The sequence below is a fragment of the Ursus americanus genome, chromosome 25 (assembly GCF_024610735.1).
Source record: "Ursus americanus isolate L20-20 chromosome 25, mUrsAme1.1.p, whole genome shotgun sequence".
NCBI lineage: Eukaryota > Metazoa > Chordata > Mammalia > Carnivora > Ursidae > Ursus > Ursus americanus.
The window spans coordinates 40,070,921-40,143,009 of record NC_142151.1 but is presented as its reverse complement, the minus strand read 5'-3'; the positions used below and the strand labels follow the sequence as shown (position 1 = coordinate 40,143,009).

Below are 72,089 nucleotides of genomic sequence, written 5' to 3'. Positions count from 1 at the left end.
GATGACACATCTGAACCAGCATGCTTGAAGATGAGCGGTCAAATGGGCAGTTTGAATAGCTGAAAAATGGTATGATTCGTGTGGGAAAAATAATAATTTAGTGATTTGAAACTGAAATAATTTAGAGATAAGACCTAGAGGGAGGTAGAGGTAGATTATATGTGATTTTATATGTCATGTTAAATAAAGTAACTTGGAATTTTCTTCTCCAAGAACTAGCATAAGGCTTCAAGCTTTAAAGAAAACAGGCATATTTTTATATGTAACATTGTATCATATGCATAGAAGATGGATTTGAAGGGAGCAGAGCCACCAGCAAGGAAATGGAGTAGAAGGAAGTCTATATTTTAATTCTGAAATAATGAGTGTCTGAATTAGGGCTGTGATAAAAGGGATAGACAAACACTAAGAAGTTCAGTTCTAACCATTTCTGGATGTTTATGGTAAATGAGAGAGAGGAGTCAGAGTTATAACTAAGTTTTAAACTTGAAGGAACTTATTAGTGCCACCAAATGTAACAATGTTTGTATCCAGCAAAGTGGTGAACTTGAAATCCCAAAATACTGCTGCTACATAATTCTAAATCTGGTCAATCAAATGTGAAACTGAAAAAAAAAGATCTTAAATGAATTGATTAGGAAAGCAAAAGAAATAACCTGAGGCCATATTCTGAAAGTAAAAGGATCAGTCCAGGGGGATAAGTAAGCACTAAAGCATCTGATATCCTGGGGCATCTATGGATCTGGATGGTCTAGAGCAGATGTTGGCAAACTATGGACATAGGCCAAATATAGCTCACTGCCTGTTTTTGTAAATGAAGTTTCATGGGAACACAGCCATGCTCATTCATTTGCTTATCGTCTGTGATTCCTTTTGTGGAAAAATGGCAGAGCTGAATAGTAGCAACAGGGGCTGTATGGCTCTCAAAATCGAAAATATGTGCTGTCTAGCCCTTTACATAGAGAGTTTGCCAATCTCTGGTCTACAGATGCACTGCCTAATATGGTAGACACTAGCCTCATGTGTTCATTTAAGCAAGGAAACAGTCAAAAGAACTAAGAGGCAGCCCACGGAATGGGAGAAGATATTTGCAAATGACACTACAGATAAAAGACTGGTATAGAAGATCTACAAAGAACTTCTCAAAATCAATACAAAAAAAATGAGAAACAAATAATCAAATCAAAAGATGGGCAGAAGATATGAACAGACACTTTTCCAATGAAGATATACAAATGGCTAACAGACACATGAAAAAATATTCAAAATCATTAGCCATCAGGGAAATTCAAATCAAAATCACACTGAGATACCACCTTACACCAGTTAGAATGGCAAAAATTGACAAGGCAGGAAACAACAAATGTTGGAGAGGATGTGGAGAAAGGGGATCTCTCTTACACTGTTAGTGGGAATGCAAGTTGGCACAGCCACTTTGGATAACAGTGTGGAGGTCCCTCAAAAAGTTAAAAATAGAGCTACCCTATGATCCAGCAATTGCACTACTGGGTATTTACCCCAAAGATACAGACGTAGTGAAGAGAAGGGCCATATACATCCCAATGTTCATAGCAGCATGGTCCACAATAGCAAAATTGTGGAAGGAGCCGAGATGCCCTTCAACAGATGACTGGATTAAGAAGATGTGGTCCATATATACAATGGAATATTACTCAGCCATCAGAAAGAACGATTACCCAACATTTGCAGCAACATGGACGGGACTGGAGGAGATTATGCTAAGTGAAATAATTCAAGCAGAGAAAGACAATTATCATATGGTTTCACTCATTTATGGAACATAAGAAATAGCAGGGAGATCGGTAGGAGAAGGAAGGGAAGAATGAAGGGGGGGTAAACAGAAGGAGAATGAACCATAAGAGACTGTGGACTCTGGGAAACAAACTGTGGGCTTCAGAGGGGAGGGGAGTGGTGGATTGGGATAGGCCTGTGATGGGTATTAAGGAGGGCACATATTGCATGGAGCACTGGGTGCTATATGCAAATAATGAATCATGGAACATTACATCAAAAACTAAGGATGTACTGTATGGTAACTAACATAACATAATAAAAAATTATTATAAAAAATAATTAAAATTAAATAAAATGAAGATTTCAATTCCTCATTCACAGATATATTTCAAGTGCTCAATATGTGCATATAACTGGGGCTGACTGTACTGGACAAGGCCCTTAAAGAACATTTCCATCATTACAGAAAGTTCTATTGGATGACATTGGTCTAAAACTTAGATGGTCAAGTAGCACTGGGCACAGAACCTTGGGTCCATGGAGGGAGAGAGATGGTGGCCTTCTCCTTTCCTTTCTTGATGTCCCTTCTCCCACCCACGTACCCAGTGCCCTCAAAAATCTCCCTTCCACCACTTTCTTGAATGTTCAGAAGCTGAACAAATCATCTAAGAACAATTCAACAAGAGGAAATTTTCTTCAAGAAGAAAAATTTTTTTCTTAATCGTCAATTACTTTAGTGACATATTTATTTCCTGAGCATACATACAATCTTGGTTACATGCACAGACCTGTGACATAGGTGAATCTCTGTATTCCAAGGAATATGTTGGAGCTTTTCAAAGTCCGCTATGGACATCTCATTCCCCAGCTTTTCCTTTAAAGCTTTTAGATTAACCTATTGATTAACCTATTGTTTTTCCCAACTCTTATCTATTTCCTTAGACAGTTGTGATGTTTACTAATTGCCTCTTCCCTGGAGAAAATACTGTTCATGCTTGGTGACAGTCTTGTGAGTGATGTCTTCCAGGGAATCACCAGACAGGTAAAATAATGACTGTTCTCTGGCAATGGGGGTAGGTTCCTTGAAGGAACTCCAACCCCATTCCTCCCTCTCCAGAAGTTACTAGTCTGTTGATTTTTACCATGATTGAGGGATGTTGGTTTTCACATCTATTGAGGAGCAGGGGAGGGTGGGATGGGAGTGGGGCAAATAAGGCACCACAAAGATCTTTGCTCTTAAAAAGATTCAGCCACTTTTCTTCACCAAATGCTTCAAGAATTGCTGCAAGCCTTTGGTTAATTTCCAGAGTTTTGAAAAAGTTGCTTCTGACCATTTTTGCCTGTCCTCTTTGTCTTTAGGGAGGAGAAAATTTTAGGAGGATCTTACTCCACCATTATTGCAGACTTCCCTCCTCAAATATATTTTGCATATTGCCTTTGAATTCCTGGACCTTGGTAAGTTTGCTAAGTAGTTCTAACTGTTTTTAAGTTTCTTTGGATTTTCTACATACTCAATAATGTTAACCTGCTGATTAAAAATGGTTTTACCTTTTTTTCACTTTTATGCTCTTTGATTTTTTTCTTGCCCTATTGAACTAAATATAAATGCTAGTGCAATGTTGAATGGAACTGGAATAGTATAATTCTAGTCTTGTTCTTAGGGGACAAGATTTCAATGTTTCACAATATTACACAATAATATAGCTAATTATATTAGCTGTAAGTTTACTACAAATACCCTCCATGAAATAGCAGGAGTTGCTTTCAATGGTTTGTTTCCTGAGAGTTTTTCTTTTCTTTTCTTTTCTTTTTTTAAAGATTTTATTTATTTATTCGACAGAGATAGAGACAGCCAGCGAGAGAGGGAACACAAGCAGGGGGAGTGGGAGAGGAAGAAGCAGGCTCATAGCGGAGGAGCCTGATGTGGGGCTCGATCCCATAACGCCGGGATCACGCCCTGAGCCGAAGGCAGACGCTTAACCGCTGTGCCACCCAGGCGCCCCTGTTTTATTTTCTAAATCAGGAATCAGTGATGGCCAACAGAAACATGAAAAGATGCTTAACATCATTCATCATCAGGGAAATACGAATCAAAACTACAGTGAGATGGGGCACCTGGGTGGCTCCGTTGGTTAAGCATCTGCCTTCAGCTCATGTCATAGTCTCAAGGTACTAGGATCGAACCCTGCATCAGGCTCCCTGCTCAGCGGGGAGCCTGCTTCTCCCTCTTCCCCCTTCTCATGATCTCTCTCTTTCTCTCTCGTTCTCCCTCTCTCTTAAATAAATGAATATAATCTTTAAAAAAATCTAAAAAAAAAAAAACTACAGTGAGATATTACCTCACACCTGTTAGAATGGCTAAAATCAACACCACAGGAGATAATAGGTGTTGGCAAGGATGCAGAGATAGGGGAACCCTCTTACACTGCTGGGAATGCAAACTGGTGCCGCTACTCTGGAAAACAGTATGTAGGTTCCTCAAAACTTTAAAAATAGAGCTACCCTATGATCCAGCAATTGTGCTACTAGGTATTTACCCAAAGAATACAAAAATACTAATTTGAAGGGATACATGCACCCTGGATGTTTATAGCAGCATTATCTACAATAGCCAAATTATGGAAAGAGCCCAAACGTCCACTGACTGATGAATGGATAAAGAAGATGTGGTGTGTGTGTGTATATATATATATATATATATATATATATATATACACACACACACACCCACAATGGAATATTATTCAGCCATAAAAGGAATGCAATCTTGCCATTTGCAATGACATGGATAAAGCTAGAGTGTATAATGCTAAGTGAAATAAGTCAGAGAAAGACAAAGACCATATAATTTCACTCAGATGTGGAATTTAAGAAACAAAATAAATGAGCATAAGGAAAAAAGCAAGAAAGACAAACCAAGAAACAGACTCTTAACTATAGAGAACAAGCTGATGGTTACCAGAAGGGAGGTGGTGGGCTATGGGTGAAATAGGTGCTGGGGATTAAGGAGGGCACTTGTGATGAGCACCAGGTGTTGTATGGATGTGCTGAATCACTAAATTGTACAACTGAAACTAATATTACACTGTATGTGAACTAATTGGAATTTAAATAAAACTTAAAAAAATTAAGCACACAATTCAGTGCTGTTTAGTGCATTCATAATGCTGTGTAACCACTACCTCTCTCTAGAGCCAAAACATTTTCATCAGCTCAAAAACAAAAACCCTGTACACATTAAGCAACAACTCTCCATTCTTCCCTCCTTTACAATCTCAGGCAACTACCAATCTGCTTTCTGTCTCTGGATGTACTGAATCTGCTATAATATCGGAGTAAAATAGTGAGTGAATTCTTCCAAACTGTTGAAATTTACTGCTGAATTATCTACATCATCATTTCTGTTCTACACTCCAAGGTAGGCCTTGTCAGAAAGTACATTTGGTCTCTAAACTCCTAACCTGAGAAAAGTCTTGGTTGGGGTCCAAATCTGAAAACTTCCATCTTAGGCCAAAGTGTACAGAATCCCTTCCTGAGGCAAGCAGCTGCTTATGCTAGCAGTTTTAGACACATCACAGCTGAGTGCCAAAACCAGGGCTCTGATTGGTGATCACTTCCTATGGATGAAGAGAAGCAAACCACAAAAATACATATATTATAATTCTATTTTTATTTTATTTTATTTATTTATTTTTTTTTTAAAGATTTTATTTATTTATGTGACAGAGAGACAGCCAGCGAGAGAGGGAACACAGCAGGGGGAGTGGGAGAGGAAGAAGCAGGCTCACAGCGGAAGAGCCTGATGTGGGACTTGATCCCGGATCGCCAGGATCACGCCCTGAGCCGAAGGCAGACGCCTTAACGACTGCGCTACCCAGGCGCCCCGATATAATTCTATTTTTAAAGTTCAGAACCAGGCAAAACTAAATTATACAAAGAAAAAAAAGAAGATGATTAACAAATTCAGAGTAGTAGTCAGTTTTGGGGAGTGAAGAAGAGGTGGTAAAATGAATAATTTCTTAAGCTGAGTAGTGGGTATGTATGTATTCATTTCATAAGTATTCTTTAACTGGAATGTGCATGTTTTGTACATTTTTTGGTAAGTGAGACATTTTTCATAAAGTGATTAAAGTAATAGAATAGATTGCAAAGGTTTTAAGTAAAAAAGCAAAGAACATGCTGAAACTAGGGTAAAACTGAAAAACTTAGCGTGAACTGTCACATTGCAAGCCTCCCTCTCTGGCATATTTGCTGCTTTTTTTGTTACCTGTCTTATAGGAAGAGACTTCAGGCTTGTTTAGGAAATGGTGTTCCTGAGAAATTAATATTGAGAATTTTCCCATGAATTCAACCTTTCAGCAAAAAGCTCTCAGGTATATACTAGGACTGTTACCAGTTATTTATGACTCTTGGGAAGGCAAATGCAGGATATGCCAATATCCTTGAATTTCTGCAGGCCAGAAGAGCACAAAAACCCTTGAGGGAATTGTCAGAAGAGCTCCTCTAAGGCCTAAAGAGGATCCTTTCACTGATCAGGCAGTACAGTAAGCAGTAGAGTAACCCTGTAGGCATCAAGTTCAAGAGCATTGCCCCTCCTAAGGGGCAACTGCTGAGCTTCTAAGATTTGAAGGGATGATTTCATGCAGCTATGATTTCATGTCTTTTACTTATTCTAAAGGGAATTTAACGGAGTCTGTTGGTATCTTTCTCTCAATCACTGTCATTCTGTGATATCTGTGCACTGACTACAACCAGCCTTCATCCCAGGTGCAGTACCTCTCACTTCCCTTCACCATAGGAAGCTTGACATTGGAGGGTTTGCTGGTGCTTCACCTTAGGTCACAGAATCCAAAGAAGTCCTTGAATATCCTGTTGTTTGTGGAGGGGATAATACATTTAGAGTTTTCTGGAGTATCAACTGAGAAGAGGCCATTACTGTAAGTTATCAATGGCCAGATGCGGATGAAAGCCTTTATAATTGACAACTGGAACAAAGTGAGTTTGCAAACGAAGCTTGAGAAAAGTGCAAGCTAATTTTTTTTTGAGAGAAAGAGAAAGAGAGAGCACACATGTGATGGGGAGAGAGGGAGAGGGAGGCAGGGGAGAGAAAGAATCTTAAGCAGGCTCCACGCCAAGCATGGAGCCCAATGCAGGATTTGATCTCATGACCCTGAGATCATGACCTGAGCTGAAATCAGGAGTCGGACACTCAACTGACTGAGTCACCCAGGCGCCCCAAAAGTGCAAGCTAATATTACGTGAATTAAGTGAATAGTTTGTACTTCGTTTTGCCGCTTTTTACTTAAGTACAGTGAATTAGGTAATAGTAAAATACAGATTAAACAAGCCAGAAGCAATGTGAGAATGGGTTTATGTTTTATAGGTGAAAGTGAATTACGTGGGAGTGATGCAGTGCCTTAAAGCCAGCAAACCACTCGCTCCCAAACAGTGACCAGTTGTTTCACAGCTGAAAGATGAGAGGCAAGGATGGTTTGGGATTCATTTGTGATGAGATCAAAACCAGATTACTTGTCTAGAGCTCATAGTCTGCACTCTATAAGAAAAAGAACAGAGGTAAGATTAGCTAATTGTAGAAAATACAAGTCGGAGTGAAGACTATGTGAGAAATGAGGTTTCTAGAGACCCAGAGCCTCCTTGCAGCCTCTCACACTGGAGATCTGACCACCACCCCACACATACGGAAAAGTTCTTGGAAATTTTATGAGTTTGAGCTCTGCCTCAATATGTTTATTATTTCCCTGCAGAACTTTCGGCTTTCCATGCCTGTCTTCTATGGCCATGCACTTGGAATTCTTTAACTTTTCTTGCCATTTGCCCTTATCTATGACTTTTCTCTCTTATAGATCCAGGGCCCTACATTCTTCTCAAATGTGTATTCCCAAAAGTCAATAAAAAATAATGATAGATGAATGAAATTAATGATTTTACTAAATGAAGGCCTAAGGTTAATGTTCTGGAATGAGAAAAATGAACCAATATGTTCATAACAAAACTTTCTAGACTAAGGTGTTTATTTCACAATTTGTTGCCTTGAAAAGGAACTGAAGTATCCTTCCTATTTTTTAATAATATATTTTTTAAAAATATTTTTTTATTATATTATGTTAGTCACCATACAGTACATCCCTGGTTTTTGATGTAACGTTCGATGATTCATTAGTTGTGTATAACACCCAGGGCACCATGCAATCAATACGTGCCCTCCTTACTACCCATCACCAGAGTATCCCATTCCCTCACCCCCTCCCCTCCGAAGCCCTCAGTTTGTTTCCCAGAGTGCACAGTCTCTCATAGTTTATTTCCCCTTCTGTTTACCCCCCTTTCTTCTTCTACCAATCTTCCTACTTCTTATGTTCCATAAATGAGTGAAACCGTATGATAATTGTCTTTCTCTGCTTGACTTATTTCGCTTAGCATTATCTCCTCCAGTCCCGTCCATGTTGCAGCAAATGTTGAGAAATCATTCTTTCTGATGGCTGAGTAATATTCCATTGTATATATGGACCACATCTTCTTAATCCAGTCATCTGTTGAAGGGCATCTCGGCTCCTTCCACGATTTAGCTATTGTGGACAATGCTGCTATGAACATTGGGGTGCATATGGCCCTTCTCTTCACTACGTCTGTATCTTTGGGGTAAATACCCAGTAGTGCAATGGCTGGATCATATAATTACTCTCTGTTATTTTCTAATGGACTCTTAATTTAGGTTGAGGCATCTGACATTGTAAGTACACCTTACTATTGTAAACTCACTGAATGTCCTTTTGTATGCAGATTTATTCCAGTTCTCCACCATCTTCTGTTTTCATTTCAGCACCTGATATGTTACAAATACTTTTCCAAAGTTCTCATCAGAGCTGCCTTCACCTCCTTGTTCTTCAGGCTGTAGATGAGAGGATTCAGCATGGGAGTGACTACAGTATACTGCACAGAAAAGATTAACTCGAGAGGGGATCCTGAATTTGGCATGAGATTGCGGAACAAACCTGAACCATAGTAAAGGGTCACTGCGGTGAGGTGGGAGGAGCAGGTGGAGAAGGCCTTGCTTCTTCCTGAGGTGGAGCTTATGCTCAGGATGGTGGCGATAATACGGACATAGGATAAGAAGATCAAAAGGAAGGTTCCCAGCCCATGCAGAAGAGTGGAGCAGAGCAAGGCAATGAGGTTTCTGGAGATATCAGAACAGGACAGTGAGAGGAGAGAGGGCATTTCACAGCTGTAGTGGGGGATGATTTGGGCCTTGCAGAAGACCATCTTCATAGCTAGGAAGATGTTGATGAATGCATCTAGAAAGCCCAGCCCCCATGATCCCCACACAAGCTGCACATACAGTTGTTTACTCATGATCTGTCCATAGAGCAGAGGGTGGCAGATGGCAGCATAGCGGTCATAGGCCATTACAGAAAGCAGACAGGCTTCAGTTCCTGCAGCAACAAACACAAAGAAGACTTGAGTGAGGCAGCCCTCTACTGATATTGTTTTCTTTTGAGACAGAAGGTTCTCTAGCATCTTGGGCACAGTGACTGAAGAGAAGCAGATATCAACGAAAGAGAGGTGACTCAGGAAGAAGTACATGGGGGTGTGGAGGTGGAAATCAGCCCTTATCACCAGCAGCAGCATCAGGTTCCCCATGATGGTCAGCAGGTAAATCCCCAGGAAGAGCACAAAGAGTGCAGCCTGGATGTGGGGGTCGGCAGAGAGCCCAAGGAGGATAAACTCTGTGATGGTGCTGTAGTTCCTGAAGTCCATTTACAAAGGCCTTTCCCTAGAAATAGTACAAAAAGCGTAGGAGCCAAAGGTCTATTATCCCCCAAGGAATTTTCTGATTGCATTGGTTCTCTTTTCATACCACTATTATTCAGTAAACAATTTTGCTTTCTATTGTGACCTGGGTTTTGTGTCAACAACTTAAAACAAAAAGATGATTAAAATATGGTCCCTATTCCCTTGCCCATTGAAGAACATGGATATGAAGACAGAATGCATACCTGTAATTAATGCAATGGCAGCTCAATTGTGATTTAATGAGGGTCAATAATGATAGCACATTGAGCATATTTGACAAAACTTTTAAGAAAGTGTATGACTGCTCTCGGAAATGTGTTTCTGACACATATTTAGCTTGCATAAAAATGCACGCAAAGGCTCAGGACTGAGAAAAATGAGTGCAGTCCACGGGTAGTTAAAACATGGATAGTTTGAAAGCTGATGCCTAGGGAATAAGAGTGCATCACAGAACAGTGGCTAAACATGTGGGCTTCTGTATTAACCTAAGTTCAAATCCTCAAATCCTAATTAGCTATGACTTCGCACAAGATACGTAAAGCTCTTTACCTCAATATCCTTGCATATTAAAGGCAGATAGTAACAGTACCACAGAGGGTTTTTAGGATTAAATATGAAATTATAGATAAAGCTCTTCAAATCACCTACTTCTAACTATTAATACTATTTCTACCACTTTTCCTCCTCCTTCTTCTTCCTATTATTTGAGATTTTAAGTCTAGGCTTAGACTTAAGCCTAGACAGTGAAGCACTTTCAAAAACCAAAGATGTTGCTGCTGCTGTCATTGATATTACTTCACACGCCTTTATCAAGAGATGTATAAGAAGTCACTTTGAAACCATTACCAGTAGCTTTCCTCCTCTGCTCATCACCTCTGCTGGATAGGCTGGTGATGGGTAGTAAGCAGGGCACGTATTGCATGGTGCATTGGGTGTTATACGCAAGTAATGAATCATCAAACTTTACATCAGAAACCAGGGATGTACTGTATGGTGACTAACATAATATAATAAAAAAATCATTAAAAAAAGAAGTTTAGAATTATTTTGGTGTTGAGTCTGTCTCCACTTTGCAATTAGAGAGGAGGGTGTGTAATTGCTGCTAATAGGCATAGCTGCAGGACTGCAGAAATGATGATAAGGGGAAGAGAAAGTGGTTGGGACTCAGTGTAGACCTTTCGTCCCACCTGAAAAGCATTACCAAGATGATGTGTATCTCAGAACAGGCTGGAATCTCTAGAAAAGTAAGCAAGAGGGGGCACCTGGTTAAGCGTCTGCCTTCAGCTCAGGTCATGATCCTGGAGTCCTGGGAATGAGCCTTACGGCCGGCTCCCTGCTCAGGGGGGAGCCTGCTTCTCCCTCTGTCCTTCACCTCGCTCTCGTGCTCTCTCTCTCACTCTCTCTCTCTAAAATAAATAAATAAAATCTTTAAAGAAAGAAAAAAGAAGAGTAAGCAAGAGGAAAGCTTGAAAGGGTTTCATGCCAGGGAATACTTGAATGGGTATCCTGGCTAGAGCAGCAGCCAGGAGAGAGGACTCTGCCCAGTACCACGCATTCTGGATCTCTCTCCCAGGCTGTATAGGAAAAAAACTTCGGGAATTCATCCTGTAGAACTAGCTTCTGGTAGAAACACCCACTGCTGTTATTCCCTGCCCACAGGAGGAAGGCTCCTCCCACCAACTTTTCTCTGCTCATACTCAGGGGCCTGTTTAAAACAGGAGTAGAATATCCAATCCTTTATATTCCTCTGTCATACAGACAGATTAACTTTATGACTTTCATCCTGAGACACTGTCCTAGTCTTCATACTCCAAATATCTCCTTCATGGCCAGCTGTGCTCATGTCCCTCTGTTTCTCAAAGTCTTTATGTCTGGGTTACAACAATGCTCTATTTGCTTGAACACTGAGTATTTACCAATGACTTCCAGCTTTGGCCTTATACTCTATAGTCTGACCTTGGGTCATCCATAGGACTTATTAGGATGGCCCAGCCAGTTCCTTATCCTGACCGTTCCCAGTAAGTCCAGAGCTCAGCCAAGGGAAAGTTCTGATTCCTTACTTGTTAACTCCTTAGCCACAAACCCAGCCTCAAAATCCTTCCCACACCCCAAATGCACATTACCTGTATATCCTGTTCAATAAGCCAATCTGCTTTCCAATTTGGCGGCAGGACTTTTATTTAGACTCATTTAGTGAGAAGGAAGATGACCTGGAGAAAGTAGCTTCTATGTCTGGTGCCAGGATAAAATTTATAAAATCTTATTGATGATGAAACACTTTACTGAATTATACACTAATAAATTGATATTGTGACAGGAAAGTTCTTTCTTTCAGAGTCTCACATACTCTTAGTTTTTCTTTTTTCTAACATTATGTCTCAGTTACACAAAGCATTATTCAGGTTTAATGAGTTCACAGAGCAGTCATGTTTAGGCAGCTGGTTGGTTTGATTCCTTGCCCTTGGCAGGCCAGGGCATGGTGAGGGCAACAGCTTTTATAGTCTTAAACTGAAGTTACACTTAGTAGTAAAAATGTTATTTCAACATTGATTTTTATAAGGATGAGTGGGATCTCTTAGGTCTGGCCTTCGGAACATCTGGGTGATGCAATGACCCTTAATCATTAATTCCAAACTCTTCTGAGTCTAGTGGGAGTTGAAAGTAGAAAGAGTGGCCAAAGGGGTATTTGCCTGGCTTTCCAAGCAGGAAAAGAGTAGTTTTCAAATGACACTCTAAGGTCTATGTCTTCTCTTTGGGACTTCTCAGGCAAAATCAAGTCCGGTCAAATTTGGTGTGTAAAAGTGATTTATTAATCAAAAAAATAAAAAGACTGAAAAACTTAACAAGCACAGTTCTTTGCCTAAACTGTCTATCCAAATCCATTTGCTTTATGTATGTACTTAGAGTCCTATTCTGTGCCCTGTGACACTTTGAATACTCCCATTTGGAAGTATTTGTGTAAAAGTTTATTATAGTATTAAATGCAAGTAGACTGTATTATAGTCTTAAGTACAAATAGTCTTAAGAACAAATAGACGGTTAAACAAATCAAAATTTCCATTTATTTACAATAAACTATTAGGCTTTCACTCAAACTAGACTGTTCCGGCATCATATTTTCCCCCACTGTTACTTATCAAGTAAATAAGTAAAGGAAACACAATTCAAGGGTGTTTGGAATAATCAAGAGCACTTTTTAAAAAGAATGTTTGCTTTCTTTGTTAATCTGTATGTATTTTAAAGTATTTTGTTTTGGGGCGCCTGGGTGGCTCAGACATTAAGCATCTGCCTTAGGCTCAGGTGATGATCCTAGGAATCTGGGATTGAGCCCTGCATCGGGCTCCCTGCTCAGCGGGTAGGCTTCTTATCCCTCTCACTCTCCCCCTGCTTGTGTTCCCTCTCTCACTGTCTCTGACAAATAAATAATATGTTTAAAAAAGTATTTTGTTTTTAGTTATTATGATTATAACATTTATTCACACATATATTCAAGAAATTATACATATATGAATGAGCATATTTAAGGGTTCCATAGAAAGATTATAGCAAGAAACAACAGGACTTGGGAAGGTTTATTTGAGTTTGTCCTCTGGCCCAATACATGAACTCACTTTCTTCAGCATCTTCAGTTCCTTTTGCCTATATCCAAGGACCACTCAGTTGAAGTTCATTATTCTCCTGCCACATAGCTGAAGTCTATTACTATTTTTACTCAACCACCCAGAACCTTCACTTAAGAGTAAAGTATGGCTTTCGCTGCCTTTCCCTAAACTCAATTACTAATCATAATTGAGGACACACATATTTTACTAATAAGAAGATCAAAGTAAGTATTTGGGGAGTACTGAGAATAATGAATCAACACTTTCATGACCACATTTTTCTGAATTGAGATAGTTATTTAACCCATTGTTTCCCTCTATTTATACTAAAGTAACAACCTTCTAATACCTCTATGTTCATTTCTTATGCACTGCTTACTTATCTCATAACATCTGACATAATATAGACCTAGAAAGTTTTTATTAAAGTCAACTCACACAATGTGTGGATAGTATCATATTATCCTGATTTTCTATTATCCTCTAGCTTCTCTTTTTTCACCTGGAATGTGGCAAATATGTTCCCAGTGTCCTCATAGCTGCCTTCACCTCCTTGTTCTTGAGGCTGTAGATGAGAGGATTCAGCATGGGGGTGATCACGCTATACTGCACAGAGAAAATCAACTCTAGGGGGGATCCTGAGGTTGGCATGAGATAGCGGAGTAACCCTGAGCCATAAAAGAAGCTCACTGCTGTAAGGTGCGAGGAGCAGGTGGAGAAGGCCTTGCTTCTGCCTGAGGTGGAGCTGATACTCAGGATGGTAGAGACAATGCAGGCATAGGATGAGATGATTGGGAAGAAGGTCCCAAACCCATGAAGAAGGGTGGAGCAGAACAGTACTATGAGGTTGGTGGAGATATCAGAGCAAGACAGAGGAAAGAGAGAGGGCACCTCACAGCTGTAGTGGCTGATGATATGGCTCTCACAGAAGTCCAAGTTGGTAGCTAGGATGATGTTGATAAGTGCATTCAAAAAACCCAAGCCCCATGAGCCCGACACAAGTTGCACACAGAGCTGTTTCCTCATCATCTGTCCATAGAGCAGAGGGTTGCAGATGGCAGCATAGCGGTCATAGGCCATCACCGAGAGCAGAAAGCCCTCAGTCCCTGCAGTGATAAACACAAAGAAGCCTTGAGCCAGGCAGCCCCTTACTGAGATGGTTTTTATTTCCGATAGGAGGTCTCTCAGCATCCTGGGCACAGTAACTGAAGATAAACAAAGGTCCAGGAAAGAGAGGTGACTGAGGAAAAAGTACATGGGTGTGTGGAGGTGAGAGTCAGCCCTGATCACCAGCAGCAGCATGAGGTTCCCCAAGATGGTCAATAGGTAAATGTTCAGGAACAGCACAAAGAGCAGAGTCTGGACCTGGGGGTTGGTAGACAGCCCGAGGAGGAGGAATTCAGTGATGGTGCTGTGGTTCCCCAAGGCCATTTATGAAGGCTGTTTCCTAAAAATTACATGAAAAACCATGGCAGTGAAGTTTCTTCTATCCTCCAATCAGATTTCACATGGCATTGATTCTCTTTTATTATCACTATTAATCAGCAAATATATTTTTAGCTTTTACGCAAGGCCACTAGTTTTATGTATGTAAAGACAGGCGATTAGAAACCATGGTGATGGTGCAATGGCGGTTCTAAAGATGAATTTTGAGATGGGTATTAAGGAGGGCACGTATTGCATGGTGCACTGGGTGTTGTACACAAGTAATGAATCATGGAACTTTACATCAAAAACTAGGGATGTACTGTATGGTGACTAACATAATATAATAAAAAATATTATAAAAAAATAAAGATGAATTTTGGAAGATTCAGTAATGAGTTAATATTGATGTATTTGAACCAAGATTTTAAGAAAATGTAAGCTTCCTCTAAAAAGACATGTCAATTTAAAGAAAAGTGTGCTTAAAGGTCAAGAATTAGGAAACTGAATAGTTCTTTATAGCTGTACCCTAGAGTATGAATGAAAATCATAGGTAGTCACAGGTAAGCATCAGCCCAGGTTCATCCCAGCTCCACGGCTAATTGTGAGACCTTGTACAAGTGACTTAACTGTTCTGGACCTCAGTTTTCCTGTCTGTAAAGTGAAGTCATAACAGTACCAATCTTACGAAGTTTTTGCAAGGATAAATATATATATAAAGTATTTAGAAAAATATCTACACAGAAAGCTCCTGTATTATTTTTATCAGTATCATTACCATGGGCTACAACTGTAGGCAGAAGTCAGACAGTAAATCACTCTTACAGGGTGATGATGCACTAGGAGGAATTAAGTTTTTGCTGCAACAATCACTGCACTTGTTTCCTAAAGGCCTAAAGGAGGTGTAAGAAAATCATGTAGAGATCACTAAGGTGGCTTAACATTGACATTTTGAAATCATTTTTGGTATGGTTCCCTTCTGAACTTAAGCTATTTTACAATCTCAAGGGCAATTTCACTCAGGAGGGGAGGTATTGTGACTGTTTTCAAAAAGAAGAGCAGGTGTAAATGAGACAGGAAGTATTAGGGACTCTAGGTGTATGTTTGGTACTTGCACTTACATTATTATCTGGAATAGATCCATATCTCAGTTGGGCAGAAAACTCTGGAAAAAGAAGGAAGCAAAGTATGTGAATGAAAATCAAGCCAGTGCCCAAAGGAAGAGCTAGGAAAGGAGACTCTCTCCAGAATAACACGCTCTGAACAATTCCCCTAGACAGGGTAGGACAGGGAGAGTGTAAGCGAAGAAGATTGGGAACTTATCCTCTCGGTTCTGCGACAGCTTGTGCTTGACAGGGCCCCTATGTTCGGTTTAAATCATCAGTTGCTGCTGACCCCTGCCTCAAAGAAAGTAGATCTCACCTTTCTTTGTCCAGTCTAGAAGGGCTGCTTATAAACATTCAGTCCTGTATATACCACAGTTGTGTACCCCTCTGATCTTGATCCTTAGACACTTTCTCAGTGTCTAAGTTCCAAGTCCCATTCTCATGCCCAAATATTGTTCCTGTTCTTAGATTCGACTTTTTTCTAAGACTCTTAGCTAGTTTATAACATCAGAGACTGCAGTTAAACAATGTTACCCATAGTTTCCAAGTATGGAAACTATGGCCTAGAGCCTGTCCTTTAGGCAACTTTCAGGATTCACCATGGTGTCCCAGCCTGATTTCTGGTTTTAGCTAGTTGTGGCTGATAACGCAAGGTCTAGCCTAGACTTATTTACCCACAAGGATGACTCCTGAGCCCTTACTTATCAATTCTTCATCCATGATCTCAGCTGCAAAGCCCTTCCTAGAATCCAAATCCTGATTACCTATACATTTTGTCTAGTAAGACAATCTGATGCCCAAGAAGACTAAAAGGAGTGTGATTTAAATCCAGTTTCTAAGAAGATGAGTGAACCAGAAAAGGTAGTTTCTGCATCCTGAAACATGGTTAAGTTCATAAAATCCTATTGATAACTAAATGTATTACTAGATTCTGAACTAAAAATATCAAATAGCCAGAGGACAATTGTTCCTTTCAAATGATCTCAAATGCCTTCATCCAGGTGCCTCTTCATTTGGATTTCCACACGTTCCTTTATAACATGTCTCAGCCACTCATTCGGTTATCTGGTCTAACTAATCCTCTGAACAGCTATGTTTAGACACTCTGAGCATTAACTACCTGGCTGAGAAACTCAGGGGAATGACAACTCTGCTATTCCCAGTACTCACAATTTGAAGTCAATTTTGTAGTCAAGAATTTTAGCAACTGTACTCAAGAATTTAAGCAAGTTTATTTGCAAATGACATATCTGACAAAGGGTCAGTATCCAAAATCTATAAAGAACTTATCAAACTCAACACCCAAAACAAATAATCAAGAAATGGGCAGAAGATATGAATAGACATTTTCCCAAAGAAGGCATACAGATGACTTAGAGAAAAGCTGCTCAACATCCCTCATCATTAGGGAAATACATGATGAGAGACCACCCTGTCAGAATAGCTAAAATTAATAACACAAGAAACAACAGGTGTTGGCAAGGATTTGGAGAAAGGGGAACCCTCTTGCACTGTTGGTGGGAATGCAAACTGGTAATAGCCACTCTGGCGAGTAGTTTGGAGGTTCCTCAAAAAGTTAAAAATAAACTACTCTGTGATTCAGCAATTGCACTACTAGGTATTTTTCCAAAGGATACAAAAATACAGATTCAAAGGGCTACATGAACCCTGATGTTTAGCAGCATTATCAACAATAACCAGCCTATGGAGAGAGCCCAAGTGTCCACTGACTGATGAATGGATAAAGAAGATGGGGGGGGGGACCTGGGTGGCTCAGTTGGTTAAGCATCTGACTCTTGGTCTTGGCTTGGGTCTTGATCTCAGGGTCATGGATTTTAATCCCACATTGGGCTCCATGCCTAGAGTGGAGCCTACTTAAAAGAAAAAAAGAAGGATGCGGTATATATATACAATGGAATATTACTCAGCCATCAAAAAAAGAAATCTTGCCTTTTACAATGATGTAAATGGACCTGGAGTGTATTATGCTAAGTGAAATGCATCAGTGAGGGAAAGACAAATATCATATAATTTCACTCATATGTGGAATTTAAGATGGAAAACAGATTAACATATGGGAAGAGGAAAAGAAAAAAAGGAGAGAGGGATACAAATCATAAGAAACTCTTAAGGATAGAGAACAAAGTGAGGGTTGATGGAGGGAGGTGAGCGGAAGGATGGGATGGATGGGTGATGGGTATTTAGGAGGGCACCTGTTGTGTTGAGCACTGGGTATTGTATGTAAGTGATGAATCACTGAATTCTACTCCAGGAACCAATATTGCACTGTATATTCACTAAGTAAAATTTAAATAAAAAAAGAAAATAATAACAACAAGAATAAAGAATGAGCAAGTTTAAATTCATGGAGCTTGTTTGGATGTGGAATTAAGGAACTACTGGTTTGGTGTATGTGTTATGTGTGAACTTTTGTTAGTTTAAAGGGAATTGACTGGAAACAGACTGGGCCAGAGTATTTGATTGGTCCCCATGAAGCAATGAGAACTTACTTGGAAGTAAGTATGTTGTATATGACTCATGTATATACATGCTTGTATATAAAGTGCATACTTTGTATTTTGCAAACATTTGATTGGTATGTCTGTGTTTCTGAATGGTTTGTGAAATTTTCCCCAAAGTTTTCAATCCAAAGCCAAAAAGGGCCAAACAAAAAAAAACCTGAGCTGCAGGGAGTTAAATATCAACTAAGAGTATGACAAAATAAATAGAAGTAAATAAGTTTGAGTAAATAAAGTTAAATAAAAAATTATTGAAATAGATAATGTTTTAGAGATTTGAAATAAAGTAACAATTCTCTTTGGCATAGTGAAATTGACCTAGAGATCAATACAAGAAAGATAAATAGAAAAGCTTCCAAATATATGTCTAAATGTACATAGGTTAAAAGAGACATTGAAAAGGAAATTAGAAAATATTTTGAATTGAAAGAAAATGAAAATAATATATCAAAATTTGTAAGATGTAGCTACAATGGTGCTAAAAGGGACAAGAAATCCTTTAAATACATCTATTAGAAAAAAAAGATTGGGGGGCACCTGGGTGGTGCAGTCGTTAAGCGTCTGCCTTCAGCTCAGGGCATGATCCCAGCGTTTTGGGATTGAGCCCCACATCAGGCTTCTCCGCTAGGACCCTGCTTCTTCCTCTCCCACTCCCCCTGCTGTGTTCCCTCTCTCGCTGGCTGTCTCTCTCTGTCAAATAAATAAAAAGTAAAATCTTAAAAAAAAAAAAAAAAAGAAAGAAAAAAGAAAAAAAAATATTGGAATTCAATTTTCTAAGCTTGCACCTCAAGAAGCTTGGAAAAAAACCAGCAAATTACATACAGAGAAAGTGGAAAGAGGAAAATAATCAAGAGCTGTAAACATAAAATAGAAAGCAGATGTACAATGGAGAAAACAAGCAAAGCCAAAGTTGATTTCTTGAAAAGATTAGTATAAATGATAAACTTGCAGTGCTGATCCCCCCCCAAATTAGTGATACCTGAAATGAAAAGGAAGAATTACTACAATCTTATAGGCATTAAAAAGTTGTTAGAAGGATATTATGTACAAATTTACCAAATACTTTTGAAAATATAAATAGCAAACACTTATATTAAATATACAAATTCCTTGAGAAACAAACCTAACAATTCTAACATAAAAGGAAATATAAGATTTGAATACTCCAATATCTGTTAAGTGAATTAAACATGTAATTACAAAATTTTCCATAAAGCAAACTCCAGCCTACATGGCTTCATTGGTGAAGAAATATTACCAGTTTTACACACAAATTCATTTAGAGAATAGAGATAGTGGGAGGAGTTCTTAACTTGTTTTATGAAGTCGGTAATAACCCTGATACTAAAATCTGACAAGAAGGTGAAAAGAAAATAGTCCAATAATTATCATGAACATGGATGGAAAAATCACAAACAAAATATAGTAAATATAGTCAATTTATTTTTTAAAAGATTTTATTTATTTATTTATTTGACAGCAAGAGAGAGAGCGAGCACAAGTAGGCAGAGCAGTAGATGGAGGGAGAGGGAAAAGCAGACTCCCTGCTTAGCATGGAACTCCATCCCAGGATCCCAGGATCATGAACTGAGATGAAGGCAGATGCTTAACTGACTGAGCCACCCAGGCACCCCAGTCAAACAATTTATTAAAAAGATAACATATCATAATAAAGAGGGTTTCATTTTGGGAATATGAAATTCATCTAACAGTCAAAAATCAGTCAATGGGAAAGGCAAATCTAACCACAATGAGATAACATTTCACACCCATTAACATAGCTATTATAACAACAACAGCAACAACAACCGCAAAAACCCCAAACAGAAAATAACAAATGTTGGTGAGGATGTGGAGAAATTGAAATCCTTGTATGTTGCTGGTAGGTATCTAAAATGGTGTAGCCACTGGGAAGACAGTATGATGGTTCCTCAAAAAATTAAACCCAGAATTATCATGTGGTCCAGCAATTCCACCTGAGTATATACCCGAAAGAACTGAAAACAAAGACTCAAACAAGTATTTGTACACAACTATTCAAAGCAGCATTATTATTCACAATAGCCAAAAGTTGGCAACAACACAAACCTAACCAAACCAAACAGATGAACGGATAACCAAAACATGGCCTATACCTACAACGAAAGATTATTCAGACTTACAAAGGAAGGAAATTCTGATACATGCTACAACATGGACAAACTTTGATGACATTACGTTAAGTAAAATAAACCAGACACAATTATTATGTGATTCCACTTACATAAGGTACCTAGAGTAATCAAACTCATAGGGACAGAAAACAGAATGGTGGTTTCAAGGGGCTAGGAGAAGAAGAAAGGGGAGTTAATGTTTAATAAGTACTGAGTTTGAGCTTGGGAAGATGAAAATGTTCTGGAGATGGATGATACTCTCAATATTGTAGTCCCAGCTGGTGAAATTCCAGATTGCAAATAGAACAAGTAACCCCCAAAGGAAGTTCTTGGCAATATGAAATTCTGGACAGTGAAGAGCTGGCTGAGGGTGAGAGGGCTGACAGAGAGCTAAGTTCACTGGGACAGTTGCTAGGGCCCAAAGATAGCTGATAGACTCAAAGAGAATCATCCTTACAACCTGAAAATAACTGCCAGTGAGAGCAAGACTTCAAACTGGACCTTATCAAAACTCATCCACTATATCCCAGCCTTTGCTGAAGATCTTATTTTGGAAATGTCCTTTTTCCTAGAGCTTTATTCCTTTACTAAATACTGTAAATAATAAAGGCACTTCCATGGAAGGTTAAAAAATCATACTTGCAAATACTGATAAAAAATTAAAATAGCTAAAACTATAACTCCCATGAATAGCTAATACTAAACTTCCACAAAATAACAAAAACGGTATCTATCCATTACAAACCAACTTTATCAAGTAAGTATTACTCTAGAGACCAAAGAGATGACTTATTATTGGGAAATGAATTAACAAATATAATGTTAATTAGTTTAAACAGAAAATATATATAACAACAGATGAATAAAAATATTCAATAAAATTTGAAAACCATTTCTGGGAAACAAACCGAGGGCTTCAGTGGGGGGAATGGGATAGGCTGGTGATGGGTATTAAGGAGGGCACGTATTGCATAGTGCACTGGGTGTTATACACAAGTAATGAATCATGGAACTTTACATCAAAAACTAGGGATGTACTGTATGGTGACTAACATAATATAATAAAAAAATATTATTATTAAAAAAAACCCATTTCTGACACTATCTAAAACTAGTGAGCTACTTCCTCAGTAGGACTTCCAAAGTCCTTTCTCAAACACACAGGATGTGCTTTATGTTCAAGTCACAAGCCACCAAAATACAGGTGAGATAGCAGCTTAGTCTCAGAGAAATCAAAACCTCATCTAAGGAGGGGAGTTCCACACCTCTTTGATTACACAGTCCAAAACAAGCTGCACGATCTGCTCCCAGAACAGAAACCAAGATAACAGAAACTAGGGGCTGCAGGCCAAAAATCTGTACATTTTCTATAAATAATGCTGACAAACTGACCCAGGGGTTCCCCCTAGTATGTTTTGAACTGAGCACAGATGGGGATTAAGGAGTGTACTTGTCATGATGAGCACAGGGCAATATATGGAAGTGTTGAACTCCTATATTGTACACTGAAGCTAATATAACATGGTATGTTAACTAACTGGAATTATAATAAAAACTTAAAAAAAGAAACATAAGCTGAAAAAATAACTTAGCACAGAAAAACACCAATCACAGGATAGTATACTCCTTTCAGCTTTGGCTAAGGGTCAGCACTTTTGCCCCAAGCACCCCTGGAAATAAAGACAGGGTTGCAACATTCTAGCCAGAATTAACTCTGGACTTAACACACTGCATATTATTAATATATTTGAAAATTCTTCTACACTTGAGGTAATTTACATTTGTGTTAGATGTGAGTCATTACTGACAGCTCACCATTTATGAACACCCTCTCTAAATTTTGATGATTTCTGTATCATGAGTTTGTCTTCCCAAATTGCAATACGAAAAACTACATTATCTAACTTCCTTTGAAGCGAGGGTGCAAGATGGGACCTAAATTCGACCAAACACTTTGATTTGTAAATGAAGATGATGGAAACTGACTGGGTACAGGGTATTTCTTTTTTAGCAGAGGTAGTGTGTCAGAAATACTGTTAAGGTGACCCCCAACGAGTCACTTCCTTGGATAATTTCACCCCTTGGTGGGGAAAGAATGTACGTGACTTTTGGAATATGGTGAAGGTAAGGGATGTCACTTCCTTGATTAGGTAATGTTATAAAGCAAAGTAGAGGGATTTTGCAGAGCTAATGAAGGTCCAAAATCACTTGAATTTGAATTAATCAAAAGGGAGATTATCCTGGGAGAGTCTGACTTAATCAGCCATTACAAAAGGGACTTGACCCTTTAGTGCAGAGAGATGCTCTCCCACGGGCATTGAGAAAGTAAAATATCACATTGAGAGGGCCTATAGAATGTCATGTAGCAGGGAAATGCAGGTGGTTTCCAAGAGCTGAGGGCAGCCAAAAGGAGCTGAGGGTGGCTACCAGTGACTAAGAAGCCAGGACCCTCCATCGTAAAGTTGCAAGGAAAAGAGTTCTCCCCAAACTTGAGTGAGCTTGGAAGAGGACTCTCATCCCGTAGAACCTCCAGACGAAAAGGCAGTACAGTCAACATCACAAGTGCAATGGAGGACTGACTCAGTTGTGACCTCACTCTTGACCCACAGGAACTGAGATTGTATAATTGTGACACAATAAATGTGTATTGTGTTAAGAAGATAAGTTTGTGGTAATATGTTTTATAGCAAGAGAAAACTAAATAGGTAGTGGCAGGAGAGGCAAAGTTCTGGGGATGGTACTGGGGATGGCTGTTTAAAAATTTTTTTAAATTAATTATTTATTTATTTAAATTGAAATTCAATTAGCTAACATATATGACATCATTAATTTCAGATGTAGAGTTCAGTAATTCATCAGTTGCATATAACACCCAATGCTCATCAGATCCCATGCCCTCCTTAATGCCCATCACCCAATTCCCACATCCCCCCACCCAACTCCCCTCCAGCAACCCTGTTTGTTTCCTATAGTTAAGAGTTTCTCATGGTTTGTCTCCCTCTCTTCCCATTCAGTTTTCCCTCCCTTCTCCTATGATCCTCTGCACTGTTTCTTATATTCCACATATGAGTGAAACCATATAATTGTCTTTCTCTGATTCACTTATTTCACTCAGCATACTACCCTCTAGTTCCATCCATATTGATGTAAATGGTAAGATTTCATCCTTTCTGATTGCTGAGTAATTCTTCATATATATATATATATACACACACACACACCATATCTTCTTTATCCACTCCTCTGTTGATGGACATCTGGGCTCTTTCCATAGTTTGGCTATTGTGGACATTGCTGCTATAAAAATTGGGGTATATATACTCCTTTGGGTAACTAAATTTGTATCTTTGGGGTAAATATCCAGTAGTGCAATTGCTGGGTCTAGGGTAGCTCTATTTTTAACTTTTTGAGGAAACATACCGTTTCCCAGAGTGGTTATACCAGCTTGCATTCCCACCAACAGTGTAAGAGGGTTCCCCTTTCTCTGCAACCTTGCCAACATTTGTTGTTTCCTGTCTTGTTAATTTTAGCCATTCTGACTGGTGTGAAGTCGTATCTCAGCCTGGTTTTGAATTGTATTTCCCTGATGCCGAGTGATGTTGAGTATTTTCTCATGTGTCTGTTAGCCATTCGTATGTCTTCTTTGGAGAAATGTCTGTTCATGTCTTCTGTCCATTTCTTGCTGGATTCTTTGCCTTTGGGTGTTGAGTTTGCTAAGTTTTTTATAGATCTTGGATACTAGCCCTTTATCTGATATGTCATTTGCAAATATCTTCTCCCATTCTGTAGGTTGGCTTTTAGTTTTGTTGACTGTTTCCTTTGCTGTGCAGAAGCTATTGATCTTGATGAAGTCCCAAAAGTTCAGTTTTGCTTTTGTTTCCCTTGCCTTTAGAGACCTGTCTAGCAAGAAGTTGCTGTGGCCAAGGTTGAAGAGGTTGCTGCCGGTGTTCTCCTCTAGGATTTTGATGAATTCCGGTCTCACATTTAGGTCTTTCATCCACTTTGAGTCTATTTTTGTGTATGGTGTAAGGAAATGGCCCAGTTTCATTCTTCTACACGTGGCTGTCCAATTTTCCCAACACCATTTGTTGAAGAGACTGTCCTTTTTCCATTGGGTATTCTTTCCTGCTTTGTCGAAGATTAGTTGACCATAGAGTTGAGGGTCCATTTCTGGGTTCTCTATTGTGTCCCATTGATCTGTGTGTCTGTTTTTATGCCAGTACCATAATGTCTCGATGATAACAGCTCTGTAATACAGCTTGAAATCCAGAATTTGATGCTATCAGCTTTGGTTTTCTTTTTCTTATTTTTATTACAAATTTTTACTGATAGGATATTTCACATTACACAATTTATAAATAACATTTTTCTTTTTCAACATTCCTCTGGCTATTCATGGTCTTTTCTGGTTCCATACAAATTTTAGGACTATCTGTTTCAGCTTTGTGAAAAATGTCAATGGTATTTTGATAGGGATTGCACTGAATGTGTTGATTACTTTGGGTAGCATAGACATTTTACAAATATTTATTCTTCCAATCCATGCACACAGAATGTTTTTCCATTTCTTTGTGTCTTCCTCAATTTCTTTCATAAGTGTTCTGTAGTTTCTAGAGTATAGATCCTCTACTTCTTTGGTTAGGTTTACTCCTAGGAATCTTATGGTTTGGGGTGCTATTGTCAATGGGATCAATTCCTTAATTTCTCTTTCTTCAGTCACATTGTTAGTGTATAGAAATGCAACTAATTTCTGTGCTTTGATTTTGTGTCCTGCCATGTTGTTGAATTGCTGTATGAGTTCTAGCAATTTTGGGGTGGAGTCTTTTGGGTTTTCCACATAAAGTATCATGTCATCTGTGAAGAGTGAGAGCTTGACTTCTTCTTTGCCAATTTGAATGCTTTTATTTCTTTTTGTTGTCTGGTTGCTGAGGCTAGGACTTCTAGTACTATGTTGAACAACAGGGGTGAGAGTAGGCATCCCTGTCATGCTCCTGACCTTAGGGGAAAAGCTCTCAGTTTTTCCCCATTGAGAATGATATTTGCTGTGGGCTTCTCGTATATGGCTTTTATGATACTGAGGTATGTTCCCCCTATTCCAACACTGTGGAGAGTTTTAATCAAGAAAGGATGCTGTATTTTGTCAAATGCTTTTTCTGTATCAGTTGAGAGGATCATATAGCTCTTGTCCTTTCTTTTATTAATGTGATGTAGCACATTGATTAATTTGTGAATGTTGAACCACTCTTGCAGCCCAGGAATAAATCCCACTTGGTCGTGGTGAATAATCCTTTTAATGTACAGTTGGATCCTATTGGCTAGTATCTCAGTGAGAATTTTTGCATCCATGTCCATCAGGGATAATGGTCGGTAATTCTCCTTTTTGATAGGGTCTTTGTCTAGTTTGGGAGCAAGGTAATGTTGGTCTCATAGTATGAGTTTGGAAGTTTTCCTTCTATTTATATTTTTTGAAACAGCTTCAGAAAAATAGATATTAGTTCTTCTTTAAATGTTTGATAGAATTCCTCTGGGAAGCCATCTGGCCTTGGACTCCTGTTTGTTGGGAGATTTTTTTTTTTAATAATGATTTATTATTATATTATGTTAGTCACCATATAGTACATCCCCGGTTTTCGATGTAAGGCTCGATGATTCATTAGTTGTGTATAACACCCAGTGCACCATGCAATATGTGCCCTCCTTACTACTCATCACCGGTCTATCCCATTCCCCCACCCCCCTCCCCTCTGTAGCCCTCAGTTTGTTTCTCATAGTCCATAGTCTCTCATGTTTCATTCCCCCTTCTGATTACCCCCCCTTTCTTTATCCCTTTCTTCCCCTACCGATCATTCTAGTTCTTATGTTCCATAGATGAGAGAAATCATATGATAGTTGTCTTTCTCTGCTTGACTTATTTCACTAAGCATTATCTCCTCCAGTGCCGTCCATGTTGTAGCAAATGTTGAGAACTCGTTCTTTCTTTTCTTTTTTTTTTTATAATGATTTTTTATTATATTATGTTAGTCACCATACAGTACATCCCCGGTTTTCGATGTAAGGCTCGATGATTCATTAGTTGTGTATAACACCCAGTGCACCATGCAATACGTGCCCTCCTTCTACCCATCACCGGTCTATCCCATTCCCCCATCCCCTCCCCTCTGTAGCCCTCAGTTTGTTTCTCATAGTCCATAGTCTCTCATGTTTCATTCCCGCTTCTGATTACCCCCCCTTTCTTCCCCTACTGATCATTCTAGTTCTTATGTTCCATAGATGAGAGAAATCATATGATAGTTGTCTTTCTCTGCTTGACTTATTTCACTTAGCATTATCTCTTCCAGTGCCGTCCATGTTGTAGCAAATGTTGAGAACTCGTTCTTTCTGATTGCTGAGAAATATTCCATTGTATATATGGACCACAACTTCTTAATCCAGTCATCTGTTGCAGGGCATCTCGGCTCCTTCCACGATTTAGCTATTGTGGACATTGCTGCTATGAACATTGGGGTGCATATGGCCCTTCTCTTCACTACGTCTGTATCTTTGAGGTAAACACCCAGTAGTGCAATGGCTGGATCATAGGGTAGCTCAATTTTTAACTTTTTAAGGGACCTCCACACTGTTTTCCAGAGTGGCTGTACCAACTTGCATTCCCACCAACAATGTAGGAGGGATCCCCTTTCTCCACATCCTCTCCAACAATTGTTGTTTCTTGCCTTGTCTATTTTTGCCATTCTAACTGGCATAAGGTGGTATCTCAGTGTGGTTTTGATTTGAATTTCCTTGATGGCTAATGATTTTGAACATTTTTTCATGTGTCTGTTAGCCATTTGTATGTCTTCATTGGAAAAGTGTCTGTTCATATCTTCTGCCCATTTTTTGATTTGTTTATTTGTTTCTCCTGTATTGAGTTTGAGAAGTTCTTTGTAGATCTTGGATACCAGTCCTTCATCTGTAGTGTCATTTGCAAATATCTTCTCCCATTCCGTGGGCTGCCTCTTAGTTTTTCTGACTGTTTCCTTGGCTGTGCAGAAACTTTTAATCTTGATGAAGTCCCATAAATTCATTTTATCTTTTGTTTCTCTTGCCTTTGGGGATGTATCATGAAAAAGGTTGCTTTGGCCGATGTCATAGAGGTTGCTGCCTATGTTCTCCTCTAGAATTTTGATGGATTCCTGTCTCACATCGAGGTCTTTCATCCATTTGGAGTTTATTTTTGTGTATGGTGTGAGATAGTGGTCAAGTTTCATTCTTTTGCATGTAGCTGTCCAATTTTCCCAGCACCATTTATTGAAGAGACTGTCTTTTTCCCACCGGATGTTTTTTCCTGCTTTATCAAATATTAGTTGCCCAAAGAGCTGAGGGTCCATTTCTGGGCTCTCTATTCTGTTCCATTGGTCTATGTGTCTGTTTTTGTGCCAGTACCATGCCGTCTTTGTGATCACAGCTTTGTAGTACAGCTCGAAATCTGGCATTGTGATGCCCCCAGCTTTGTTTTTCCTTTTCAACAGTTCCTTGGAGATTCGGGGTCTTTTCTGGTTCCATACAAATTTAAGGACTATTTGTTCCAGTTCTTTGAAAAACGTTCTCGGTATTTTGATCGGGATAGCACTGAAAGTGTAGATTGCTCTGGGTAGCATGGACATTTTAACTATGTTAATTCTTCCGATCCATGAGCATGGAATATCTTTCCATCTTTTTATGTCTTCCTCAATGTCTTTTAAGAGTGATTTATAGTTTCTAGAATAAAGGTCCTTTACGTCTCTGGTTAAGTTAATTCCAAGGTAACGTATGGTTTTTGGTGCTATTGTAAATGGGATGGATTCCCTGATTTCTCTTTCTTCGTTCTCGTTATTCGTGTACAGAAATGCAACTGATTTCTGAGCATTGATTTTGTATCCCGCCACGTTACTGAATTGCTCTATAACTTCTAATAGTTTGGGAGTGGCTTCTTTTGGGTTTTCCATATAGAGTATCATGTCATCTGCGAAGAGAGACATTTTGACTTCTTCTTTGCCGATTTGAATACCTTTGATCCCTTTTTGTTGTCTGATTGCTGTTGCAAGGACTTCTAGTACTATGTTGAATAATAGTGGCGAGAGTGGGCATCCTTGTCGTGTTCCTGATCTTAAGGGAAAGGCTTCCAGCTTTTCCCCATTGAGAATAATATTTGCAGTAGGCTTTTCATAGATGGCTTTTATGAGATTGAGAAATGTACCTTCTATTCCTACACTCTGAAGGGTTTTAATCAGGAAAGGATGCTGTATTTTGTCAAATGCTTTTTCAGCATCGATTGAGAGGATCATATGGTTCTTGAGCCTTTTCTTGTTGATATGATGTATCACGCTGATTGATTTGCGAATATTGAACCACGCTTGCATCCCAGGTATGAATCCCACTTGATCGTGGTGGATAATCCTTTTAATGAACTGTTGGATTCTATTAGCAAGTATCTTGTTGAGGATTTTGGCGTCCATATTCATTAGGGAAATCGGTCTGTAATTCTCCTTTTTGAGGGGATCTTTGCCTGGTTTGGGGATCAAGGTAATATTGGCCTCATAGAATGAGTTTGGTAGCTTTCCTTCTGTTTCTATTTTTTGAAATAGCTTTAGGAGAATAAGTATTATTTCTTCTTTGAATGTTTGGTAGAATTCCCCAGGAAAACCGTCCGGGCCTAGAGTTTTGTTATTTGGAAGGTTGTTTATCACTGACTCAATTTCTTCATAATTAATTGGCCTGTTTAAGAAATCAATTTCTTCCTTTTTCAATCTTGGTAGTTTATAGGTTTCCAGGAAGGATTCCATCTCTTCCAGATTGCTTAGTTTATTGGCATATAGCTGTTGATAAAAATTTCTAATAATCCTTCCAATTTCAATGGTGTTCATCGTGACCTCTCCTTTTTCATTCATAATTTTAATAATCTGGGTCCTTTCTCTTTTCTTTTGGATAAGTCTTGCCAGTGGTCTGTCAATTTTATTGATTCTCTCCAAGAACCAGCTTCTAGTCCTGTTGATCTGCTCTACTGTACTTCTGGTTTCTGCTTGATTGATTTCAGCTTTAATTTTGGTCAACTGCTTCCTTGTGCGTGGATTAGGCCTGTCCCTCTGTTGCTGTTCCAGCTTCTTGAGGTGAGAATATAAAAACTGCATTTTAGATTTTTCTATTCTTTTGAGTGAGGCTTGGATGGCTATGTATTTCCCCCTTAGGACTGCCTTTGCAGTATCCCATAGGTTTTGGACTGTTGTATTTTCATTCTCATTGGTCTCCATAAATTGTTTAATTTGATTTTTGATTTCCTGGTTTATCGAGTCATTCCTGAGCAGGATGGTTCTTAGTCTCCAAGTGTTTGAGTTTCTTCCAAATTTTTCCTTGTGGTTGAGTTCCAACTTCAGAGTGTTGTGGTCTGAGAATATGCAGGGGATAATTTCAATCTTTTGGTATTGGCTGAGACCTGTTTTGTGTCCCAGAACATGGTCTATTCTTGAAAATATTCCATGGGCATTAGAATAGAATGAGTATTCTTTGGTTCTAGGGTGTAGTGTTCTATATATATCTAAGAGGTCCAACTCGTCGAGTATGGCATTCAAAGCCTTTGATTCTTTGCTTAGTTTTTGCCAGGGTGTTCTGTCTATTTCTGAGAGTGGAGTGTTGAGGTCCCCTACTATTAATGTATTTTTATCTATATGTCTCTTTATTCTGGTTAAGAGTTGGCTTGTGTATCTTGCTGCTCCCCTGTTGGGGGCATATATATTTATAATTGTCATATCCACTTGTTGAATACTTCCTTTAAGAATAATATAGTGCCCTTCTGCATCTCTAACTATAGTCTGTAGTTTAAAATCCAATTTATCTGATATGAGAATTGCTACCCCAGCTTTCTTTTGAGGTCCATTTGCGTGAAAGATGGTACTCCATCCCCTTACTCTCAGTCTGAATGCATCTTTGGGTTCGAAATGAGTCTCTTGTAGACAGCAAATGGATGGGTCATTTCTTTTTATCCAATCTGCAACCCTGTGGCGTTAAAGCAAGAATTTAAACCATTAATGTTAAGGCTGAGTACTGAGAGATATGCTTTTAATTCTGCCATGTTGTCAGTAAAGTCTTTGTTTGTATTGGCTGTGACTTTCTGTTTTGTATCACTCTTGGGGCCTTTTTACTTTTATAGAACCCCCCGTAATACCTCCTGTAGGGCTGGTTTCGTGGTTACGAAATTGGCTAGTGACTGTCGATTCTGAAATGTCTTTATTTCTCCATCAATTCTGAATGACAGCCTTGCTGGATAAAGGATCCTTGGCTGCATGTTTTTCTCTGAAAGAGCTTTAAAAATGCTCCCCCAACCCTTTCTCTCATTCCAGGTCTGTGTAGACAGGTCTGACGTAATTCTGATGCCTTTGCCTTGGTACGTGAGAATTTCTTTGCCCTGGCCGCTTTCAATACTGTATCCTTGGATCTCATATTTGCGAGTTGCACTATGACGTGACGTGGTGTAGGTCTGTCATGGTTGAGCTTGGGAGGGGTCCACTCTGCCTCTTGGACACGAATGTTTGTTTCCCTTGCTAGATTAGGGAAGTTTTCAGCTACAATTTGTTCCAATATCTCTTCTAGACCTCTGTTTTTCTCCACCCCCTCGGGGATGCCTATGATTCTAACATTGGATCGTTTCGTTGAGTCAGTAATCTCCCGTAGCCAACATTCGTGAGCGTGGATTTTTTTAAGACCATCTTCTATTTTTATTTTTTCCTCTATTAACCCATCCTCCAATTCACTAACCCTTTCCTCTGCTTCGGTGACCCTGGCCGTCAGAGCCTCTATTTTTGCCTGCATTTGGCTCATAGAATTTTTAATTTCTGTCAAATTCGCTCTCATTTCCGCCCTTAGGGATTCTATATTCTCAGTAACATTTTCCTGAATACTTTTTTCAAGTCTACTCATTATCTTGACCATTGTTACTCTGAATTCCATTTCTGATAATTTGGTTACATCCATATCCGTTATTTCTGTGGCAGAGGCCACTGACTCACTGTCTTTTCTTTGCTGGGGGGGGGGCTTCTCCTTCTTGTCTTTCTAATGAGGGGAGGTTGCGGGGTTGTCCAGAGCCCAAAATTATTGACTGGGTCCCAGGCCGTGCCCCTTGTTTTATAGGGATCTTAGAGATGTGGGCTTCTTCTTTAAAGATTTTATTTATTTACTTATCTGAGAGAGGGAGACAGACAGTCAGCAAGAACGGAACAGAAGCAGGTGAGTGGTAGAGGAAGAAGCAGGCTCCCAGCGGAGGAGCCCGATGAGGGACTCCTTTCCGGAACTCTGGGATCACGCCCTAAGCCGGAGACAGGCGCTCAATGACTGCGCCACCCAGGCGCCTCGGGTTGTGGGCTTCTTGATTTTTCAGCCTGCCTTCTGGGGGAGGGGCCTGCCGCGCCGATACTCAGGCAACCCTGTTTGGTTAGAGTCTCCGTGTCCCCTGCGAGGGAGGATGGGGATGGGCACTCTCTGAGCCGGTATTTCCAGGCTTTTGTTCTCTGGCGGCTTTCCCTGGCGGCCGGCTATGCCTCTTCTGAGGGTCAGAGCAGCAGAGGCTGCATTGTCACAGAACAGAGGGATTGCGGCCCGTTCTCCACTGATGTTCTGGCCACTTTAACTCTATTACTGTTGGTGCTGCTCAACCCTGCAGCGTCCCGGGATGTGCACACCAACTCGGCGTCCCTGCCCTCACTTCCAGGGCCGGCGCGTCTCTGTCCTTTGTGTTTCTAATGCCGCCAGCCACCGGCCGCCCCGCACGCTCCCGGGTCTCCCGGTCTCAGTCTATGCCCGGTGAGCACACCTCGATTCCGGAGTTTCGGGAGAAGCCTGGTGGCGCGCGCACCCGGTTCAGGGTCTCAGTCTGCTGTTTCGCGGGTGCCGACTGCGAGTCCGCCCGCTCCCCCATGCAGGTGGCCCGCCAGCTGCCAGCCGCCCCGCGCGCGCTCCAGGAGCTCCTGGTCTCAGTCTGGATCCTGTGAGCACACCGGGATTCCGGTGTTCCGGGAGATGCCTGGTGGCGCATGTTCACGGCTCACCGGTCTCAGTCCGCTCTCTCGCGGGTGCCCTCTGTGAGTCCGCCCGCTCCCCCGTGCAGGTGGCTGCTGCTTCCCGGAGCCCAAACGCGGTGGCTCCCTCCCCCTTCCGTTTATCTTCCGATATCTGTGCACGGTTTACAGCTCCCCTCTTCGTACCTCAATACTCAGCGCTGGAGATGTTCATTTGTAGAGTTCCAGATGCATCATCCTGCGTCTCAGGCTGATTCCGTGGTTATTTAGGCTGGTCTGGTACCTATCCAGCTCGACTCAGGGGACCGGCTGAAAAAGGGGTCCCCTACTCCTGTTGGGAGATTTTTTTATTACTGCTTCAATTTCCCATGCTGGTTATGGGTCTGTTCAGGTTTTCTATTTCTTCCTGTTTCAGTTTTGATAGTTTATAAATTTCTAGGAAATGCATCCATTTCTTCCAGATTGCCTAATTTGCTGGCATATAGTTGCTCATAATATGTTCTTAAGATTGTATTTCCTTAGTGTTGGTCATGATCTCCTCTCTTTCATTCATGATTTTATTAATGTGGGTCCTCTCTCTTTCCTTTTGGGTAAGTCTGCCCAGGGGTGTATCAATTTTACTAATTCTTTCAAAGAACCAGCTTCTTCTTATTTTTTTTTTTTATATTATGTTAGTCACCATACAGTACATCCCTGGTTTTTTATGTAAAGTTCGATGATTCATTAGTTGCGTATAACACCCAGTGCACCATGCAATACGTGCCCTCCTTACTACCCATCACCATCCTATCCAATCCCCCCACCCCCCTTCCCTCTGTAGCCCATGGTTTGTTTCTCAGAGTCCATAGTCTCTCATGCTTCATTCCCCCTTCTGATTACCCAGCCTTTCTTTATCCCTTTCTTCCCCTATCCATCTTCCTAGTTCTTATGTTCCATAGATGAGAGAAATCATATGATAATTGTCTTTCTCGGCTTCACTTATTTCACTTAGCATTATCTCCTCCAGTGCCGTCCATGTTGCAGCAAATGTTGAGAACTCGTTCTTTCTGATAGCTGAGTAATAGTCCATTGTATATATGGACCACACCTTCTTAATCCAGTCATCTTTTGAAGGGCATTTCGGTTCCTTCCACGATTTAGCTATTGTGGACAATGCTGCTGTGAACATTGGGGTGCATATGGCCCTTCTCTTCACTACGTCTGTATCTCTGGGGTAAATACCCAGTAGTGCAATGGCTGGATCACAGGGTAGCTCAATTTTTAACTTTTTAAGGGATCTCCACACTGTTTTCCAGACTGGCTGTACCAACTTGCATTCCCACCAACAATGTAGGAGGGATCCCCTTACTCCACATCCTCTCCAACAATTGTTGTTTCTTGCCTTGTCAATTTTTGCCATTCTAACTGGCGTAAGGTGGTATCTTAGTGTGGTTTTGATTTGAATTTCCCTGTTGGCTAATGATTTTGAACATTTTTTCATGTGTCTGTTAGCCATTTGTATGTCTTCATTGGAGAAGTGTCTGTTCATATCTTCTGTCCATTTTATAATTTGTTTATTTGTTTCTCCTGTATTGAGTTTGAGAAGTTCTTTGTAGTTCTTGGATACCAGCCTTTTATCTGTAGTATCATTTGCAAATATATTCTCCCATTCCGTGGGCTGCCTCTTAGTTTTTTTGACTGGAAGAACCAGCTTCTAGTTTCACTGATCTGTTCTACTGTTCTTTTGGTTTCTATTTCATTGATTTCTGCTCTAATCTTTATTATTTCTCATGTTTGGTTTAGGCTTTATTTGTTCTTTCTCCAGCTCCTTTAGGTGTACGGTTAGCTTGCTTATTTGAGACTTTTCTAGTTTCTTGAGAAAGGCTTGTATTGCTACATACTTCCCTCTTAGGACTACCTTTGCTGCATCTCAAAGGTTTTAAACAGTTGTATTTTCATTTTCATTTGTTTCCATGAATTGTTTTAATTCTTTAATTTCCTGGTTGACCCATTCAATCTTTAGTAAGACGTTCTTTAACTTCCATGTATTTGTGATCCTTACAAAGTTTTTTTTATGGTTGACATCAAGTGCCTATAGCATGGTGGTCTGAAAAGATGCATGGTATCTTCTCACTCTTTTTGTACTTGTTGAGCCCTGATTTGTGATCTATTCTGGAGAATGTTCCATATGCACTCAAAGAGAATGTGTTTTTTTGCTGCTTTAGGATGAAATGCTCTGAATACATCTGTGAAATCCATCTGGTCCAGTGTGTCATTCAAAGCCCTTGTTTCCTTGTTGACCTGCTTAGATGACCTGTCCATTACTGTAAGTGGGGTGTTAAAGTCCCCTACTATTACTGTATTATTCGTAATGAGTCTTTAAGTTTGTTATTAATTGATTTACATATTTGACTGCTCCCAAATTAAGGGCATAAATATTTATAATTGTTAGATCTTGTTGGAGAGCTCTTTATTATGAAAGCAACATTAAGGGGCTAAAAGTAAAACTTGGGCTTTCTCTTTTTTGCCACCATCCTGCTGTGTGTGGCTGGCTGGTTCTCGCCATGTCCTCTCACAAGACTTTCAGAATCAAGCGATTCCTGGCCAAGAAACAAAAGCAGAACCATCCCATTCCCCAATGGATTTGGATGAAAACTGGTAATAAAATCAGGTACAACTCCAAGAGGAGGCACTGGAGAAGAACCAAGCTGGGTCTATAAGGCATCACACATCATGAGATGAAATACCTAACTGGCATTCATATTTAATTAAGCTGCGTAAAGATCATGTATTCTCTCCTATCACTCTGTAAACATCCTTCCTACCTGGCCAGGAGCCACGTTTTATCAGGGAGATGATTTTTCTCTGTTCCTAGGCCTCTGCACCAGTAGATTGGTTCAGTAATAAATGTGAGACCTTTCAGCTCTACTGCTGTTGTGTTTCTCATTTGTGAAGTACTGAATTCCCCTCTCCTGTCAGATCATGTATAGCACGTCAGATAGAACTTTCTGCAGTGATAGAACTGTCCCTTGATAATTAAGTATGTAAAGTATGGTTAGGGGGCACCTGGGTGGGGTGGTTCAGTGCCTTAGGCACAGGTCATGATCTCAGGGTCCTGGGATCGGGCTCTCCGCTGAGTGGGGTATCTGTTTGTCCTTCTGCCCCTCCCCCTGCTCATGCCCTCTCTTTCTCAAAAAAATAAATAAAATCTTTAAAAAACAATAAAAGTAAAACTTGGGGGTGGTATGCTGATTCTGTGGCAGAAGGTACCAAGATTGAGTAAAAGTGTAGATAATTGAGAAAGTGAGGGATACCCAGCTGAGGTATCAAATTGTCCCAAATATATATACAGAAGACAGGTGATGCATGAATAGAGAGCATTGCCATTACCAGCTTGTAAACAAATGTTGGTTAAATTCACCCTTTGCCTGGTTCTAATTACATGCTAAATGGGATCCATTAGCATTGTATACACTCTCTTCTATAGTAATTACTAAGCAGTATCTGAGTACTAGGGGATAGTGAACCTCAGCCCTTATTAAGAGAGCAGAATAAACAGTGAAAGTCTCCTCTAATTTTCTCTATAATATTCATATATGACTTATGAAAAACATTGCACAGGTGACTATTGACTACTGAATTTTAAAAGTACTTCCATCAATAGCTTTGCTATGCCAGACATGAGGAAAACATTTCAAGAATTAAGCAGGTTGAAGGTGACTGGTTTGCTAAAGGTGACTTAGCTTTTGTATCCCATTCTGGAAAGGAGGTCAAGTACAGTTCATCTTCATGAGAGATGGACTCCATTATGCAATTACTGTCCTCCTATAAGGGTACCTGAATGCTCTGGCATACTGACACAACCTGATAGGATGAGATTTAGATATGACCACTTTCAAAATCAGTTGATTCATTACATTGATAATATGATAATTTCCTCTTTGGAAGAGGAAGCCAAGGGCATTTATATGGCTGATTTAGGGCCAAGGCCAATCAGTCAAATATCTCAGAATATCCAAGTTGAGGCCTCTAGGGACATTTCACAAAAAGTAAAGAACAAATTACTATCCCATCTGGGTCCCACTAATGAGAAAAGAACACAAGGTCTTGCGGAGTAACAGATTCTGGTAGACACATATACTGCATTTGGGTATCCTGTCCTCTCTAATAGGGAGTGATTAGGAAAAAAAACCCACTCAATTCAAATGAACTGGAACAAAGGAAGTCTTTGAGGATATGCAAAGGGTAAGAGCACAAGCTGCACCTCTGGGACAATATAATCCTAATGGACCAATGATTTTAGATGTGTATACTACAAAAACTCAGATAGCCTGGAGTTATTAGCAAAAGTCCAATTCTGACACCAAAAGGCACTACTGGTATTCAGATTCAGAAAACTATGCTATGACTAAGTACAAACCATTTGAGACACAATTACTAGTACACTGTTAAGCTCTGGTGGAAACAGCCCATATGGCTGAAGGACAAACAATTACCAAGATATGTATTTTGATATGAGTGATGTCAAAAAGACATTCAAATAAAGAAAGAGCTGTACAACAAAGTCCTTTGGTAAAACGTAAATGTTATACTTCGGAATATGCTGAAATGTAGTAAATGCAGCATATTCATGAGCAGGTAGTGTCTCTCCACTTCTAGGATCAATGATAGAACACTTTCTCCTATTGGTGAGTGGTCTGAATTTTATGACTCTCTGAAGTGTAATAGGCTTTTTGCTCCACCAGTGGGAGCCCCTGTACTGAAAAAGGACACTTCATATGGAAGTCTGCTGCTATTTGCCCAGCAGACAGTAAATCCCTACTTGAGAAAGGCAAAGGCACAGACATTTTAACGATATTTAGACCCCAATCCATGAGCACAGAATGTCTTTCCATTTCTTTGTGTAGTATTCAATTTCTTTCATTAGTGTTTTACAGTTTTCAGAGTACAGGTCTTTTACCTCTTTGGTTAAGTTTATTCCTAGGTACTAAAGTACCTTGTAAACGGAATTGTTTTCTTAATTTGTTAATTTCTCTTTCTGCTGCTACATTATTAGTGTATAGGAATGCAACAGATTTCTGTATGTTGATATTGTATCCTGTGACTTTACTGAATTCATTTATCAATTCTATTATTTTTTGGTGGGGTCTTTGGGGTTTTCTATATATAGTATCATGTCATCTGCAAATAGCAAAAGTTTTACCTCTTTACCAGTTTGGATGCCTTTTATTTCTTTTTGTTGTCTGATCACTGTGGCTAGACCTTCCAGTGCTATGCTGAATGTATGAATATAAGTGGTGGGAGTGGACATGCCCTACAATCCAGTAATCATACTACTGGGTATTTACCCCCAAAATACAAAACCACTAATTCAAATGAATACATGCACCCTTATGTTTATTGCAGCATTATTTACAATAGCCAAACTGCGGAAGCAGCCCAAGTGTCCAATGACAGATGAATGGACAAAGAAGATGTGATATATATATATACACACATGTATATATATATATATAGTGGATATATAATGGAATATATATATGTATGTGTGTATATATATATATATATATAAATAAAATGGATTATTCAGCCACAAAAAGAATGAATTCTTGCCATTTGCAACAACATGGATGGAGCTAGAGAATATAAAGCTAAGTAAAGTAAGTCAGTCAGAGATAGACAAATACCATATGATCTTACTCATACGTGGAATTCAAGAAACAAAACAAATGAGCAAAGGAAAAAGAAGAGAGAGAAACAAACCAAGAATCACTCTTCTTTTAAAAGATTTATTTATTTATTTGAGAGAGAGCAAGCATGGGGGGATGGGGGACAGAGAGAGGGGGACAGAATCTCTAGGAGACTCCCTGCTAAGTAAGGAGCCTGTTGTGGGGCTCGATCTCAGGACCCTGAGATCATGACCTGAGCTGAAATCAAGAGTTGGATGCTTAATGACTGAGCCACCCAGGCACTCCAAGAATCAGACTCTTAACTATAAAGAAACTGATGGTTACCAGAGGGCAGGTGGGTGGGGGGATGGGTGAAATAGGTGAAGGGGAATTAGAGTACACTTATCATGATGAGCACTGAGTAGTGTATAGAATTATTGAATCACTATATTGCACACCTGAAACTAATATAACGCTGTATGTTAACTATACTGGAATTAAATTTTAAAAAAAGAAAAGGCACAAGTAATTTTGCACAATGGGCTGTACTGAAAGCAGTGCATAGAGCAATACAAAAAGAACTAAATCTTGCTCTAGAACAGTCCTAACTGTTATAAAATGCTATATAAAAAAAGTGTGGGTATCACAAATTCTTAGTCTAGAGCCAATGGCCCAAGGGTATAGAGGATAAATATTTAATGAATGAACAATTAAAGACTACTGTATGTGAGGAACACAACTGTGGAAGGCCTGTGGAATTTTATTTTATTATTATTTTGAAAGATTTATGTATTTATTCTAGAGAGAGCGAGAAAGAGCGAGTGGGGGTGGGGAGGGGCAGAGGGAGAAAGAGAATCCCAAGCAGACTCTCCAATGAGCATGGAGACCAACAGGGACTCAACCTCATGACCCTGAGATCACAACCCGAACCCAAACCAAGTCGGACACTTAACTGACTGCCCCACCCAGGCGTGCTGGTCTGTGGAATTTTAGAAAGAAAATTAAAGTAGATCATATGGATGCTGACCAAAAGAACCCACTTACTGTCTCAGAGGAGAATCAGCATGGCAAGATGATGCCTTGGTCCACTGCCTGTAGGTAGCCACTTGGATACATGAAATGAGCAGGCACGGTAGTGTCCAAGTCATACAACAATGAATTTACCGAAAACATATTCCACTGCCATCCACCAGTCACTAACGTGGAAGTTACAAATGTAATTTCCTGAATGTTAACAAGAGAAAAACTACCTGAAACTGGCCTTGGGAAAATCGCCAAGAACAAAGACTGACCCAAAGCTGACAAGTGATTGACACAGGGTAATGGCTAATATCTCTGAGGGATTCAAAAGGACTTTACAGAAACGACACTTATACTTACTCTTATACAGCAGCTAAAACACCATCAAGGTCTGGGAAATAGGCATTTTATGTCAATTTGGAGCCATAACCAACATCTTATTGGATCAAGGAACACATTTCAAAACACATTACAAAAATGGGTCAAAAGAACCCTTAAAACCTATGGAGCAGTGACCTAATTGAAAAATTAGAATGGGAAATTTAATTATTTTTATTAAAGACATGGTAAGATCATGAAGGGCTTAGGTCCTAGCTCCATTGGGTGAACGCGTGCCTCACAAGAAAATGAAGAGTGGTAAATGTGGAACCTCCTCCTTTTATTTTTAAGATTTTATTTATATGGGGCGCCTGGGTAGCGCAGTCGTTAAGCATCTGCCTTCGGCTCAGGGCGTGATCCCGGCGTTCCGGGATCGAGTCCCACATTGGGCTCCTCGGCTGGAAGCCTGCTTCTTCCTCTCCCTCTCCCCTGCTGTGTTCCCTCTCTTGCTGGCTGTCTCTCTGTCACATAAATAAATAAAATCTTAAAAAAAAAATTTTATTTATTTATTTGAGAGAGAGGGTGAGCAAGAGAGCAGCAGCAAGAGGAGGGGCAGAGGCAGAGGAAGAAGCGGACTCCCTGCTGAGCAGATAGCATGTCTGGGGCTCAATCCCGGGACTCAGAAATCATGACCTGAGCTGAAGGCAGACACTTAATTGACTGAGCCCCAGTGTACAACCACTTTAAAGAGATTTCTGGACATTGGAGGTTTTTGTTGTGGTGTGGTTCTTGTTATCAGCTCTGGTATCCCAGGCCTGGGACTATATTTGCATGTTTGAGCTAAAGGAAAGTAGCTTCTCAAAATACTACCTCTATTCTTTTGAATTAGACTGTATTTATTCCTAAGGCACCTCTGGGTTGAGTATTGAACTTGCCTTATGCAGCCAAACTAGAATTGATTATAAGTGCCACCCTATGGTAATTTTATGATGGTTTATCTCCTCAACTCTAACATCTCTCTATGGGAATGGACAAAGGAGAGGTGCTTACAAGGTTCCTATTGGCACTTTATAAGCTTCCTTTTTTTTTTTAATCATTTATAAGATGCAACATTTCCCATCCTTTTATTGTCAACCTTTCTGTACCTGATATGTAAGGTATAATTCTTTTAAGGAGCATTTAGTTGATAAACTCTTAGTCAAAGAATTTAGTCTGCTTACATTTAACATAACTACTGATGTAGTTGGATTTAACTTCCCACCTCACCACTGTCACACCTGCTCTGTTCCTTTTTCTCTCCTTTCTTGCCTTCTTTTGGATTAACTTTTTTTTAACCCCTTCATTCTTCCCTTTTTATTAGGCAATCTTTTACTCTTATTTTAGCTATTACTCTGGATATTACCACATGCATCCTATAAATTAGTACTTTTACCACTTACTGAGCGATGTAAGGATCTTAGCATAGTTTTAACACTTTTTACCCCCTCTAACTTTTTGTGTAGTTATTGTCATGTATTTTGATTATATACATGTGTGTGTGTATATACATGTATATCCATATGTATGTGTAGGTATAATCCTCAAGACATTACTGTTACTATACATATAAATATTCACTTAAACTTACATGATGGGTATTAAGGAGGGCATGTGATGAACACTGGGTGTTATATGCAACTAATGAATCGTTGAACACTACATCAAAAACTAATGATGTACTATATGTTGGCTAATTGAACTTAATTAAAAAAAGATACAAATAAAAAAAAGAAAAAATAAACTTATGTGTTCAAACTTTCAGTTGCTCTTAATTCATCCCTCTAGTTCAATGTTTCCATTTAGGAACATATTCCCTCTACGTAAGGAAATCCTTTCAGTATTTCTCTTGTGAAAGTATACTGGTGCTAAATGTCCTTAGGTGCTGTTTGTCTGAAAATATTTCCCTTTCAATTTTTTTCTGAAAAGGCAGACTTTCAATAACTGTTTTTATTACCAGTTTAAGTCACGAAGTTACAAAGTACTTAGCAATTTCTGAAAGAGTATTATTGTTTTTAAAAAAAGGCTCATTCATTACAAACCTGATGTCTAGTATTTCATTGGTATACCACTGTTCAAAGGTCCTGGCCAAAAAATCTCAAACAAAACATTCAATCCAATGTTTTAAGCCTCACTTTGCTAATTAAGTTTGTGTGAATTTGAGGCCTCTAAAAGACAAGGGACATGGAATCAGGCAGGGCTGGAGACACTGGCAATGCTTAAGCTGTCAGCCAGACTCCAGACAGCAAGACCAGACAATTTTTTCCTGGGTTACTCTACTTGAATTATTGTTCAATTAGTCAGCATAATATATCTTTAAAGAAATGAAAAATTAACATGCTAAGGAAGTTACTGCATTATTTGGACTACATGTCATAATTATATTTAGCAAATTCAGATAGCCACAATAAAAATAGCCTCCATCATCTGCAGTTACAAAGATAACGATTATCCATCTGGCTTTTTATCTTTGCTGGACAATAATACAGAACTAATGAGCTATAAATGATACTATTTTATGTCATAAAATATGAGATTTTTTTCATTTATGTTTATAAGCACTTACTGCTTGAGTCAAGGTTAGGCTTGTTAAATAATTAAAGGGAATTTTATTATAGGAACATGTATTTCTATCATTCTAAAAGAATAAAATGCATATAAAAACAGCTTTTATTTTTGTTTGCAACCTGTGAAATTGAGTTATTTTGCTGATGCGAAATAATAATAACTAATTTTAGGACAATTCTACGTAGCTTCTGAAAATGCTACACACCCACTTCTTAAATGCATCAAATTTATAGCATGTTCCATCTCAGACTTGGCCAGAGCAAAATTATGGAAATGACTGATGGCTCAGCTGAAACAAAAGGTAATTAACTTGTTGGGAACAGGCTATGGAACAAGGGAGCACAAAGCTAGAAGAAAAGACTTTTTATTTAAAGGCAAAATATCCTAAGTGGCCCTCTGGCACAGGCAATTTTTAGTTTCACACTCACCAATGTGTATGTGATCTCCCACCCTTAATTTCTTTCATCTTAAGTGGCTGATTTGGATGGACTCATTGAGAACGATGTCCATAAGAGAAAAATCTTTCTGTGGTTAAATTTAACTTGTGATAAGTTTGCGGAAGTTACAGGTAAAGAGGATAGTGAAGAGGTCCGCTATGATCCATTTATTTGAAGGTCAAACCAGCTTCACTGTATACTCTGAAGGACTTTCTCAGTGGTGCTTACATAGGCAGCTATTCTCAGGTCCAATCCTAGGTTATACTTCGTGGCTGTGTACATGATTTGCCTGGCAGAAAATTCCACAGGGTAAGCTAAACCAGAAAGCATAATGTCTTTGTTGGATATTCTGTTTTGGAACACTGCTGTGGATACAATGGGAAAAGTTCAATGGTGTTTTCTAAATTTTCTTTCTAAACTATCTTGAACAGACATGAGAAAGTGGTGGTTAGAATCTCTTTCATACTTGAAGGTCAAACAGCCATAGCTGACATGATTTATATTCTTTAGCCACTCAAAGTAAGTTACTGTCACTCCTTCAGCATTCAAGTATAGATTAGGAATAACCACAATGTTCCTCCTCAGAAAAATCTTATCAGCTTCTCTAATTGTCTGTTCATCGGCAGTTTCAGCAATAATCTTGGCTTTGATTCTGGGTGCACTAGATTTGGTCACCTGCTCTCATTGGCAATAGGGATGAGTATGCCAGTTTGCCTGCAGGATGCTTCCTTCCTAGGGCTTTGCCTTGGAGAAATTCAGGATTGATCCTGAATCTGAATTCCATATGCTCCCATTAGATTCAGCAACACCAACACATTTAGCAAAATTACAATGTAAATATAGACTACAAAATTGCCAAATCCCTAAAAAACAAATATTTTACCTCCAAACCCTGGTGTCATTCCTAAAATGTTCATGAAAGACGCTTCGTTAAGGAAGTTTTCAATCCCATGCAAAACACTACAGCCAGTTGAAGAGAGATGTGGGCGAATGCCACCCAGACTGATGGATTTACCAGGATGGCAGGCATGTGCATTAATTTACACGCCCTATGGTGCTGGCATAGGTGTCAGCAATCTAGAACATCTCTCGCTCGCATGCGCCCATGTCTGCGGAAGGCACATCAACGCTGGGACCAATAAAACCTTTTTTTGTGAGTTCTACGGTGAACCCCCTCGTGATCTTTTCCAATTCATTACTGGTGTAGTTCTTGGTATTAACACCAGCATTAGCCCCCCCACCCCCGCAAACGGCACATCAACCACAGCACATGTAGATGTCACAAGAGAAGCCAAAACTTGTACTTACTTCACGTTCACATCTTTGCTGTCACGGGAACGTGCAGTGCTGCCTGTGCTGGGCCCCAGAGCCCCGGATGAGCTCCCTGGCACTGTTGTCGTGCGGGATGGGGAAGCTCAGGCTCAGCAAGTGGTTGCAGGGCTTGACCAGTCGCAGGATGCCACGCACCCAGTTCCGCTTCTGCTCCTCACTCTCCCCGTTCTGGACGTGTGCCACCAGCTTGTCCTCCAGGATGCTGGCCTCGTGGCTGAAGAACCTTTCCACTACCTCGAAGAAGTAGGCGCTTTTCTCCCAGCCCGCCGCCGCCATGCTGTCCCGTAGCCAGGTTCCAGAGGCAGTGACATTTCGTCCAAGCGGCGCCCGCCCTTGGAGGCCCGGGGGAGGGCTGCTTTTTAAACTTCACGCCTTTCCCGCAGTCTTCTCCCCTCACGCCACCCGCCACCTGACTGGGAACAGTCGCCCGCGTGGCGCAACACCGCCTGCGACCGCGAGGCGGGACCGGCATCCCCTGCGCGCCTGCGCACTGACCTCCCCTCCGCCCAACTCGCAGGGCGCAAGGAGCGAGGCGGCAGTGGAGTTGTCTCTCCGTTTTTGAGCTACATTCTCTTTCATTCTGAGGTACATTTTGAGGTGTAGAACTCTTGTCTGCATTTATTTTCTTTCATCATTTCCAGAATAGCAGCCCATTGCCTTAAGGCTTCCGTCACATTTGTTGGGAAGTTTTCGGTCTACGGGCTGTTCTTTCGAAGGCGGTCTTGCCCCTACGTCTTTCTGAGACCAAAACATGGAGGCCCTTGACCCAAGGCCCTTTCTTGCCCCACCGTTGGGTCGTTCCTGAACAGAGAGGGTGTCTGCATGTTTAAGGAATTCAGCCGGCAGCAGCAGGCTCCGGGCACCCTCAGGCCGGGGGCAGGCGCTCGGGCGGAAAGAGGGCTGTGCGGGCTGGAGGCGCACCCGAGGCTCTGTGGGCGGGAAATTCGAGGCGCCGGAGGTTTGGAGCCCGAGAACCAGAGTGTGCTGGCTGCGGGTGGGCGTATCAGCCAGACTGCAGGACCCTCACCCTGTAGAAAGTGACCGGTGGGAAGGAAGCCAAACATGAAGCCCCAAAGCACAAGTCCAGGCCAGGACCACAGTTGTCTGTGCCTAAAGGTGGCGCTTTTCGAATTTTCCTTTTTTTAAAAAAATTCTTATTTAAATTCAATTTAGTTAACATAGTGTATTATTTGTTTCAGAGGTTTTTGTCTTTCATCTCTGTTTTTAAATTTTTCTCTTTGTCTTTGGTTTTCAGTAGTTTATTATGAAGTGGTGAGCTGTGGTTTCTTTTGTATTTATCCTGCTGGAGGTTCATAGTTATTAAGCGACTCTCTTCATCCTCAAACCCACCATTATGCTTTGTGATGTGCAGGTTCTGGGAAGTATATTTGACAACAGACTTCTCTTAGGTTCTGGCACTAAAAGGAGACTACTTGCTGTTTCTCTTAGCACCCCAGTAATAGCTGGGGTTCCACTCTCCAGCTTTCTCTCAGCACTCCCAGAACTAGTCCCCTTATGCCCTCTTAAACATGACGGCAGCAAGAAAGTTCCCCTTCTCAGCTCCACAGGGTCCCTCCTTTGAACTCCTGAGATAGCAGCACAGATGGGCACTGTGCTCTTCAGGGGTCTGAGTCCCAGCTCACAGAGAATCTCCTGCAGGCTTCTAGTGGCTGGCCATCCAAATGCATCTCTTTGTTCCCCTAGCCCTAAGGATAGTAGCTACTTCCTGTAATTACTACATCTGTATCACCATGATGTCCCCTTTCTGCTTTTCGAATTTTTCTTTTTAAAAATATTTGAAAACATTTAAAAACACCATGATGTACCCTTTCTGCTTTTCGAATTTTCCTTTTAAAAACATTTATTTAAATTCAATTTAGTTCACGTAGTGTATTGTTAGTTTCAGAGGCAGAATTTAGTGATTCCTCAGTTGCATACAATACCCAGTGCTCATTACATCAAGTGCCCTCTGTAATGCCCATCACCCAGTTACCTAATCCTCCACCCTCCTCTCCTCCACCAACCCTCAGTTTGTTCCCCATAGTTACGAGTTTCTTATGGTTTGCCTCCCTCTCTGTTTTCGTCTTATTTTATTTTTCCTTCCCTTCCCCTATGTTCATCTTTTTTTCCCTTAAATTCCACATATGAGTGAAATCATATAGTATTTGTCTTTCTCTGAGTTATTTCACTTAGCATAATACCCTCTAGTTCCATCCACGTGGTTGCAAATGGCAAGATTTCATTCTTTTTGTTGGCTGAGTAATTCCATTGTATATATGGATACCACATCTTCTTTATCCATTCATCTGTTGATGGACATCTGGGCTCTTTCCATATTTTGGCTATTGTGGACATTGCTTCTATAAACATTGGGGTGAATGTGCCCCTTTGAGTCACTATGTTTGTATCCTTTGGATAAATACCTAGTTCTGCAGTTGCTGGGTCGTAGGGTAGTTTTATTTTTAACTTTTTGAGAAACCTCCATATTGTTTTCCAGAGTAGCTGCACCAGTTTGCATTCCCACCAACAGTGTAAGAGGGTTCCCGTTTTCTCACATCCTCACCAACATCTGTTGTTTCCTGAGTTGTTAATTGTAGCCATTCTGACTGGTGTGAGGTGGTATCTCATTGTGGTTTTGATTTGTATTTCCCTGATGCCAAGTGATATGGAGCATTTTTTTCATGTATGTCTTCATTGGAGAAATGTCTCTTCATGTCTTCTGCCCATTTCTTGCTTAGATTTTTTATTTTTGGGATGTTGAGTTTGATAAGTTCTTTATAGGTCTTGGTTACTAGCCCTCTATCTGATAAGACATTTGCAAATATCTTCTCCCATTCTTTTAGTTGTCTTTTGGTTTTGTCGACTGTTTCCTGTGCTATGCAAAAGCCTTTTATCTTGATGAAGTCCCAGTAGTTCATTTTTGCTTTTGTTTCCCTTGCCTTTGGAAACGTGTCTTGCAAGAAGTTGCTGTGGCCGACATCAAAGAAATTGCTGCCTATGTTCTGCTTTAGGATTCTGATGGATTCCTGTCTCACAGTTAGGTCTTTGATCCATTTTGAGTCTATTTTTGTGTATGGTATAAGAAAGTGGTCCACTTTCATTCTTCTGCACAAGGCTGTCCAATTTTCCCAACACCATTTGTTGAAGAGACTATCTTTTTTCCATTGGATATTCTTTCCTGCTTTGTTGAAGATTAATTGACCGTACAGTTGTGGGCTCATTTCTGGGTTTCTGTTTTGCTCCATTGAACTGTATGTCTATTTTTGTGCCAGTACCATTCTATCTTGATGATTACAGCTTTGTAATGCAGCTTGATGTCTGGAATTGTGATGGCACCAGCTTTGATTTTCTTTTTCAACATTACTTTGGCTATTCAGAGTCTTTTCTGGTTCCATACAAATTTTAGAATTGCTTTTCGAATTTTTCAACTTCTGTTTAACTGTGTTTTCATATGAAATTATACTGCTGTTCCATTCTGTCTTTTCTTTTTGTGACTCTAAACATATATTAGATCTTACCATTTCCCACACGATTTTAATGATTTTATGCTGTGTTTTCTATTTTTTGTCTTTGTATTTCAGTGAGAATATTTTCTATTGACCCCATTCTAATTTATTGATTCTTCTGTTCCTAGTGTGTTTGATAATTATATTTTTCAATTTTAGCATTTATGTTTGATTCTATTTTATAGATTCCAGTTCTCTAGAGAAATTATCCATTTTGCCATCTATTTACTTGAACACATTAATCAAAGTTGTTTTAAAATATATGTCTAGGGGCGCCTGGGTGGCACAGCGGTTAAGCGTCTGCCTTCGGCTCAGGGCGTGATCCCGGCATTATGGGATCGAGCCCCACATCAGGCTCCTCCACTATGAGCCTGCTTCTTCCTCTCCCACTCCCCCTGCTTGTGTTCCCTCTCTCGCTGGCTGTCTCTATCCTGTCGAATAAATAGATAAAATCTTTAAAAAAAATAAAATAAAAAAAAATAAAATATACGTCTAAAGAGATCACAAGTGTCGCCAGGGATGTGGAGAAAAGGGAATCCTTGTGCACTGTTGATGGGTATGTAAATAAGTACAGCCATTATAGAAGACAGTATGGGGAGTCATTAAAAAATTAAAAATAGAGCTAATCTATCCAGCAGTCCCACTTCTAGGTGTGTATTCAAAGGAATGAAATCACTACCTTTAAGAGATATGTGTACCCTCATGTTCATTGCAGCATTGTTCACAACAGCTAAGACATGGAAGCAACCTAAGTGTTTATCAACAAATGCATGGATAAAGAAAAAATATATATATAATGGAATAGTATTCAGCCATAAAAAAGAAGGAAAGCCTGCTATTTGTGACAATATGGATGACCCCTGAGGATATTATGCTAAGTGGAACCAGACCAAAAAAGACAAATACTGTATGATCTCACTTCTGTGTAGAATCTAGAAAAGCCAAGCTCATAGAAGCAGAGACTAGGTTGGTGGTTGCCAGAGGCTACGGGTTGGGGAAATGAAGAGATCTTGGTCAAAGGGTATAAACTTCCAATTATAAATGAATAGTTCTGGGCATCTAATGTACAGTATGCTAACTATATTTGATTAATGACACTGTATTATATACTTGAAATTTGCTAAGACAGTAGACCATTAATGTTCTTACCACACACACAAAATGGTAAGTACGTGAGGTGATGGATATGTTAATTAGCCTTCTTGTGATAATTATTTCACAAGATATACATATATCAAATCATCTTGTTGTACACTTAAACTCACACAATTATCATAGTTATCATAGTTCAATTATATCTTAATAAAGCCAGAGAAAGGCAAATGTTTGTTGAATAAATGCATGAATGAATGGATATGAGAAAAAGTTAAAATAAAAGCATATTTAATAACTTCAATATATAGATCACCCGTGAATATGTTTCTATGGTCTTTTTCTTCTTTTTTTGGTCATTTGACATTTTTAGAAATAAAATTGAGACTCTGGCTGCTGTTTTCTTACTCTAGAAAAGGATGACTTTTGCTTTGTGTAGGCAAAGGCGAATCATCTTAATTCAATCTAGGATTGAGCTGTTTCAAAATTGTGTTTCTATTGTTGTGAGGACTGGTCTATTTCTTGTTCAATATTGCTTCTAGAGTGTAGTGCTTCCATGACCTTCCATAGCTCTAACTAGAGAAGTCATTACCACTCACCTTTTCTTGACAGACCCTGAGCTCCAATTTTGAACTACAGATCTGCTTGGCTTCTCAGCCTCATGGTCACTACTTTTTGCTCATCTTTTTATATTCTTGTCATGTGCTACTTAGGAAGTAGGTTAGTCTTAACCTTAAAGCATTTTGCCTCTTCTGGGGATCTTGGCCCAACAAGTCCTGGCTGCCTTGGTAGCCCTGAATTTCAAGTTTTGTGTCTATATACCTATGAACTGCCAGAGGTTCAGCTAAGGCTCTCAGCCTCTTAGCTATCAGTTTCTGCTAGGCTTCTCAGTCTCTTAGCCATGCACCACTTACAAATAGACAAAGGCCTTGAGGATAACATAGAATAATACAGAATATCAAGCTCATTTCAGTGCACTTCTCTTCCCTGAGGTCTTGGTCTCTGACTCTTGACACCCTGTTAGACATTCCAATACTTTGAAACAGATGCTTTTTGCATTTTATTTATCTTCTAGTTCTCAAAAGAAATGTTGATCAGATTCAAGCCAATCCTACATGATCAGAAGTGAGATGTCTATATTCTTTATGACTAAGAAAAAGTGAGATTTCTAGAATGATAGCCTAACTTTAAGCGTAAAGCTCTTTCCAAAATGTCTTAGTGTGGGCTGTATTAAATATTTCTCTGTCATTTAGCTCTTAATATTCTTCCTGTGGATGCTCTATCTTCATCTCAATGATATTTAGGCATTCTTATTTTATTTTTTTGAAGATTTATTTATTTATTTGGGAGAGAGAAAGAGTGTGTGTGTGTGTGTGTGTGTGTGTGTGTGTGTGTGTGTGTGGTGGGAAGAGCAGAGGGAGAGAGGAGAGAGAATTTTCAAGCAGACTCCCTGCTGAGCATGGAATCCGACGTGGGGTTCCATCCCAGGACCCTGAGATCATGACATGAACCAAAATCAAGAGTCAGACCCTTAACCAGATGAGCCACCCAGGTGCCCCTAGGCATTGTTATTTTAATTTGCAGTTCCCAGATGACATTGATGTCAAGCATCTTTTGTATGTTTGTTTGCTATCTGTATATAATCTTTGGTGAGGTTATTTTGCCCATTTTTTACTTTGGTGGTTCATTTTCTTATTGTTGATTTTTAAGGGCTCTTTGTACATTTTGGTTTATCTGATGAATCTTTGTAAATATTTTCTTCCAATCCATGACTTGTCTTATTTTCTTGACTTTGAGAAGTAAAACTTTGAAAGTAACTCAGTCAATACCTTTTTTATGTTTTGGAAGTTTTGCCAATTCTAGATGTATTTTGCTATTTGTCAACCTCTATACATTTCTTACTGGAATTTTATATTTAACTGTTTTTGGAACTGACAAAACCACTGAAAGTGCGTTTCTTAAAAAAGATTTATTTATTTATTTATTTATTTATTTGAAAGAGAGCAAGAGTGAGGGAGGCGGGCAAGGGAAAAGGAGAGAAATCCTCAAGCAGACTCCCTGCTGAGCACAGAGACCGACATGGGGCTCAATCCCAGGACCCTGAGATCATGACTTCAGCTGAAATCAAGAGTCGACGTTTAACCGACTGAGTCACCCAGGTGCCCCCACTGAAAGTATTTTTAATACTGTTGAATTAACATGAAAATAGAAAGCATCCTTTTGTAGTTTTGTTCTCAGTACAACCCAAAAATTATGTGGTCTATTTATCATGTGAAAAAAACTCCATTACTTTTGTAAAGTTATAATTAAAAAATCAAAATTTGTGGGGCACCTGGCTGGCTTAGTTGGTGGGGCATGCAACTCATGATCTTGGGGTTCTGAGTTCAAGCCCCATGTTGGGTGTAGACCTTACTTAAAAAAAAAATCAAAATTTGTATTTTAACAAGTACCGAGTCAACATCTAATGAGGTAATGGGCTTTTTTAAAAAACATATTTTTTGCTATAATGCATTCTGCTTATTTTATTGGTGTCATGATTAATTTTCACTCCTGGGGTTAAATTCTGTGTTGTGTAGTTTTTAGTATATTGTGTTCAGTTGTTTAGATTTTGTCAAGAAAGGAAAGAATTAAAAACTCTACTTTCACTGTCATGATATATGTGCATTTTTATGTTCAAAAGTCACCATCTTTGATAAAATCCTAAATATTCCTTCTTTGTAGGAAATATTTTTGGATGAGATGGCTTTTTCACAGTCTAGAGAACAGCTATATGTTGGAATTGTAGACCGTGAGGGCATTTAGATCATTTAGGATATTAAAAATGAAAGTATTTTCCTGTTATGCCTCATTATTTACAGAGGAGGAAACTGAGGCCCACAAAGCAGAATAATTTAGACAAAGTCAAAATGGGTTTGTGACCTTATAATCCATATCTTTTCCTAATCTACAGTGCTGTTTTATGAACCAAACTTGGACATCCAATCACTATATTCCACTACCCAGTAAGAATCAATAAAGTAAATGTCTTTTATATCACATTTATTTTATCAGTTGTTTGTTTGCTGGTTTCTTTGCTTGGCAGTTGTGATGTGCTTGGGTCTCATTTGATTTCCAAGTTCCCAGGTGCAGCCATAGATCCTGGTATCTCTGCCCACGAGTATCACTTTCTCTTCTGGGCAGTAGTGATGTCTGCCTAATAACTTCTCTTTTTCAGGCGATCAAAGCTGTGCCCTAGATGTCATAGTCACATGAATGGGAAAAAAAAACAAATTTGGTTCAATAGGCAGGAGGCACTGCCTTCATGACCCTATCCCAAGGTATCCAGATCAAGTAAGGGAGGAGATATGCTGGTTGTATAATATTTTTCTATGTACTGTTCACTCTTTGCTATCCTACATTTGCTGCCTCTGTTGTACTGAAGAGAAAGGAAGCTTCCTGCCTTAAATTCTGAACCAAATTGAATTTTGAATGATGACAGAGGTTTTGTAAGTATATCTCTTCTTTCAGAGAGCTGTAATCTTTTTGCCAAAATATTAGAACATTTTGTGAAATTTGCTGGTATATGGGGAGTAAATATGGGATAAAATATTTGAAAGGGGACTGTTCAAGAAAATACACAGTTGCTGTACTTAGACACATGCTGATGAGCCCACTTTTCTTCATCACCCATCACTCAGACTCTGTCTTGAAAGGAATTCCCAAGTCCTAGGTCAGGCCCTCTAGAAAGTATGGCTAGCTTAGTATATGCCACAGGTGAGCATCTGAGACAGTCTTCTTCTCTATATGATATTAGGTGTCACATGAAACTAGAGAGTATGGAACTTTGTCATATGCAGATGTCACTCAAGCAGTGCCTTTGAGGACAGCACACTCAAGTATTTTATTAATGAAAATCTTGACAATGGAGTCTATTATGGACCTACTGTGTTTAACTCTTGAGTCTGAATTAAGCCGCAAAGATAATTCAAGTTTCTAGAGCACTTTCCAGAAGGGAATAATGGGCCTCACATTTCTTAGTGTGTTTTTAAACTTTCCTACCTTTCCATCTCTTTATCCCATACTTGTCTCTCCGTGATTTTCCCTGTATGGAATCATCCACACTGACATACTCTGGCTCTTTGTATTGATCAGAGAGACCAAGAAATCATGGCTTGGCCCTGCCCTCAGCCTTCCACTCTCTTACTCTTTGTCCCTTGTATTGGAGCACACCTGCTTGGCTTAGTGCTGCTCTACCATGTTAGAGCGAGGACTCGTGAGGCCTGGTTTCCTGACTATAGAAGAATGGGCAGGGTGGAGCTCATGGGAAAGGCCATGTGGGTAGAATACCTGGGAGAAGCAGAAGAGGCCTTCCTCTCTTGATTGTAGGGTTAGGGTCCAGGGTAGCAAGCTGATCGATCAGAGAACTATCTTCTTAGGTTGTGGGGGTGAACCCTTGATGGCTGCTCTCCAGTGCTTCTCAAATTTAGGACCATCCCAGAATCTTGGAGGCCCGACACTTCTGTACATAATAAGAGAAGGTTGTGAATATATGAGGGAGAGAGATCCCATCCTCACCCCACTGTCCCTGCCCTGGCCTTCACTATCCTTAAAGATTTTATTATCACATTCCACCAGGAATGGGTATCACTAGCTCTGGAAGTTGCAAATATCTGATGATAATGTGACCCACAGGAAATAGCCCTTGCTAGGTCTTAGGAAATGTAGTGTCATAGCTTATCAGAGCTCGTGTCTTCATCAGGAAAGTCAGGACATTTCCTCATGCTTGCCTCAGAGGAATAATAAAATCAAGTAAAATCTTGGGTTAAATATGGTTTTTTAAAAAGATTTATTTATTTGAGAGAGAGAGAGTAAGAAAGAGAGAGACAATGTATGGGGAGGGACAGAGGAGGAGGGAGAGAAGCAGACTCCGCTGAGCGTGGAGCTTGGCATAGGGCTTAATCCCATGACTGAGACCATGACCTGAGCCAAAATCAAAAGTCAGATGCCCAACCAATTGAGCCACCCAGGCACTCCAAATACGGTTTTGACGAAACTAAAGTGCTCCTTGTATGTTAAGGTTTACAATAATTACATTTAAAATGTATGTAAGCATGAAATTACCTGTCTGTTAGTCCTTTCATGGTTTTAGCACTGATCAGTTTAAAGTATAATGATCTATCCCTTTAAGAGGAATTGTTTTTATTTAGCTACAGCCAACTGTCTAAAAAAGGACCAAAATGGTTCAAACAGGGATCAGGGACGGAGTTCACCTTCATTTCCTGGTTCATGAAAGACCATATCTGAAACATACCAAACTGACTTTTAAAAAAGTATCTCTGAAGTCCTCTGCAGAACATGATGCTGCCATCTTTCTTGACTATCTAGTCCTCTTGTTTCTTAGCTGTCCTTATTGGAATGTTGTTCTTAATGTCTAGGTTAAATCTCTGGTATTGTTGCCTGATCTTTTTTACCCCTAGTCTTTTTGTTTTTTCATCATGATAAGTATAGTCTTTAATCCCCATCACCTATTTCACCCATCCCCCATCCTCCATCTACTTGTCCTCTGGTAACCTTCAGTTTTTTCTCTAAAGTTAAGAATCAGATTCTTGGTTTGTCTTTCTCTCTCTCTCTCTCTCTTTTCCTTTGCTTAAATTCCATACATGAGTGAAATCATGTGGTATTTGTCTTTCTCTGATTGACTTATTTTGCTTAGAATTATACTCTCTACTATGGACTCTGAGAAACAAACAAACTGAGGGCTTCAGAGGGGAGGCGGTTGGGGGAATGGGATAGGCTGGTGATGGGTAGTAAGGAGGGCACGTATTGCATGGTGCACTGGGTGTTATATGCAACTAATGAATTATGGAACTTTACATAAAAAAACAGGATGTATTGTTTGGTGACTAACATAATATAATAAAAAATATTATTATATAAAAAAAGAATTATACTCTCTAGCTCCATCCATATTGTTGCAAATAGCAAGATTTTATTCTCTTTGATGTCTTAGTAATATTCTATTGTGTATATATATACAGTATTTTTGTGTCCTTTGGATAAATACCAAGTAGTGCAGTTGCTGGATTGTAGGGTAGTTCTATTTTTAGCTTTTTGATGAACCTCCATCCTGTTTTCCAGAGTGGCTGCACCAGTTTGCATTCCCACCAACAGTGTAAGGGTTCCCCTTTCTCTGCATCCTCACCAACACCTGTTGTTTCTTGTGTTGTTGATTTTAGCCACTCTGATAGATGTGAGGTGGTATCTCATTGTAGTTATTTTTATTGAATTTTTTATTTAAGTTCAATTTAACTAACATATACTGTATTATTAGTTTCAGAGGTAGAATTTAGTGATTCCTCAGTTGCATACAATACCCAGTACTCATTACTTCAAGTGCCCTCCTTAATGCCTATCACCCAGTTACCCCATCCCCTTCACCTTCCCTCCAGTAACCCTGTTTGTTTCCTATAGTTAAGTCTCTTATGGTTTGTCTCCCTCTCTGTTTTCATCTTATTTTATTTTTCCTTTCCTTCCCCTATGTTCATCTGTTTTGTTTCTTAAATTCCACATATGAGTGAAATCACATGGTATTTGTCTTCCTCTGACTGAGTTATTTCACCTAAGATAATACCCTCTACTTCCATCCACGTGGTTGCAAATGGCAAGATTTCATTCTTTTTGTTGGCTGAGTAATTCCATTGTATATATGGATACCACAAATTCTTTATCCATTCATCTGTTGATGGACATCTGGGCTCTTTCCATATTTTGGCTATTGTGGACATTGCTTCTAAAACATTGGGGTGCATGTGCCCCTTTGAGTCACTATGTTTGTATCCTTTGGATACATACCTAGTACTACAATTGCTGGGTCATAGGTAGCTCTATTTTTAACTTTTTGAGAAGCTTCCATATTGTTTTCCAGAGTAGCTGTACCAGTTTGCATTCCCATGAACAGTGTAAGAGGAGTCCCCTTTCTCCACATCCTTGCCAACATCTGTTGTTTCTTGAGTTGTTAATTTTAGAGCTGTTCCCCTAAGGTCAGGAACACATCAGGGATGTCCACTCTCACCACAGTTGTTCAACATAGTACTGGAAGTCCTAGCCTCAGCAGTCAGACAACAAAAAGAAATAAAAGGCATCCAGATTGGCAGAGAAGAAGTCGAACTTTCACTCTTTGTGGACTACATGATACTCTATGTAGAAAACCCAAAAACTCCACCCCAAAATTGCTAGAACTGATACAGGAATTTACCAAAGTCACAGGCTATAAAATCAATACACAGAAGTCAGTTGCATTTCTATACACTAACAATGAGGCAGAACAAAGAGAAATCAAGGAATCAATCCCACTTACAATCGTACCAAAAACCATAAGATAACTAGGAATAAACCTAACCAAAGAGGTAAAGGATCTGTACTCATCAAAGTTTTGATTTGTATTTCCCTGATGATGAGTGATGTTGAGCATCTTTTCATGTGTCTGTTAGGCATCTGTATTTCTTCTTTGGAAAAATGTCCGTTTATGTCTTCTGCCTGTTTTTAAATTGGATTATTTGGTTTTGGGATATTGAGTTGTATAAGTTCTTTTTTTTTTTTTTTTAAGATTTTATTTGTTTATTTGACACAGAGAGAGCCAGCGAGAGAGGGAACACAAGCAGGGGGAGTAGGAGAGGAAGAAGCAGGCTCCTAGCAGAGAAGCCTGATGTGGGGCTTGATCCCAGAATGCTGGGATCATGCCCTGAGCCTAAGGCAGACGCTTAATCACTCCGCCACCCAGGCGCCCCTGTCTAAGTTCTTCATATATTTTAGATAGAAATCCTTTATCGGATATGTCATTTACAAATATCTTCTCTCATTCCATAGGTTGCCTTTTAGTTTTATTGTTTCCTTCTTTGTGCAGAAACTTTTATTTTGATGTAGTCATGATAGTTTATTTTTGCTTCTATTTCCCTTGCTTCAGGAGACATATCTAGAAAAATGTTGCTATGGCCAATGTCAGAGAAGTTAGTGCCTTTGCTATCTTCAAGGATTTTTGTGGTTTAGGTCTCACATTTAGGTCTTTAATCCATTTTGGGAGGGGAGCAGAAGGAGAGGAGAGAGAGAATCTTAAGCAGGCTCCATGCTGGGCATGGAGCTTGAAGTGGAGCTCAGTCTCACAACCCTGAGATCATGACCTGAGCTAAAATCAAGAGTTGGATGCTTAACTGACTAAGCCATCTAGGTGCCCCATAGGTCTTTAATTCATTTTGAGTTTATTTATTTATTTATTTTTAATTTTTTTATTATGTTATGTTAGTCACCATACAGTACAACCTTAGTTTTCGATGTAGTGTTCCATGTTTCATTGTTTGCGTATAACACCCAGTGCTCCGTGCAATACATGCACTCCTTAATACCCATCACTGGCCTATCCCAGTCCCTCACCCCCCTCCCCTCTGAAACCCTCAGTTTGTTTCCCAGAGTCTCTAGTCTCTCGTGGTTCACTCCCCCTTCCGTTTACACACCCCTTCATCCTTCCCTTCTTTCTCCTACTGATCTCCCTGCTATTTCTTATGTTCCATAAATGAGTGAAACCATATGATAATTGTCTTTCTCTGCTTGACTTATTTCACTTAGCATAATCTCCTCTAGTCCTGTCCATGTTGGGTAATTGTTCTTTCTGATGGCTGAGTAATATCCCATTGTATATATGGACCACATCTTCTTTATCCATTTGTCTGTTGAGGGGCATCTCGGCTCCTTCCACAATTTAGCTATTGTGGACAATGCTGCTATGAACATTGGGATGTATATGGCCCTTCTCTTCACTACGTCTGTATCTTTGGGGTAAATACCCAGTAGTGCAATGGCTGGGTCATAGGGTAGCTCTATTTTTAACTTTTTGAGGGACCTCCACACTTTTCCGAAGCAGCTGTACCAGCTTGCATTCCCACCAACAGTGTAAGAGGGATCCCCTTTCTCCACATCCTCTCTGACATTTGTTGTTTCTTGCCTTGTCCATTTTTGCCATTCTAACGGGCGTAAGGTGGTATCTCAGTGTGGTTTTGATTTGAATCTCCCTGATGGCTAATGATTTTGAACATTTTTTCATGTGTCTGTTAGCCATTTGTATGTCTTCATTGGAAAAGTGTCTGTTCATATCTTCTGCCCATTTTTTGATTTGATTATTTGTTTCTTGTGTAGTGAGTTTGAGAAGTTCTTTATAGATCTTGGATACCAGTCTTTTATCTGTAATGTCATTTGCAAATATCTTCTCCCATTCCGTGGGCTGCCTCTTAGTTTTTTTTGACTGTTTCCTTTGCTGTGCAGAAGTTTTTTATCTTGATGAAGTCCCACAAGTTCATTTTTTCTTTTGTTTCGCTTGCCTTTGGAGATGTGTCATGAAAGAAGTTGCTGTGGTCGATGTCAAAGAGGTTACAGCCTATGTTCTCCTCTATGATTTTGATGGATTCCTGTCTCAAATTGAGATCTTTCATCCATTTGGAGTTTATCTTTGTGTATGCTGTGAGAGAGTGGTCAAATTTCATTCTTTTGCATGTAGCTGTCCAATTTTCCCAGCACCATTTATTGAAGAGACTGTCTTTTTTCCACTGGATGATTTTTCCTGCTTTGTCAAAGATTAGTTGCCCATACAGCCGAGGGTCCATTTCTGGGTCCTCTATTCTGTTCCATTGGTCTGTGTGTCTGTTTTTGTGCCAGTACCATGCTGTCTTTATGATCACAGCTTTGTAGTGTAGCTTGAAATCCGGCATTGTGATGCCCCCAGCTTTGTTTTTCCTTTTCAACATTTCCTTGGCAATTCGGGATCTTTTCTGGTTCCACACACATTTAAGGGTTGTTTGTTCCAGCTCTTTGAAAAATGTCATTGGTATTTTGATTGGGATGGTGTTGAAAGTATAGATTGCTCTGCGTAGCATAGACATTTTAACTATGTTTATTCTTCTGATCCATGAGCATGGAATGTTTTTCCATCTTTTTGTGTCTTCTTCAATGTCTTTCAACAGTGATCTCATTTTGAGGTTTTTTTTGTGTATGGTGAAGGAAAGTGTACCAGTTTCATTCTTTTGCATATAGCTGTCCAGTTTCCCCAACACCTGTGTTAAAGAGACTGTTTTTTCCCCATTGTATATTCGTTCTTCCTTTGTTGAAGATTAGTTGCTCATATAATTGTGGGTTTATTTCTGGGTTTTCTATTCTATTGATCTATGTGTCTATTTTTGTTCCAGTACCATACTGTTTTGATTACTACAGCTTTGTAATTTAACTTGAAGTCTGGAATCGTGATGCTCCCAGCATTGCATTTCTTTTTCAAGATTGTTTTGGCTATTTGGGGTCTTTTGTGTTTCCAAACAAATTTTAGGATTGTTTGTTCTAGTTTTGTGAAAAACGTTGTTGGTATTTTGATCAGGATTGCATTAAATGTGTAGATTAAATGTGTAGAATTTTAACAATATTCTTTCTTCTAATCTGTGAGCATGGAATGTCCTTCCATTTCTTTGTGTCATCTTGAATTTCTTTCATCAGTGTTTTATAGCTTTCAGAGTGCAGGTTTTTCTCCTCTTTGCTTAAGTTTATTCTTAGGCATTTTATTGTTTTTGGTGCAGTTGTAAAGGGGATTTTTTTCTTAATTTCTCTTTCTGCTGTTTCATTTTAGTGTATAGGAATGCAACAGATTTTTGTACATTGATTTTATATTCTGAGACTTAACTGAATTCATGTATCAGTTTTTTTTTTTTTGGTGGAGTCTAAGTTTCTTTCTATATAGTATCATGTCATCTACAAATAGTGAAAATTTCATTTCTTCCTTAGCAATCTGAATTGCTTTTTATTTCTTTTTATTTCCTTTTGTTTCCTCTTTTATTTCTATTCCTTTTATTTCTTTATGTTGTCTAATTGCTGTGGCTAGGACTTCCAGTATTATGTGAATAGAAGTGGTAAGAATGGATATTTTTATCTTGTTCCTGATCTTAGGGGAAAAGCTCTCATTTTTTTCACCATTGAGTATGATGTTGTTGTGGGTTTTTCATATAAGGACTTTATCATGTTGAGGTATATTCCCTCTAGATCTGCTTTGCAGAGGGTTTTTGTCATAAATGGATGTTATCCTTCATCAAATGCTTTTTCCGCATCTGTTGAAATGATAATATGGTTTTTACCTTTCTTACTGATGTGACATATCACGTTGATTATTTTGTGAATATTGAACCAACCTTGTATCCTGGGAATAAATCCCACTGGATCATGGCGTATGATTTTTTTTAGTGTATTGTTGGATCAGTTTGCTAATATTTTATTGAAGATTTTTGCATCTATATTCATGAGAGATATTTGCCTGTATTTTTTTTGTGTGTGTGGTGTTTTTATCTGGTTTTGGTATCAGGTGGATACTGGCCTCTTGGAATGAATTTGGAGGTTTTCCTTACTCTTCTATTTTTTGGAATAGTTGAAGAATAGTTATCAACTCTTCTTTAAGTATTTGGTAGAATTACCTGTGAATCCATCTGTTACTAGAATTTTGTTTTGGGGGGGTTTTTTTTCTTACTGATTCAGTTTCATTGCCGGTAATTGGTCTGTTCAAATTTTCTCTTTCTTTCTGCTTTAGCTTTGGTAGGTTGTGTGTTTCTAGGAATTTATCCATTTCTTCTAAGTTGTCCATTTTGTTGGCATATAGGTTTTCACAATCTGTTATAATTGTTTGTATTTCTGTGGTGTTGGTTGTTATTTCTTCTCTTTAATTTTGTTTATTTGGGTCCTCTGTCTTTTTTGAGGAGCCTGGCTAGAGGTCTATCAATTTTGTTGATATGTTCAAAGAATCAGCTCCTGGTTTCATTGATCTGTTCTATTGTTTTTTTGTTTGTTTGTTTGTTTAGTTTCTATATCATTTATTTCTCCTCTAATCTTTATTATTTCTTCCTTTATGCTGGTTTTAGGTTTTCTTTGTTGTTCTTTTTCTAGCTCCTTTAGGTGTAAGGTTAGGTTGTTTGAGATTTTTCTTGCTTCTTGAGCTAGGCCTGTATTGCTATGAACTTCCCTTCTAGAACTGCTTTTGCTGCATCCCAGAGATTTTGGACTGTTGTGTTTTCATTTTCGTTTGTTTCCATTTACGTTTAGATTTCTTCTTTGATTTCTTGATTAACCCATTCATCGTTTAGTAGTATGTTGTTTAACATCCATGTTTTTGTGGTCTTTCAGATTTTTTCTTATGGTTGATTTTTAGTTTCATAGCATTGTGGTCAGAAAAGATGCATGGTATGACTTTGATCTTTTTAAAGTTGTTGAGACTTGTTTTGTGGTGTAATGTGTGAGGTATGTTTTGGAGAATGTTCAATGTGCACTTGAAAAGAATGCATATTCTGCTGTTTTCGTATGGAATGTTCTGAATATGTCTGTTAAATCCATCTGGTCCAGTGTGTCATTCAAAACCACTGTCTTCTTGCTGATGTTCTGTTTGGATGATCTGCCCATCAGTGTAATTGGGGTGTTAAAGTCCCCTACTATCGTATTACTACTATTTCCTTTATCTTTGTTATTAACTGTTGTATGTATTTGGGTGCTTTTATGTTGGGTGCCTAAATATTTCCAACTCTTGTATCTTCTTGTTGGATTGTCCTCTTTATTATTATATGGTGTCTTTTGTCTCTTGTTACAGTCTTTGTTTTATTTATTTTAAATTTTTTCTTATTTTTTCATTAAGTTGCCCCATTTTATTTTATTTATTTATTTTTTCCTGGTGTCGGACTTTATTTATTTATTTATTTACTTATTTATTTATTTTTATTATGTTCAGTTAACCAGCATTTAGTACATCATTAGTTTTTGATGTAGTATTCAATGATTCATTAGTTGTGTATAACACCCAGTGCTCATCACAACTTAATACCATCACCCTCCTCCCTTCTGTAACCCTCAGTTTGTTTTCCAGAGTCCAGAGTCTCTCATGGTTTGTCTCCCTCTCTGATTTCTTCCCATTCAGTTTTCTCTCCTTTCCCCTGTGGTTCTTTTTTTTTTTTTTTTTTTAAGATTTTCTTTATTTATTGGACAGAAAGAGACACAGCGAGAGAGGGAACACCAGCAGGAGGAGTGGGAGAGGGAGAAGCAGGCTTCCTGCTGAACAGGGAGCCTGATGCAGGGCTCGATCCCAGGACCCTAGGATCATGACCTGAGCCGAAGGCAGACGCTTAACAACTGAGCTACCTAGGTGCCCCTCCCCCGTGGTTCTCTGCACTATTCCTTATGTTCCACATATGAGTAAAACCATATGATAATTATCTTTCTCTGCTTGATTTATTTCACTTAGCATAATCCCCTCCAGTTCTATCCATGTCAATGCAAATGGTAGGTATTCATACTTTCTGAAGGCTGAGTAATATTCCATTGGATATATGTACCACATCTTCTTTATCCATTCATCTGTTGAAGGGCATCTCGGCTCCTTCCACAGTTTGGCTATTATGGACATTGCTGCTATGAACATTGAGGTGCATGTGGCCTTTCTTTTCACTACATCTGTATCTTTGGGGTAAATACTCAGAAGTGCAATTGCTGGGTCATAGGATAGATCTATTTTTAACATCTTGAGGAAACTCCATATTGTTTTCCAGAGTGACTGTACCCCTCAGCAATCAGACAACAAAAAGAAATAAAAGGCATTCAGATTGGCAAAGTAGAAGTCAAACTCTCTCTCATCACAGATGACATGATTCTTTATGTGGAAAACCCAAAAGACTCCACCTCCCAAGTTATTAGAACTCATAGAGCAATTCAGCAACATGGCAGGATACAAAACCAATGCACAGAAATCAGTTACATTTCTATACGCTAACAATGTGACCGAAGAAAGAGAAATTAAGGAATCGATTCCATTTGCAATAGCTCCCAAAACCATAAGATACCTAGGAATAAACCTAACCAAAGAGGTAAAGGATCTATGCTCTAGAAACTACAGAACACTTATGAAAGATATTGAGGAAGATACAAAGAGATAGAAAAATATTCCATGCTCATGGATTGGAAAAATAAACATTGTTAAAATGCCCATGCTGCCCAGAGCAATCTACACTTTCAATACATTCCCTATCAAAATACCATTGACATTTTTCACAGAGCGGGAACAAACAATTCTAAACTTTGTATGGAACCAGAAAAGACCCCAAATTGCCAGCGGAATGTTGAAAAAGAAAACCAAAGCTGGGGGCATCACAATGCCTGACTTCAAGCTATATTACAAAGCAGTAGTCATCAAGACAGTATGGTACTGGTACAAAACAGACAGATAGATCAGTGGAACATAATAGAGACCCCAGAAATGGACCTTCGACTCTATGGTCAACTAATCTTTGACAAATCAGGAAAGAATATCCAATGGAAAAAAGACAGTCTCTTCAATAAATGGTGCTGGGAAAACTGGACAACCACATGCAGAAGAATGAAACTAGATTATTCTTTTATACCATACACAAAGATAAACTCCAAATGGATGAAAGACCTAAATGTGAGACAGGAATCCATCAAATTCTTAGAGGAGAACATAGGCAGTAACCTGTTCGACACTGGCCACTGCAGCTTCTTTCAAGACATGTCTCTAAAGGCAAGGGAAACAAAAACAAAAATGAACTTTTGGGACTTTATTAAGGTAAAAAGCTTTTGCACAGTAAAGAAACAGTCAACAAAACTAAGAGGCAATCCACAGAATGGGAGAAGATATTTGCAAATGACATTTCAGATAAATGGCTGGTATCCAAGATGTATAAAGAACTTCTCAAACTCAGCACCCAAAAAATAAATAATCCAGTCAAGAAAGGGGAAGAAGACAGGAACAGACACTTCTCCAAAGAAGACATACAAATGGCCAACAGACACATGAAAAAATGTCCAACATCACTAGCCATCAGGGAAATACAAATCAAAACCACAACTAGATACCACCTTACACCAGTTAGAATGGCAAAAATTAACAAGACAGGAAACAACAAGTGTTGGGAGGATGTGGAAAAGAGGAACCCTCTTACACTGTTGGTGGGAATACAGTCTTTGTTTTAAAGTCTAGTTTGTCTGATAGAAGTATTGCTACCTTTCTTTTCACTTCCATTTGCATGATAAATGTTTCTCCATCCCCTTACTTTCAATCTGCAGGTGTCTTTTGGTCTGAAATGAGTCTCTTATAGGCAGCATATAAGTGGGTCTTGTTTTTTTATCTACTCTGTCAGCCTATGTCTTTTGACTGGACCATTTAGTCCATTTACATTGAAAGTAATTATTGATAGGTATGTATTTGTTGCCATTTTGTTACTTGTTTTGTGGTTATTTCTGTAGATGTACTCTGGTCCTTTCTTCTCGTTTTCTTTCATGGTTTGTTGGCTTTCTTTAGTGTTATACTTGGATTTCTTTCTCTTTATTCTTTGCATATCTTATACTGGTTTCTGATTTGTGGTTACCATCAAGTTTGTATATAACATCTTTTGCATATAACAATCTATATTAAATTGATGGTTGCTTAAGTTTGAACCCATTCTCCCAGGGTCTGGGGATTGAACCCCATGTGGGACTCCCTGCTCAGCGGGAAGACTGCTTCTTCCTCTCCATCTGCCCCTTCCCCTGCTTGTGCTCTCTCTCTCTCTCTCAAATAAATAAATAAGTAAAAATTTTTAAAAGAAAGTTTGACCCCATTCTTTTTTTACCCCCACCATGTCTTAGGTATGTGGTGTCGTATTTTATATCCTATTATTTTATGAATTCCTTGACTGATTTTTACAGAAATACTTATATCATTGCTTTTGTGTTTTTTACTTTTCATTCTCTCATTTATGGCCTTTCCACTCAAAGAGACCCCTTTAATATTTCTCATAGGGTTGGTTTAGAGGTTACAAACTCCTTTAGTTTCTGTTTGTCTGAGAAACTCTTTTTTCTCCTTCTATTCTGAATGATAGCCTTGCTGGATAGGGTATTCTTGACTTCAGATTTTTTCCTCCAGCACTGAATATATCATGTCGCTCCCTTCTGGCTTGTAAGGTTTCTGCTGAAAAATCTGCTTATAGCCTTATGGGGTTTCCTTTGTATATAACTGTCTTCTTTTGTCTTGCTGCTTTAAAATATTTTTTCTTTATAACTACTTTTTGCCATTTTAATTACTATTTGTCTTGGTGTGGATCTCTTTGAATTGAATGTTTTGGGGAATCTCTGTGCTTCCTAGATCTGGATATCTGTTTCCTTCCCCATGTTAGGGAAGTTTTCAGCTGTTGTTTCTTCAAAAAAAATTTCTGCCCTTTTTCTCCCTTCTTCTTCTGAGATCCCTATAATCCAAATGTTATTACACTTGATGGAGTCACTGAGTTCTCTAAGACTATTCTCAATTTGCATAATTTTCTTTCCTCTCCTTTGTTTAGTTAGGTTACTTTTCATTATTCTGTCTTCCAGGTCATGATTTTGTACTCTGATCCATCTAGGCTGCTATTTATTCTGTCAAGTGTATTTTAAATTCATTTATTGTGTTCTTGTTCTCTGATTGGTTCCTTTTTTTTTTTTTTTAAGTCTTTGTTAAGGTCTCATTGATGTCCTGCACTGTTTTCTCAAATCCAGTGAGTATCTTTATGATCATTACCCTAAATTCTTTATCAGGCATATAACTTATATCTGTTTCCCTTAGGTCTCTTGGTGTGGTTTGCTCTTGTTCTTTCATTTGGGACTTATTTCTTAGTCTCCTTTTGTCTAACTCTTTGTGTCTGTTTCTATCTTAGGAAAGTCAGCTACTTCTCTTGCTCTTAATGATAATAGCTCTATGAAGAAGAGGACCTGTAGTGCCCTGCAGTGAAGTGTCATGTTTCCCCAGGGCTTGGCATTTCAGGGAATGTCTCCTATGTGTGTTGCATATGCTCTGCTGTTGAGTCTTGGCCTTTTTTTCCTTTAGTCCAGTTTTCTGCAGAAGCTCTCTTTGCCTATTATGGGCAGTGTTTGGTTCCCAGCAGTCGGTGGGTGGGGGGATGTGTTTTAACATGTCTGGTGATCTGCTTGTACAGTGAGACCTGCCCTGCCAACTGAACTGAGGTTCTTCAAAATGTGCAGGTTGGGAGATGTGTTGCACTGGTCTTCTAGGGAAGGGTTCCTAGAGTGATGGGACTAATGGTAGTGTGACTGGGAAGGGTGGATCTTCTGAAGCTTGGGGTTGAAGGGGCTTGGTGCAAGCAAGTTAGGTAACCAGTATTGGCACCAATGCTGGTTCCCACAGGTGGCTGTTGTTTGTGCAGGGGTGTGCAGGAGGGAAATGGAGCCTGCCAGCTCCTTTATTTCTGAAGAGGTCTCCATGTGATCTCTGTCTCTGTGGGCCATGCTCTGAGATGAACAAATTGCTCTCTCTCCCTTCTGCCCTGGCATTTTTCAAACTGATGGTTCTACACTATATCTGTACATGCTGTTTGTCATGCTGTCTTTTTAAGAACTCGGCTTCCTAATCCTCTGGGTTCTCCCAGAGCCTAGTTGGCTGATTAAATTTCAGGCTTTAAGTCTCACTGGTTGTGAGAACTCATGAAATGCAGCTTTCAAAGGCAAATGTTATGGGGGTTTGTCCTCCCCATTCCTTGGCTCCCTGGTGTTTTTTGCCCTTCTCTACACCACCAGCTCCCTCCCCACCTGGACAGTTATGGTCGGTTTCACTCCCAAACTGTGTCTTAATCCTTCAGCCTTCTTTGACTTGACCTCTTCTCTACCTTTAGTTGTGGAGTTTGTTCTGCCAGTCTTCAGATCATATTCTGGGTTATTTATGCTAATATGAGTGTTATCTAATTGAATTCATGGGATGAGGTGAGCTCAGGGTTCTCTCACTCTGCCATCTTCCCAGTCAACCAATCCTAGTTGTTTTCTTTTGGAAAAGAAATTGACATCTCCCAATGTTGGGGCATTGGACTTTCAAATTTTTACTAATTTTCTTCTTCTAAGTCCTTCTTCTAACTAATTTTTAATTTCTTTTTCATGGCTTTCTTTTCTTATCTGACATTCTTTCTGTGTTCCCTCAACTGAATGATGAGAATCTCCCCATATCTATTATGGTGAGGTCCAGGACTGATCCGAATACTACAGTTATTTCTGATGGGGCTGGGGATGGAAGAAGAAGCCCTGGTTCTGTAGTCCACCGTTAGTTGAGAGTAGTGGGGGGCCACCTCCTACCCCTTTAGGAAAGTTGTATATTGGAAGTACAGGCTTCTGAAAGCTCAAGGCTCAGAGCCAGCTGTATTCCTAGCCACTATACCCATTTCTTGGTGGTTGCCATCTCATTTGGGGATTATCAAAAGAGAGCTACTTACCCAGTCCCAGAGGTAGATGACCTGGGTGTCATGGAGCAGTTGCTCATCCCTGAGGTGGACACATGAAGGAGTAATTCTGTTAAAGGGGTCTAGAAATGTTTCCCTGGGAACCCTGAGCTGCTCACATCCTTACTTTGGATTATAGCCAAAGAAGGAGAAGTTAGAACTTAAACTAAACTAAAAACCTACAGGCCTGTCAGAAAGGCAGTTGCAAAATGTGGCACCAGACATCTGGTCACTTGCAAAGCATAGTGAATTATGGCCATCAGATCTCTGTTTAACCAGGGTTGGGCATTAGGAGTTAGCAAAATGTCTCAGTCCTAGGGCACTGCCACTAGAGCCCAGATCCTTGATTTCTCACTTCTTGTCTCCTTTTTTGTTTGGAAAATGGACACAATGAGGCTTGAATTCTCATCCTATTCAGAATCTCTCTCCCCCCATCTTTTAGGAAGCAGAAAACTAGTAGCAGCAACAGTTAGAATCATAAATCAACATTTTTATATTCTAGGTCATCAGGTGGTTATTCCCAGAGCCCTGCAGTGACCTCTTTGAAAGTTAACCGTCCTTGGATAAAGGTGAGTATCCTTCAGGCTGAGGTAAGCTTGGCTCTTTTGGCCTGTTGACCCCTTAGGGATCAGCAGCCAAGAAAAGTTTCCTCTGTATCTCATGATGGCTGCTGCCTAGTCATATTTCCTTACATTCTGGAATGGAGGTGATTAACCAGGCTTGGAGAAAGATCAGGGGGCTTCTGTCTGGACTGGCTGTATTTAAAGATCCAAGAAGTTTTGGGCTCTTATGAGCTCTGTTTTGGGGAGGGGCTAGAAAAGCATAGGGTAGTTTTAAGTCCCAGAGAGACCTCTAGACTAGTCAGATTCTCCTTTTGATTTCCTCCTGCCTCTGATTCCTCCACTGACTTGGCTCAATTATTTATATCCTCAATTCTGGTGAATGAATCAGCAGTTTTGGAATCATACTGTAGCCTGTTAGAAATACAGAATGTCAGGTCCACGCTAGACCTACTGAATCAGAATCTGCTTTTTAACAAGGTATACAGGTGATTTGTATACATGCACAAAATAACAAAGCTTGAAAATCCCTAATTTATAAATTCCTTCTTGGATGGGTGAAGGAAGGATGTCCAGATATGGCTTTTATGCTGTAATTCTAGGCTTCTGGGTATTTTGAATATTTTCCTTAAACACTAGAATTTGCATCTGGGCATTTGAGAACTATAACTTGACCACTCTGAATAGGCATTCTATTCTGACTTCCCCACTGTTTAGTTCCTACGCCAGCCCTGCTAAGCCCATAAAGGAGAACTGGAAAGCTGCTCACCTCTATGTTTGCTGTCTCTCCTCTACTGAAAAGAGCCATGTCTTAATGAGGGCTGAGAGTATCCTCAGGTCCTCTGCAGGCATCCCATGGGAGGAACCTGTCCAGCTAATTGGGTTGGACAAAGGAAAGACTAGCAGTGCTCATGGGAGTTCAAGGAAAGCCAATGTTTCACTTAGCTGAAAGGAGGGAAGGAAAAGAGCACCTCAACTCCAGCTCTTAGCCAAATGGAAGATGAGACTTTGGGTTAAACTCTCCTTATTCCCTCCTACCACTCTTGGCTTATCCAAACCTTGAAATACTGTTCTTTTACCTCGAATCCGAGCATCTTCCTGCAGCTGAAAAATAATGAGAATTCAGAGAGAGTCAGAGACTTAGAGGCCAATCTCCTCTGAAAATTTGGTATAACAGCTGTACACTTGGTCAGATGTAGTGATGTCTATGTGGGAAATATGGGCTTTTAAGGAATGGAATTAAGTTCTAAGTTTCCTGAAGGCAGAATTTGTATTGTTTTTGTGTCCCTCACACCAAACCACTTAACATAATTCCCTGCATACAGCATCTGCTCAATAAACATTTGTTGAATAATGAATAAATAAATAGGATGAGATGTGGCCTCTTTAGGAGTGGGAGGCACACAGTTCATTACTATGGTCATAATTGCTCATTTAGTGATCTCTCCTCTTTTATTTTTTTCTATCCTTTCTGCTTTCCCTTTTCTGGCCCCTCTTATCCTCTCTGCATCTCCAGTGGTTCTCTAAGGAGAACCTTTAAATATCTATGAAAGACCTTAAAAAAATCCTTCTCACCCATCCTAGAGTAAACAGCTGCTGATGATATACACTTTAGGACCCTTTAGCAAACAGAAGTCTGGTAGATCATCTCTGAGCGATGCGTGCTCTAGGCATGGGTCCTAATCTTTGTATAATCAAAAAGAAAGTACATTCTAATTCAATCTCTCCCTGATATCTTTTGCTTGACCTTATTCTCTTTTAAATTCTTTATTATGTTATGTTAGTCACCATACAGTACATCATTAATTTTTGATATGGTGTTCCATGATTCATTGTTTGCATATAACACCCAGTGCTCCATGCAATACATGCCCTCCTTAATACCCGTCACTGGCCTGTCCCAAACCCGATGCCCCCTCCCCTTTGAAGCCCACAGTTTGTTTTCCAGAGTCCATAGTCTCTCGTGGTTCATTCCCCCTTCTGTTTAACCCCCCTCATTCCTCCCTTCCTTCTCCTACCAATCTTCCTACTATTTCTTATGTTCCATAAATGAGTGAAACCATATGATAATTGTCTTTCTCTGCTTGACTTATTTCACTTAGCATAATCTCCTCTAGTCCTGTCCATGTTGCTGCAAATGTTGGGTAATTGTTCTTTCTGATGGCTGAGTAATATTCCATTGTATATATGGACCACATCTTCTCTATCATTCATCTCTTTTTTTTAATATTGTTTTATTATATTATGTTAGTCACCATACAGTACATCCCTGGTTTTTGATGTAAAGTTCGATGATTCATTAGTTGCATATAACACCCAGTGCACCATGCAATATGTGCCCTCCTTACTACCCATCACCAGCCTATCCCATTCCCCCACCCCCTCCCCTCTGAAGCCCTCAGTTTGTTTCTCAGAGTCCATAGTCTCTCATGCTTTATTCCCCTTCTGATTACCCCCCCTTTTTTTATCCCTTTCTTCTCCTACCGATCTTCCTAGTTCTTATGTTCCATAGATGAGAGAAACCATATGATAATTGTCTTTCTCTGCTTGACTTATTTCACTTAGCATTATCTCCTCCAGTGCCATCCATGTTGCAGCAAATGTTGAGAAATCGTTCTTTTTGATAGCTGAGTAATATTCCATTGTGTATATGGACCACAACTTCTTAATCCAGTCATCTGTTGAAGGACATCTCGGCTCCTTCCACGATTTAGCTATTGTGGACAATGCTGCTATGAACATTGGGATGTATATGGCCCTTCTCTTCACTACGTCTGTATCTTTGGGGTAAATACCCAGTAGTGCAATGGCTGGGTCATAGGGTAGCTCTATTTTTAACTTTTTGAGGGACCTCCACACTTTTCCGAAGCAGCTGTACCAGCTTGCATTCCCACCAACAGTGTAAGAGGGATCCCCTTTCTCCACATCCTCTCTGACATTTGTTGTTTCTTGCCTTGTCCATTTTTGCCATTCTAACGGGCGTAAGGTGGTATCTCAGTGTGGTTTTGATTTGAATCTCCCTGATGGCTAATGATTTTGAACATTTTTTCATGTGTCTGTTAGCCATTTGTATGTCTTCATTGGAAAAGTGTCTGTTCATATCTTCTGCCCATTTTTTGATTTGATTATTTGTTTCTTGTGTATTGAGTTTGAGAAGTTCTTTATAGATCTTGGATACCAGTCTTTTATCTGTAATGTCATTTGCAAATATCTTCTCCCATTCCGTGGGCTGCCTCTTAGTTTTTTTTGACTGTTTCCTTTGCTGTGCAGAAGTTTTTTATCTTGATGAAGTCCCACAAGTTCATTTTTTCTTTTGTTTCGCTTGCCTTTGGAGATGTGTCATGAAAGAAGTTGCTGTGGTCGATGTCAAAGAGGTTACAGCCTATGTTCTCCTCTATGATTTTGATGGATTCCTGTCTCACATTGAGGTCTTTCATCCATTTGGAGTTTATCTTTGTGTATGCTGTGAGAGAGTGGTCAAATTTCATTCTTTTGCATGTAGCTGTCCAATTTTCCCAGCACCATTTATTGAAGAGACTGTCTTTTTTCCACTGGATGATTTTTCCTGCTTTGTCAAAGATTAGTTGCCCATACAGCCGAGGGTCCATTTCTGGGTCCTCTATTCTGTTCCATTGGTCTGTGTGTCTGTTTTTGTGCCAGTACCATGCTGTCTTTGTGATCACAGCTTTGTAGTGTAGCTTGAAATCAGGCAACGTGATGCCTCCAGCTTTGTTTTTCCTTTTCAACAATTCCTTGGCGATTCGGGGCCTTTTCTGATTCCATACAAATTTAAGGGTTGTTTGTTCCAGCTCTTTGAAAAATGTCATTGGTGTTTTGATTGGGATGGCGTTGAAAGTATAGATTGCTCTGCGTAGCATAGACATTTTAACTATGTTTATTCTTCTGATCCATGAGCATGGAATGTTTTTCCATCTTTTTGTGTCGTCTTCAATGTCCTTCAAGAGTGATCTGTAGTTTCTAGAATATAGATCCTTTACCTCTCCGGTTAAGTTAATTCCGAGATATCGTATGATTTTTGGTGCTATTGTAAATGGAATAAATTCCCTAATATCTGTTTCTTCAGTCTCATTGTTCGTGTATAGAAAGCAACTGATTTCTGAGCATTGATTTTGTATCCTACCACATTACTGAATTGTTCTACAAGTTCTAGTAATTTGGGGGTGGAGTCTTTTGGGTTTTCCATGTAGAGTATCATGTCATCTGCGAAGAGAGACAGTTTGACTTCTTTGATGTTTTGAATACCTTTTATTCCTTTTTGTTGTCTGATTGCTGTTGCAAGGACTTCTAGTACTATGTTGAATAATAATGGCGAGTGTAGGCATCCTTGTCATGTTCCTGATCTTAAGGGAAAGGCTTTCCGCTTTTCCCCATTGAGAATGATATTTGCTGTAGGCTTTTCATAGATGGTTTTTATGAAATTGAGGAATGTACCCTCTATCCCTACACTGTGAAGTGTTTCAATCAGGAAAGGATGCCGTATTTTGTCAAATGCTTTTTCTGCATCAATTGAGAGGATCATATGGTTCTTGACTCTTTTCTTGTTGATGTGATCTATCACGCTGATCGATTTGCGAATGTTGAACCACCCTTGCCTCCCAGGGATGAATCCCACTTGGTTGTGATGGATAATCCTTTTAATGTACTGTTGAATCCTATTAGCTAGGCTCTTGTTGAGAATTTTGGCATCCATATTCATCAGGGATATTGGTCTGTAATTCTCCTTTTTGATGGGGTCTTTGCCTGATTTGGGGATCAAGGTAATACCGGCCTCATAGAATGAGTTTGGTAGTTTTCCTTCTGTTTCTATTTTTTGAAACAGCTTCAGGAGAACAGGTATTATTTCTTTGAATGTTTGGTAGAATTCCCCGGGGAATCCAT

General features: G+C 39.4%; 3 protein-coding genes and 1 pseudogene across 3 annotated transcripts; 1 reads left to right on the top strand and 3 right to left on the bottom strand.

Moving 5' to 3' along the window:
* Positions 1-8,604: 8,604 nt before the first annotated feature.
* Positions 8,605-9,528, bottom strand: LOC123794652 (olfactory receptor 8S1-like). Its single transcript, XM_045800821.2, has one exon. It carries the CDS (start codon positions 9,526-9,528, stop codon positions 8,605-8,607), a length of 924 nt encoding a protein of 307 aa, XP_045656777.2.
* A 4,136-nt stretch (positions 9,529-13,664) lies between these two features.
* LOC123794653 (olfactory receptor 8S1-like) lies at positions 13,665-14,597 on the bottom strand. The gene has a single exon (XM_045800822.2). It carries the CDS (start codon positions 14,595-14,597, stop codon positions 13,665-13,667), a length of 933 nt encoding a protein of 310 aa, XP_045656778.1.
* A 20,307-nt stretch (positions 14,598-34,904) lies between these two features.
* Positions 34,905-35,109, top strand: LOC123794654 (large ribosomal subunit protein eL39-like). Its single transcript, XM_045800824.2, has one exon. The coding sequence runs from the start codon at positions 34,936-34,938 to the stop codon at positions 35,089-35,091; it is 156 nt and encodes a 51-aa protein (XP_045656780.2). The 5' UTR covers positions 34,905-34,935; the 3' UTR covers positions 35,092-35,109.
* Positions 35,110-42,586: 7,477 nt separating this feature from the next.
* LOC123794580 (glutamate dehydrogenase 1, mitochondrial-like) lies at positions 42,587-44,027 on the bottom strand (annotated as a pseudogene).
* Positions 44,028-72,089: the final 28,062 nt, after the last annotated feature.

Coding starts and splice junctions, on each gene's coding strand:
- LOC123794652 (XM_045800821.2), bottom strand. CDS start 9,528: ATGGACTTCAGGAACTACAGCACCATCACAGAGTTTATCCTCCTTGGG.
- LOC123794653 (XM_045800822.2), bottom strand. CDS start 14,597: ATGGCCTTGGGGAACCACAGCACCATCACTGAATTCCTCCTCCTCGGG.
- LOC123794654 (XM_045800824.2), top strand. CDS start 34,936: ATGTCCTCTCACAAGACTTTCAGAATCAAGCGATTCCTGGCCAAGAAA.